Source organism: Eriocheir sinensis, chromosome 53, assembly GCF_024679095.1.
Source record: "Eriocheir sinensis breed Jianghai 21 chromosome 53, ASM2467909v1, whole genome shotgun sequence".
Lineage (NCBI taxonomy): Eukaryota > Metazoa > Arthropoda > Malacostraca > Decapoda > Varunidae > Eriocheir > Eriocheir sinensis.
Window position 1 is genome coordinate 11697092 of NC_066561.1, and position 72089 is coordinate 11769180.

At 42.9% G+C, this 72089-nt stretch overlaps 3 protein-coding genes and 1 long non-coding RNA gene across 7 annotated transcripts in view; 1 reads left to right on the top strand and 3 right to left on the bottom strand.

The window, feature by feature from the left end:
* Positions 1-15503: 15503 nt before the first annotated feature.
* Positions 15504-18814, bottom strand: LOC126983140 (uncharacterized). The gene is made up of 2 exons (XM_050835638.1): positions 18484-18814; positions 15504-17760 (listed from the first exon to the last, which is right to left on the bottom strand). The coding sequence occupies exons 1-2, from the start codon at positions 18808-18810 to the stop codon at positions 16024-16026; spliced, it is 2064 nt and encodes a 687-aa protein (XP_050691595.1). The 5' UTR covers positions 18811-18814; the 3' UTR covers positions 15504-16023.
* Positions 18815-28363: 9549 nt separating this feature from the next.
* On the bottom strand, positions 28364-34213 carry LOC126983141 (uncharacterized). The gene is made up of 3 exons (XR_007735515.1): positions 33868-34213; positions 29753-29868; positions 28364-28619 (listed from the first exon to the last, which is right to left on the bottom strand). It is a non-coding gene; the product is annotated as an uncharacterized LOC126983141 (long non-coding RNA).
* Positions 34214-47081: 12868 nt separating this feature from the next.
* On the bottom strand, positions 47082-54271 carry LOC126983377 (uncharacterized). 4 transcript variants are annotated; one of them, XM_050836128.1, is made up of 7 exons: positions 54102-54271; positions 52871-53031; positions 51695-51807; positions 50428-50549; positions 49729-49921; positions 48695-48917; positions 47082-48237 (listed from the first exon to the last, which is right to left on the bottom strand). In XM_050836128.1, exons 1-7 carry the CDS (start codon positions 54102-54104, stop codon positions 48015-48017), a joined length of 1038 nt encoding a protein of 345 aa, XP_050692085.1. In that variant the 5' UTR covers positions 54105-54271; the 3' UTR covers positions 47082-48014. The 4 variants fall into 4 exon arrangements, with proteins under 4 accessions (XP_050692085.1, XP_050692084.1, XP_050692086.1 ...); XM_050836127.1 differs by having other exon boundaries at positions 52859-53031; XM_050836129.1 differs by having other exon boundaries at positions 52859-53031; positions 54189-54255.
* Positions 54272-70456: 16185 nt separating this feature from the next.
* The window catches only part of LOC126983142 (uncharacterized), an 8458-nt gene continuing 6825 nt past the window's right edge, over positions 70457-72089 (top strand). The window contains exon 1 of the mRNA XM_050835639.1: positions 70457-70606. The gene's annotated coding sequence lies outside the window, so the exon portion shown is untranslated. The remainder of the gene's footprint in view (positions 70607-72089) is intronic.

Sequence of the window (72089 nt, forward strand, 5' to 3'; positions counted from 1 at the left end):
AACCTCACCTTCTCTTCCTCACCGAAACACAGGTTTCTGAGGCTACTGAAAGCAGTCTCTACTCTGTTCCCTCCTAATATCTCTATCCTAAATTTCAATCCAAAGCTGGATGTTGCGCCTACGTGCGCAACGACATCACTTGCTCTCGTGCCCACGACCTCGACTCCTTTGAATTTTCCACCATCTGGCTAAGACTTCATTGTCATTCTACCACTAAATACATCTGTGCTGTTTATCTCTCACCTAACTCTACTAACTATGTAAAATTCCTTGACTACTTGAACTCAAAAGTGGAGCACATCTTGACCCACTCTCCCTTCGCTGAAATCTCCATCTTGGGAGATTTCAATGTTCACCACCAGCTTTGACTTTCATCCTCTTTCACTGACCAGCCTTGTAAACAAGCCTACAACTTTGCTCTCCTCAATGATCTAGAGTAGTTGGTTCAGCACCCTGCACGTATTCCCGACCGTCTTGGAGACCGGCCCAACATACAATATCTCTTCCTTACCTCTAACCCTTCTGCTTACTCTGTCAAACGTTCTCTCCATTGGGCTCTTCCGATCACTACCTTATTTCTGTATCCTGTCCTATCGCTCCTGTACGCCCTCTGGACCCACCGAAGACGCGATGCTTCTGGCATTTTGCATCATCTCGGTGGGACGACCTGAGGATGTACTTCTTTGATTTTCCGTGGAATGATTACTGCTTCCAGGATAGAGACCCCTCTGTGTGTGCCAAGCGCATCACAGAGGTAATTGTCTCTGGAATGGAGGCATACATTTTACGTACTTTCTCTACTCCTCATGCTAAAAAGCCTTGGTTTAATCACGCTTGTTCTCGTGCTATCAAAGATGGAGACAGCTCACAAAAGGCACCAGAGCCTTCGAACTCCCGCTAACAATGAACTTTATATTTCTGCCCGGAATCGTTCCAAATCTATTCTCCGACTTACCAAAAACTCCTTCATTAATAGAAAATGCCAAAACCTTTCTTTTTTTCTAATTCTTCCCGTGACTTTTGGCATCTAGCCAAAAACATCTTCTCCAACTTCACTTCATCATCTTTCCTTCCTCCCCTTAGTTCTGACGGCAGCACCGCCGTCTCATCTATTTCTAGGGCTGAACTCTTCTCTCAAACTTTCTCTAAAAATTCCACTCTGGACGATTCTTTGCATATTCCTCCTACTCATCCCCTCTCTGACTCCTTTATGCCTGTTATTAAGATTCTTAAGAATGATGTTTTCTATGCCCTCTTTAGCCTCAATCCTCAAAAGGCTAATGGACCTGATGGAGTGCTTGCTATTGTCCTTAAAAACTGTTCTTCCGTGCTGACACCCTGCCTGGTTAAACTCTTTCGCCTCTGCCTGTCAACATCTACCTTTCCTTCCTGCTGGAAGTATGCCTTCATACAGCCTGTACCTAAGAATGGTGATCGTTCCAATCCCTCAAACTACCGTCCTATAGCTTTGCTTTCTTGTCTATCTAAAGCTTTTGAATCAATCCTTAACCGGAAGATTCAAAAGCACCTTTCCACTTCTGACCTTCTATCTGATCGCCAGTATGGGTTCCGCAAGGGACGTTCAACTGGTGATCTACTTGCCTTCCTAACTGATTCTTGGTCATCCTCTCTTAGTCGTTTCGGTGAAACCTTTGCTATCGAGCAGGACAGGACAGGTCTGGCACAAATCTTTGCTTTCCAAACTACCCTCCTACGGTTTCTATCCTTCTCTCTGTACCTTTGTCTCCGGTTTCATCTCTGACCGTTCAATGTCTGCTGTGGTAGACGGCCACTGTTCTTCCCCTAAACATATTAATACTGGTGTTCCGCAGGGTTTTGTCCTATCTCCCACTCTCTTTTTGTTGTTCATTGATGATCTTCTTTCCATAGCGAACTGTCCTATTCATTCTTACGCCGATGACTCTACTCTGCATCACTCAGCTTCTTTTGATAGAAGGCCAAGCCAACAGGAACTAAATGATTCCAGGCTGGAGGCGGCAGAACGCTTAGCCTCAGACCTTACTATTATTTCCAATTGGGGCAAGAAGAACTTGGTGTAACTTCAACGCCTCAGAAACACAGTTTCTTGACACAATCTTCCAAACAACTATCTATCCCTATTCTTTGACAACATTCAGCTATCACCTTCTTCAACACTAAACATCCTCGGTCTATCCTTAACTCAAAATCTCAACTGGAAACTTCATATCTCTTACTAAATCAGCTTCCTCGAGGCTGGGCGTTCTGTACCGCCTCCGCAAGTTCTTCTCCCCCGCACAGTTGCTATCCATTTACAGGGGCCTTGTCCACCCTCGTATGGAGTATGCATCTCACGAGTGGGGCTCCACTCACACAGCTCTCTTGGACAGAGTGGAGTCTAAGGCTCTTCGTCTCATCAGCTCTCCTCATCTTATTGATAGTCTTCTACTCTTAAATCTCGCAGCCATGTTGCCTCTCTTTCTATCTTCTATCGATATTTTCATGCTGACTCCTCTTCTGAACTTGCTAACTGCATGCCTCCCCCCCTCCCGCGGCCTCGCCACACACGACTTTCTACTCAAGGTCATCCCTTTACTGTCCAAATCCTTTACGCAAGAGTTAACTAGCATCTTCACTCTTTCATCCCTTACCCTGGTAAACTCTGGAACAATCTTCCTTCATCTGTATAACTATTTTCCTCCTGCCTACGACTTGAAATCTTTCAAGAGGAGGGTATCAGGATACCTCTCCTCCCAAAATTGACTTATCTTTAGGCCACTCATCTAATTCTTTTTAGGAGCAGTGAGTAACGGGCTTATTTTTTTAAGCATTTGTTACATTTTTTTTATGCCCTTGAACTGACTCTGCCGTAAAAAAAAAAAAAAAAAGCGATGCAGTCGGGTACCCGGGACAAACTTAGACTGTCGGGTATCGTGACGGGTATTGTCTAATACTATTATAAGTCAAGCAGTCGGGTATAAAGTACGGATTTGCGTACCAGTGTGCGATCACGCTGGGCAATAACAGAGACGTCTTGAGACATGCAGGAGTGTCTTATACGCTGATTGGTTGACGAGTAGTGACGTCACAGTCAAGGAAATATAAGTGTTTCCTTGCCCACACCCCAAAATCCGATGTAATTTAAGTGGCATGGGGATATTTGTTAATATGGCATGAACTAGGCTACAGTAAGATGACTTGGGTGATATTTGTAATTCCTTGATATGATAGGCTCCAGTAAGCTGGCATGGGGATATTTGCAACTCCATTATGCTAGGTTACAGTATGATGTCATGGGGATATTTGCAACTCCATTATGCTAGGTTACAGTAAGATGACATGGGGATATTTGCAACTCCATTATGCTAGGTTACAGTAAGATGACATGGGGATATTTGCAACTCCATTATGCTAGGTTACAGTAAGATGACATGGGGATATTTGCAACTCCATTATGCTAGGTTACAGTAAGATGACATGGGCATATTTGCATCTCCATTATGCTAGGTTACAGTAAGATGACATGGGGATATTTGCAACTCCATTATGCTAGGTTACAGTAAGATGACATGGGGATATTTTCTTCTTCATTATGCTAGGTTACAGTAAGATGACATGGGGATATTTGCAACTCCATTATGCTAGGTTATAGTATGATGACATGGGGGTATTTGCAACTCCATTATGCTAGGTTACAGTATGATGACATGGGGATATTTGCAACTCCATTATGCTAGGTTACAGAAAGATGACATGGGGATATTTGCTTCTTCATTATGCTAGGTTACAGTATGATGACATGGGGATATTTGCAACTCCATTATGCTAGGTTACAGTATGATGACATGGGGATATTTGCAACTCCATTATGCTAGGTTACAGTAAGATGACATGGGGATATTTGCTTCTTCATTATGCTAGGTTACAGTAAGATGACATGGGGATATTTGCATCTCCATTATGCTAGGTTACAATATGATGACATGGGGATATTTGCAACTCCATTATGCTAGGTTACAGTAAGATGACATTGGGATATTTGCATCTCCATTATGCTAGGTTACAGTAAGATGACATGGGGATATTTGCAACTCCATTATGCTATGTTACAGTATGATGACATGGGGATATTTGCAACTCCATTATGCTAGGTTACAGTAAGATGACATGGGGATATTTGCAACTCCATTATGCTAGGTTACAGTAAGATGACATGAGGATATTTGCAACTCCATTATGCTAGGTTACAGTAAGATGACATGGGGATATTTGCAGCTCCATTATGCTAGGTTACAGTATGATGACATGGGTATATTTACATCTATATTATGCTAGGTTACAGTATGATGACATGGGGATATTTGCAACTCCATTATGCTAGATTACAGTATGATGACATGGGTATATTTGCATCTCCATTATGCTAGGTTACAGTATGATGACATGGGGATATTTGCAACTCCATTATGCTAGGTTACAGTATGATGACATGGGTATATTTACATCTCCATTATGGTAGGTTACAGTAAGATGACATGGGTGTATATACATCTACATTATGGTAGGTTACAGTATGATGACATGGGGATATTTGCAGCTCCATTAAGCTAGGTTACAGTAAGATGACATTGGGATATTTGCTTCTTCATTATGGTAAGTTACAGTAAGGGGACGAGATATTTGCAACTCCTTTAAGCTAGGCTACAGTAAGGTGACATGAGATATTTGCAACTCCTTTAAGCTAGGCTACAGTAAGGTGACATGAGATATTTGCAACTCCTTTAAGCTAGGCTACACTAAGGTGACATGAGATATTTGCAACTCCTTTAAGCTAGGCTACAGTAAGGTGGCATGAGATATTTGCAACTCCTTTAAGCTAGGCTACAGTAAGGTGACATGAGATATTTGCAACTCCTTTAAGCTAGGCTACAGTAAGGTGACATGAGATATTTGCAACTCCTTGAAGCTAGTCTACAGTAAGGTGACATGAGATATTTGCAACTCCTTTAAGCTAGGCTACAGTAAGGTGACATGAAATATTTGCAACTCCTTTAAGCTAGGCTACAGTAAGGTGACATGATATATTTGCAACTCCTTTAAGCTAGGCTACACTAAGGTGACATGAGATATTTCCAACTCCTTGAAGCTAGGCTACAGTAAGGTGACATGAGATATTTGCAACTCCTTGAAGCTAGGCTAAGGGTAAGGTGACATGATATATTTGCAACTCCTTTAAGCTAGGCTACAGTAAGGTGACATGAGATATTTGCAACTCCTTGAAGCTAGGCTACAGAAAGGTGACATGAGATATTTGCAACTCCTTTAAGCTAGGCTACAGTAAGGTGACATGAGATATTTGCAACTCCTTGAAGCTAGGCTACAGTAAGGTGACATGAGATATTTGCAACTCCTTTAAGCTAGGCGACAGTAAGGTGACATGAGATATTTGCAACTCCTTTAAGCTAGGCTACAGTAAGATGACATGAGATATTTGCAACTCCTTGAAGCTAGGCTACAGTATGGTGACATGAGATATTTGCAACTCCTTGAAGCTAGGCTACAGTAAGGTGACATGAGATATTTACAACTCCTTGAAGCTAGGCTGCTATAGTAGGATATCAATGTATTATTATTATTATTTAATATCACCACGAATTAGGCATACAATTGTCAATGAAAAAAAACCACGACAGATAGATCACGCCACCGTATAGGAGTGTCGTCCGTCAGTGTTTACCGTCTCAGTTTTGTATACTTCGCATTTCGATGGTGCGCAGAGGTTACCTTGACGTACGTGACCAATTGTAACAATTAGTTTCCAACCTATAACTCGTGACTCCTTCACGAGAGTCCGACTGACACACAACGACAGTCACTCTCGCTCCGACGCTCCTGTACATAGCTACGAATATATTCACCTAAAGGAAGCTGAAGTCTTAATCAACGCCCTTTAAACTCCCCCCGACAAGCCCGTTACATTTGGTTGGCAGCGGTCACCACTGCGCCTGTGCCCTCGCTACCTCGTTCTCCTCCAAGCCACGAGAACTCACCAACAAACTCCGGGGACAGGCGTACAAAGGAAGGAAAGAGTCACAGTCCTGCCGTCCGCGGCAACGCACCAGCCGTCCGCGGCAACGCACCAGCCGTCCGCGGCAACTCACCAGGCGCCAGCTACGAGCACCTCACAAGGCGCCGGCTACAAGCAACTCACCAGGCCCCGGCTACAAGCAACTCACCAGGCGACAGCTCCAAGCAACTCTACCGGCGTCAAGCTACAAGCCCCGAGCACACCCACAGGTCTACGCAGCCGAAAGAGAGGGCCACAATCTACAAGCCGCTCCCCCGCTTCAAGCCAGCACTGCTACGAGCACTACAAGCCAGTCCATGATACGGCAGAAGTATTCACACCAGCAAAGAGGAGGCACGCCCCGCTGACCTTGGAACAACCCACATGCCCCTCGCACCACAGCTGGCGGCAACGCCGCCGCTGCCGGGAGCATCGGCCCAAACCTCTTCCGGCAAACAGTCAGCAAGGGTACCCGCAGAAATCTCCCGGTGACTGCAAGCTGTTACCACTACCGTTTCCTGCAAGGCGTCTTCTCAAGAGGTTTCACACCCAAGTCGTCTTATCTGCCACCGCGGCCCATCTCTTAATAGAACAAGAACGCCGCGGCCGTCATACGTCTGGCGGCAGTGTACCGGCACCCAGTCGCGGCTGCTCAATTCGCTGGGTTAGCAGTTTTCAGCAGCCATTACGAGTCCTCCGATGTCCGCCCTTCCCTCACCTCTCACCGCCGCTGTAGCCGCGGCCGAGGTTTCCTGACGCGCCTCCAACGACTGCACGTACCCCAGGGCATCACAAACCTTCGCCCTCTCCACTACATCAGCTGATTAATCTTGGTATTTGTGGATATTCCCTTCTTGTCAAAATATGCCGGCTCGGCTTATTTCATTATTGTGTTCCTAACACTGTTAAGCAGTCATAATTGTGAGAGTAACGTTCATTCGCATACGATATTGATTCTTTCGTATTGTTTGTTAGCGAGTATATTGAGTATAGTGTGAGTTCCCTGAGCAAAGTTAATCTTCATCAGTGTGCCCTGCCTCCGTTTTCTTTTCGCCGCTCGAGAGAAAACGTGAGCTTCAATGGTATACTCACTTAAAATACCACAGTGTTTATAAAGTTATTTTTTTATATACCCATAACATTATGGCATTCCATTATAATCTTAACATCTATTACGTCTGACAGGCACCTTGCTAGCCATTCTTTCTTGCCTTTTTAGGGTTTCGGCGCAAACTATTAATTCATACAATATTCATACAATTGGTTAATATTTACAGCTATCAACATATGCTCTTATTTTGTGAATGATTTACACCATAGTATGAACAAATACACTCTCGCTAAACTCGGCGACACCTTTAAACAGTTGGCTCGTCCTTCAAGTGAGGAGGAATTGGTGCAAGGTGCAAACACCGGTGATTTAAATGTGGTAAATTTGCGATCGGGGGCTACGTACTCTTCCCTCCCAAGGGAAAGCGCCCTTTCACCTCCGGGTTCGTCTGAATACTTAACCCCCACTCAGCCGATCAAAATGCCTGGCGATCCACCTCCCCCCCTCCTCCCGGGGCCCTACCCCACTTCCCCCCGCCCCCGATTCGGGTCATTCTAACTCACGCCAGTATTCGACAATTCTCGGGAGGCGAGACCGACTTTTCGGCGAGACAGTTCCTAGATCGGTGTGAGTCTGCCATCGTAAATTCCTCCATTACGGAGGATCATGATAAAATCGCTTTCATTCAGTCACGGTTACTACCAGACTCTCGGGCACTGAATTTGATGCAGTCCTCAGCGTTCGCTTCGGGGGACATTGGTGTAAACTATGATGTTTTTAAAAGGAATTTCATAAAAATCTTCGGGGGCGGGAGTAAACCAAGCATCGTTAGACAGATGGCACACACGGTTGAGTCCCTCCAAAAAAAAATCATCAACAAAGCCGATTTGGGACGCCATGATTGAGGCAAATCAGCTGGCGGTTGACTGTGTCAAGAGCCTAGAAGACGCGTTCTGGCCTCCAGGGGGCTGAATGCAAAAGCACCAGTTGAAGACAGCTTTCGAGTTTTTTTTTTTACTTATTTCATATTTCAGAGAAGAACTGCCGTTCTGCCCTTCCTTTGGCCTTCAAACCGAGCGGGAAGTTGGTTGACTTCGTCTCAGAGTTAGAAGTCAAGGTTCAGGAACACCCTCACCATCAACCCCTCGCAACAGCCGCAGCATTGCAAGCACAAAGTAAGGCATCTCTCACCTGTAGTTTTTGCAAACAATCAGGACATTCTGAACATTCTTGCTTCGCGAAACGTAGGGAATCAACACATTTAAGACAGGGCTCAGATAGGAGATCAGGAGGTTACAGGGGCGGGCATCATTCATCACACAGGAACCCTAGGCCAAACCATCAGCGGAAGGCTGCCTTTTGCCTTATCCACGGGAATTGTTTTCATGATTCAGACAGTTGTTCTGCAATACAAAAGGCCAAGGAGGAATAGAAGTACAAGTCCTCAGCTTAAAAGACATGACCTCGTGACAGCCCCGAGGCGTACATCCAAGTGTCCCTTCAGGACAATACTAGTTGGGAGCAACTTGACTCCGTCATTGCCGCCTTGGGACGGACAAGCATAATTGCCCTCCCTTGCAAGGTGGGCAAAATTTCACTCACCTTAGCGGTTGACACAGGTGCGACAGTCAATGTCATCTCCAACTCCGCTTACAGGTCACTGACACGACAGGCGAGTGGGGAAAATTGGCCGCTCCAAGAGAACGACCTGAATGTGGTAGGCGTGACGGGCACCACTTTGGGAATCCTTGGGCGAGTACCACTAACAGTCAGCTTACATGAAAAAGTATGTCCCTTTCGAGATTTCTTTTATGTCTCTAGCAGGTTTGCCTTACCTGTGGATGGGATCTTTGGATTAAACGCCATGAAAAACCTGTACATAACCATAAACCCTGAAAGCAACGCGATCGTGTATCAAGGACGACGCATACAGGGGATGGTAAATCCATCGCCTCTGTCACCTGTAATCCCACCCTCAGATGGGGAAAATGACTAACCCACCACAGACTCAGGGACTGCCACCGCCCAAGTGTCACCTCTTACGGTCAAACCACACGAAAACATTACAGACTTGTGGCGAACAGTAACGGCAGTCGTAGAGGGACCTCAAATAGTCCCGGATCGTGCTGCAAAACTTGTTAAAATCATGTTACCTAACGCCCCTCCGTCGGGCAGTGATGTGTGCATTGACGGAGGACCACACATACACCGGGTGACGGTGGAGGTAACTCTCGCGACAGTCAAGGAGGGAGGTATTGCAGAGGCATTGGTAATAAACACGTCTGGATCCCCTGTATCCTTAAAACACGGTGTTAGATTATGCAAGTGTCTAGTGTATGGGAGAAATGCCGCCCCGGAACCAGCTGAATAACCTTCAGCCCAAGTCTCAGGCATAACCTCGGCGTGTCAGGATTCTCCCGAACAAGACACAGCTAATTTAGAGGCATTCCTAAAAGTTGCACACTATTCCGAAATTAAGCCAACCTTAGTCCAGCTACTGGAACATTATCGGCGGGCGCTTGCTCTACCAAGCGAGCCGCTTGGAGTTACGCAGTGTGCTGAACACCACATTAAGTTAAAACCCAATACAAATCCTGTATATATCAATGCGTATAAGCTCCCCCACAGTCAGAGGGAGGTCGTGCAACAACTTATCTCTGAAAAGTTAGAACAAGGTGTCATCAAAGAATCGAATTCCCCGTGGAATTCACCCTTGTTTCTGGTTCCAAAGAAAGACGGTTCTTATTGTCCTGTGATTGATTTCCGGCGTGTGAACACCGCGACCGTGGATGATCATTTTCCGCTTCCCGTTCTTAGAGATCTTCTGATGTGTCTCGGTAGAGGAAATAAAGTTTTTACGAGTCTTGATCTGGTCAGTGGCTACTGGCAACTGCCCATGGCCCCCGAGTCACGTGAAATAACGGCATTCAGCACACCTCATGGCCACTATGAGTGGACGAGGATGCCGTTCGGGCTCAAAGGAGCTCCCTTGACCTTCCGAAGGACAATGAACAATATTTTTGGTGACTTGCTAGGCAACTCTGTCTATGTGTATTTAGACGACATCATCATAGCAAGTAAAGACGTGCATGCACACATGGAAACACTAAAAGCAGTCCTACACAGACTTCAAGAGGTCGGATTAAAGCTCAAAATCACCAAATGTGAATTTTTAAAGCCTCGGATCAAGTTCTTGGGGCATGTCGTGGACGAATTCGGCATCCACACAGTGGACGACAAAATAAAAGCTATTGCCGAGCTCCCTCAGCCAACGTCTGCGGACAGGGTACGGTCTTTCTTGGGTGTCGCAGGTTATTACAGGCTTTTCATCAAGGACTTCGCAGCACGCGCGAGTCCCCTAACCCATCTATTAAAGAAAGACGTACCATTTCAGTGGCTCCCAGCACAACAAACGAACTTTGAGGATTTAAAGAAAGCGCCTACACAGGCTCCGGTCCTTGTCTTTCCGTATTTCAAGGACCCCTTTCAGCTTTGTACCGACGCTTCGGCTAGTGGACTAGGAGCCGCTCTGATGCAAACAGATAAGTCCTGCAAAAAGCATGTGATAGCGTTCGCCAGTCGAGTACTTACAGCTCCGGAAAAGAACTATTCTGTTACCCACCTAGAGGCTCTTGCCATTGTGTGGGCTCTGAAGCATTTTCGTGACATAGTGATGGGGTACATAATTGTGGTGTATACGGACCACGCGGCCATAACTGAACTTTTCAAGGAAAAAAACCTACACGGTCGTCTGGCAAGATGGTTCTTAACGATCCAAGCATACAATCCGGAGATAAAATATATCACAGGGAAAACAAATGTGGTCGCAGATGCCTTATCTCGGAATATTCCGATAGGCGCGATTACCACCCCAGAGGTCATCCACAACTTCACTTCACCTGAGCTACACACTGCTCAGCGAGACCACCCTGTGAAGAGGTTAATTTACGCCCTCGAGTCGGGAGACGAATCAAACCTTCCTGAATTGCCAGTTCCCTTTTCACAATTCTTCCTATCAGAGGACAACCTCCTGTGTAGGTCATGGCCAACCAAACCAGTACCTATAGACCAGTGTTTCTTAAGTGTGGTCCGCGGACCCCCAGGGGTCCGTGGAATGTTCCAAGGGGTCCGCAGGATAATTTTTAATATCGATTTCAGTCAAATTTTCGGCCAAAACGTCATAAATTCCTATTTTTGTAGCACCAAATCCTGATGGCTTTTTACAGTGGCTAAGTCACATTGAAGATAAGCCAGTAATAAATAATTCAGTTGTAATTTCAGTATATTATGACCTGCAAACACTTTCAAACTCAAGAGGAAAATTATAATAATAAAGGGTCCGCTACATGAGTAATTTTAATAAAAGGGGTCCGCTGCACAAAAAAGTTTAAGAAACACTGCTATAGACCAACTGGTCATCCCAGACAAATACGTCCCCGTGACGCTTAAGCTAGTCCATAACACACCCATTGCGGGTCACCCAGGAAGAGACAAGACGCTATCTGTCACCAGACGAAAATTCTACTGGCCCACATTACGGTTGATGTAGAAAAACATGTCGCACATTGCGTCGTTTGTGCTGAGCACAAGGGGTCCGTCAAAGGGCCAGCACCTATGTTGCAATATCCAGTACCAGAGGCGCCATGGGATGTTGTTAATATAGACTTATTACAGCTCCCCCAGAGCCAACATGGTTCGCGCTACTTATTGGTGTGCGTCGACCAGTTCTTTAGGTTTCTAGTTCTAGCGCCTCTCAAGGACAAGACAGCCACACGCGTGGCCCATGCCCTCGTGACTCACGTGTTGTGTCCACATTCGTCTCCTCGAATTCTTTTGAGTGACAATGGCACCGAGTTTAGGAACTCAGTATTGAGCGAAACATGCGCTCAGTTTAACATCACGCAATCCTTCATCACAGCGTACCACCCAGCTGCTAATGGGTTGGCGGAGAGGGCTAATAGGAAAATCTTACAGGTCCTCAGGCCTATCGTGAACGATCTCCACGATAACTGGGAGGATTAGCTATCGCATATAGCCGCTTCCATAAATACGTCGGTAAACGACTCTACGGGGAAGTCTCCCTACTACATGTTATATGGGGTGTACAAACGTCTTCCGTACGACTTCCTAACAAAACCACAACAACCTCTCTACAACATTGATCGGTACGCACAACAGCAGATGCATATGTTTTCCGAGATACACTCAGAAGTTAGGTGTACGTTAAAAGCTACGAAGGTGAATTTCAAAGAGGGTGACACAGTCATGATTAAGCAAGCGGAAAGGAGATCGAAACTGGGGGCTAAATTTGTGGGTCCTTACCGAGTTATTCGGAATGGCAGGGGAAATCGGTTCGAGGTTCTCGAGTCGAATAGTGGAGTCAGTCTAGAAGTTCACAGTGATCGTCTGAAAGTAATTCCCTCACCTTTGGACCTTGATATTGGTAATTCCCCTTCAGAGTCAAATGTTCAACAAGATAATCTCAACACCCATAGCTATAACCTGAGACCACGGGTTTAAATACTTCATTCCCACCACTTTCAGATCATGATGTTGCGTTTTCTGATCATCTTGTTGTCCCTCGGCTCCCTGCTTGCAACAACGCCCATCCACCTGAAGCCTGGTGCCCTCACGGCGCACATAGGAGAGGTTTTCCTCATAGAAGATGTGCTCCTCATAAAATATCCATATACTTCCTTTGACCAACACAACTGACACAATCAGGATAGTCTCAGAAAAACTACTCGGCATGGCAGGCGCCATACGGGCTACCAAGATTAGGGAATCAAAGGCACCTTCTAGTACCAACTTTTTGACTCTTTTTCAACTACTGGAGGATAGGATTCTGTTCTTACGGGGAAAAGTTGATGAGGTAGACATGGATTATAGTTTTCACTCAGTTCACTCTCGGGTAAAGAGGGGGTTGCTCAACATCGTTGGGTCCGCCTCAAAGTTCCTTTTCGGCACGGCTACCGACGAGGACGTTCGCGATTTGCGGGACCACTACGCTCATGTACTTTCCTTTTCTGCCCGAAATCGCAGGGTGATCAACGCCAATTGTAGAAAACTTGTGCGATTGCATACTAACATTGAGGAACTGCTAGAGCAGACAAATAATATGGTAGAGGTTATCAACATAGATGTCAAACAGATCGACCAGGTGAATCAGTTTCTCCTCCTAGATCAGGCCTTGCATGTATTGGAAAACGTCATTAACTCCGTCGCAACGGCAAATCAGCAGGTTATTAGCAACATGGTTGATGCAGCGCACGGTAGAGTCACACCTGCCTTGTTCCCTCTACACGATTTGAGAACGACTGTCCATATCGGGTATCAAAATTATAGCCTAACACCTTTATTCACCCCAGACATGAGTCAATATTTTTACCCCTTGATTGAGTCCAGCCTCACCCCCGATGCCATAATCATTCATGTTCCATTTCAGACGGCGGACGCGTTTGAGGCACACGAAATTGTCCCGTTCCCTTTTTCAGCTAAGGACAGTGTGTTAGCCCTGGACACGTCCCCGTCTCTTATTCTAATCGCGAAGGATTTCGCTCTGTATTCAACGGGTAGATACTCACTCCCCGACAAGCCCGTTGCAAGGCTACAGTAAGATGACATGGGGATGTTTGCATCTCCATTATGCTAGGTTACAGTAAGGGGACGAGATATTTGCAACTCCATTGTGCTAGGTTATAGTGAGGTGACATGATATATTTGCAACTCCATTATGCTAGGTTACAGTAAGATGACACGAGAAATTTTAACCTCATTATGCTAGGTTACAGTAAGATGACATGGGGATATTTGCATCTCCATTATGCTAGGTTACAGTAAGGGGACGAGATATTTGCAACTCCATTATGCTAGGTTACAATGAGGTGACATGATATATTTGCAACTCCATTATGCTAGGTTACAGTAAGATGACACGGGAATATTTGCATCTCCATTATACTAGGTTACAGTAAGGTGACATGAGATATTTATATCTCTATTATGCTAGGTTACAGTAGTAAGGTGACATGATATATAAGAGCATGCATCGATGTATCCTACAACGCTCCATCCATCCCGTGGTTTATAGGAATTCATCAGTGCGGACTCGTGGGTAAATATTTCCTTCATGCAAGAAAGGGGAAGTCAAACAAGTCGAACATGGTGTCATGCTTTTAATTTCTTACAAGAAGTGTTAACTGGTTGAAGGTGTTGAAAATTTTGCCACTCAACATCCTCTTGCTGAGACGCCGTTGCCTCACACACGATGCATTCCTCTGTCTCTCCAACGAGAGCACGGGAGTTTGTTTACACTAATGTGGAACTTTAAAAGAACAACATATGTGACGATTGCTTATGTGGGAAAAAAATTGCGTTTCCCCATTCCTTAGACATTACTAGTAAGTCAGTTGTCTCTATACTGCAGCTATGAGAAAAAAAAAGTGATTTCTAAATATGTCCTAACGAAAAACTTGTAAGAAAAAATATTTGACAAAGTTCGCATGCACATTTTTTTTTTTTGTAGTTCCACTAGGGCCACCAGATGGCAGGTCGAGCTCAGTGAAGGGACCCATAAGCTTCCATTAATTACCTCGTTATTTAACTATTTACATTTCTTCCATGACACCAATGTAAATTCAAGACAAAGACGTAGGATGCATTCCACACATTGATATGAATTTCCCTTCTGGTAACACAGGTGTCCTTTAAAAATCTGTACTTCTGGTCCACTCGTACTCTCAGACCGCTACACCGGTGAGCAGTGCCGGCTTCTGAGGAGCGTGCCACGTGTCTTTATAGCTGGAGTTGGTGTCGACGGACAATGCAGGTAATGGACCTTGATTCACTTTCACGGAGTAGACGCCGATTTGACACTGCAAGATGTTATAGGGACCACGATACTAAATTTGCAAGGGTGATTTAGGGGCTGGAATGAAGGCAAGAACTTGATCACTCTTATTAAATGTTCTGATTTTAGCCTTCTTGTCAAAATTTACTTTCATGGTTTGTTGAGCGTGATTTAAGTTGTTTCGGGCAAATGATTGAACTTTAGATAAGATTGATTTTAAGTGATCTAGATAGTTAGTGACAGAGACAAGCTTATGAGTGGTTGAGTCTAGTAGTTTGTCTTTAACAACCCTTAGTGTCCCTCTCACTTTCCTTCCGAACAACAACTAGAAGGGGGAGACTCCTAAAGACTCATTAGGTGTTTCTCGGATGGCAAATAGCATGTAAGAAAGAGCGTCATCCCAAACGAGGTCTTGTTCGTGACAAAATCTACGTAGATTTGTTATTGTTTGATGCCACCTCTCTAGAGCTCTCTGTAACTGCGGGTGGCAAGCAGTAGACAGAGTTTGTGTGATGCCCAGCTCATTCAAGACTGCTTTAAATAGATCGCTGGCAGTGTTACCAGATCACATTTGCAAAATTATGCTAGACTCAGTATAAAATTGTGCTAGATTAAGCAAAAATGTGCTAAATGAGTGAAAAAATTATGCCAAAATTATGCTAAACAGGAATTAGTTTATTTCATGATTTATAATTACAACACACTATGTGAAATTATGTAAATCAATCAATTTCCATAAAATACTATCAGAAATGGTTGCCGAGGTGCTCTTCTAACGTCTTCAACACTAAAGTTAGCACTGCACAAAAGTCGCCAATTCTCTTAGACCTATTTAAAAAAAAATATTGCTTACCTTATTGAAACGTGGCAGTTATTAATAAAAGCACAATTGTTTTATTAAGTTTAGATGAAATTGTGTGTTATATAAGAGGTGGCGACATTAATGCAGTGTTGGTGACGTTAGACTTCATAGCTAAAGATAAAGAAAGTAAATGATAATTACCATATTTGTATCCTTATTAACTAAAAATACAGCAGATTTGATCATTTGGTTGATCCTGAATCCTCCATATCCCATCATTTATCATATATATGTTTGTTCACTGCCTTAATCATCTCACGAGTTGGCTCAAAGTTTATGCAATCACCTGCTTTCCTTACTCCTTCCCCAGATATCAGTTCATTATTCAGAGAAATATTTGACAGTCTGTTTCTCTTCTCGCTTTTCTTAAGGTTGACTAAGGAAAAAATTCGCTCACAGTCAGCATTTGAAATTGGAACACTAAGCAAGGCTCTAGCTAATTTGGAGACTGTAGGGTATCTACCACTTACATGGACTCTGTACCACAGAGACTCTGTGTTAGAGTCCTGTGACAAAAAGCTATCTATGTCACCACTCAATGACAATGAACGCCATTCACAGTCCAAGTCTTGCTGTTCATTCTCTGCTATGATGTTGGGAAATTTTGATGAAATATCCAAGAGGGACTGTCTATCACTTCCTACAAGGGCTGTGGGATCAAGAAGAGAACAGGCCTCTGACAGAGTTTGGTTATTTAGAGGAAGTCGTTTTTGTAATTGAACAGACAATTCTACCAGGAGTTGCTGGATGCGTCTAAACATTAAACTTGTGTCCTGTTCCTCCCTCTTATTAGCACTACTCTCAAGCAGTTTGGCAAATTTGACCCCACCATATATTTGAGTTAATGGAAGATGAATATTTGGATCTCTTGGGTCAACATTAAGGACTTCCTGCATTGGGACTTTCAGAACTGAAGGCTTAATAAAGCAACTAAGAACCTGAATATACAGCAGAAAGCAATCCTTGACAACACAATGAATCATTGCATGAGGGCTTTGAAACATGATATTCAGTTTGTCTGTCATTGAAAGAACATATTCCAAAAACTGAAAATACAGATGTGTGTACGGATTACTTAGTTCCCTATACAGGAAATCAGAAGAGTGCAATCGATCTTCAGTGTGAGCCAGTTGAAAGTACAAGTGCAATGCTTTCCACTGTTCAAGAATTCGTGATATACATGCACTTAGCGAAAGCCAGCGCACATCATGGAGTTTCAAAATACGATGATGTTGACACTGCATGAAGTCTTGAAAATCACTCAAGTCTTTTAATCTCTTACTGGAATGAGAAAAGTAAGAATTACATTCCCTAACCAGCTGTTCCAATGTCTTTGGCAGTAGTTTAGTAGCATGACTGACAGCTAAAGAAATGGAGTGACACACACACTTAACCAAAATTAAGCTGGGATTTTTTTCCTGCAGTCTAGAAACAACACTGTTTTTGCCTCCAAACATCACATTGGTTGTATCAGCAGCAAATCCAACACAGTTACACAAATCTAAATCACTAGCCTTTAGTTCATCATACAAAGTATCAAAAAGCTGCTGAGCAGATTGCCCTTTTACAACTGGCAAACTAAGCAAGTGAGCTTGAACACTCTGTTTTTGCAAGTCAAAATACTTAACTACAATTGCCATGACTGAATCTGTAGAAATGTCAGTAGATTCATCAATAATGAGTGAAAAGTGCTGAGCTTGGTGAATGTCTTTCAATAGGTCTTTCTTGAAACTTTCAGCAAGAACATTATCAACAATAGCAGAACATTTGGTTCGTTTACTTGCATAACTTTTTGCAATCTCAGAGTCAGGGAAAAATTTTGGGAAGATCTCAGAGAGATGGTCCATGAGTTTGTATGAGAGGTGGTGTTCTACAGCCATGGCAGCAACAATGATCTCCGCACGACTGATAGCATCCTTAACATTAGTGGATTCCTTAAACATAGCCGATATCTGCAGGGACAAAGAATATGGTTAAGGATACACCACCCCCTTTAAAAAATAAAAAAAAATTAATATCAAAATTTAGTTACATTCTAAAAAAATAATAATTATAATAATAAATGACATTCATCGAAACTCAGGGATGATAATCAGGCCTATAATTCACATAAAATATAAAAAAATAGGGGCCTATGATATTTCTTTTCTATATAGGCGTATCCTCCCCTTAAAAAAAAAAGTATTATTTCAGCTGATTCTAAGGCCATCTCACCCGTATATTTTCACTCATACCTTCGGTTACTCATCATTACTATAGGCATTTGCAATTGCATCTCTATATACGTATAATTAGAAGAAAAAAACTTCTAACGTAATTATTAGGTTAGATTAGGTTAGAAGTTAAATTTTAGACTAATAGATTTGCTTAATATATTCTTGTATTGCTTTAGAAAAATCCTGATTTTTTCAACCTTGATAAAGATCAACGGATGACTATTTTTGTGAACATTATTGATTAGGAAAAAAAAACGTCTTTCCCCCTAACCGACTATCATATTCGTTCACAGCACACCAACATCTACCAGAAAATAATATTACAATAAAAGTTCCCAAGACTGGTAAAGAATTTAAATATTAACAAAAATAATTCAAAGCCTTTGCCTATTACCATAGTTTGATTTTTGTTTTACCCCCAAATGTGCTGGTACGAATGTATTTCCCACTCAAACCTACCTTGTTACTTCCTTGTGCCGAGTCTGCCAATGATCGGTGTTTCTTAGATGTCATGTGGGTTCGCAGCACAGACAGTTTGGGCTTTATTGTAGTATTGCAGAACTTACAAAATGCATTCTGGTCCTTCTTGTCCCTGGTCAGCCAACTTTTCATTTCAGGATTAGCTAGCCATTCACTGCGGAACACTTGATCATAGGATTTACTCGTCTTTTTTTTCTTAATACCAGTAGAACACTGACTAGGCTCAGGCTCAACTCTGCTCGAGTCATCAGTGTCTTCATTAAGTTCACTGTCAGTATCAACATGTCTTTCAGCTCTCTTGGACATCCTGCAACTGCTACTTAGAGGTACACATGAAAGTACAGTGTAGTTAAACATATATATATATATATATATATATATATATATATATATATATATATATATATATATATATATATATATATATATATATATATATATAAGTTTAATATACCAATAAATGAAATCACACGAAACACAGAACACAGTAGTCAGATTTCTGAGGCCGCGCCTCCTCCGTCTGCCCCCACAACAATTACTCACTTAACAAGTAGATCCACAGTTATCAAGAGGCAGGAATACTCAGTCAGGCTACGCTACCGGTTTACCTCAGCGACACTGGCCATAGGCACACGCGCGAGTCCTATTACAGTCACACCTCACCACGTACGTCCCTTACACACACCTCTTGGTGACAAGCGCGATCACACCTCACCAAGTACGTTCCTTCCTCTACTTTTCTATTAAACACACACCGCTTGGTGACACGCGCGATCACACCTCACCACGTACGTCCCTTCCTCTACTTGTCTATTAAACACACACCGCTTGGTGACACGCACGATCACACCTCACCACTACGTCCCTTCCTCTACTTGTCTATTAAACACACACCGCTTGGTGACACGCGCGATCACACCTCACCACGTACGTCCCTTCCTCTACTTGTCTATTAAACACACACCGCTTGGTGACACGCACGATCACACCTCACCACTACGTCCCTTCCTTTACTTGTCTATTAAGCACACACCGCTTGGTGACACATGTGACACAGTCCTATCACAGTCACACCTCACCACGTACGTCTCTTCCTCTCTCTACTTGTCTACTACACGTAACACGACCACGTGACACAGCCCGGTGTGGTCACGAGAGGGTGAGTGTGACTGACTGAGTCACTCACACGTGACACGTCTGGCAACCCTCCCAGTGGGAGGGTTGCCAGACGTGTGAGAAAAAAACAAACAAACAAAACAAAGTGTTTTTTTCGATTGCTTATTGTTTACTTTGATATGTATTTGTTTCATTTGTGGTACTTTTTCTAAAATTTCAGTTAATTTTACCCTTGAGTAAATTGTGCTAGAATTATGCCAAACTCTTCTAAATTGTGCTAAAATTATGCTAAACTGATCGTTATGCTAGAAATTATGCTAGGTGTCCAAAATTTGCTCAAATTATGCTAAAAGCATAAAAATATGCTAGATCTGGTAACACTGATCGCTGGTGAAATTAGTGACCCGGTCACTCTGGATTTCCTGAGGAATCCCGAACGTGGTGAACAATTGACTGAGCTTGGAGACAATAGTTTTAGAAGTGATGTTTTTGATAGGAAAGGCTTCAGGATACCTAATTGTGGGATCAAGAATTGTTAATATATATTGATTACTCTTTTTTTTTTCGGCAGGGGACCAACACTGTCAATGACTTTTTTGAAAGGGTTCCGAGGGAACAGCGATGGGATAAGAACATAAGAACATAAGAACGCAGGAGTCTGCAAGAGGCCGGTAGGCCTGTACGAGGCAGCTCATTTGACCCTAAGCTCCCGTGTATCTAACCCCACCTAATATCGCTGTCCATGAATCTATCTAGTCTATTTTTGAATGTGACAATTGTATTGGCACTCACCACATGACTGCTAAGCCTATTCCACTCATCCACCACCCTGTTAGTAAACCAATTTTTACCTATGTCCCTGTTGAATCTGAATTTATCCAGTTTAAACCCGTTACTTCGTGTCCTACCCGGTTCTCTTACCAACAAAACCTTATGAATGATGGAGGGGATAGGGGGGATAGTTTGGTTAGGTTTGCCTGCAACCTGGCAAGTATGACACGAGTTAACATGATTTTTGACATCCTCCCTAAGTCCTGGCCAATAAAAGTCTGTCAGGATCTTTTCGCTTTTCTTGATCCCCAGGTGGCCGGCAAAACTTTCATGAGCGATCTCAAGAACAGGTTGTCTTAGAACAGTAGGCAAGACTATCTGATGGGCTTCGGCCCAAGTAGCTTCATCTGAAACTTTAGCGGGTCGAAACACTCATAAGAATCTGATCCTGCTCGTAGAAGGAGGGATAGTGAGTGATTTGGTCTTTGGGAGTGACACTATTGTAAAACTTGGCCAAGGTGGAGTCTTCCCGCTGAGCCTCTGTAAGTACTTTATTTGTGAATAGCTGATTGACTTCAGCAGAGGAGTGACTGCCTTTAGAGGGTGAAGGTGGTAATTGATCAGCCCTGTTAGATTGTGCACGAGTGGTCACACAAGCAGGAAATAGATAAGGTTGCTGTTTCTCAAGGTGCTCGGTGGGGTTTTGATTCAACAACGTTTCGCTGATCACCAAAGGTGAAAGGACTGAACCTCTGGCTAAGTCATTGGCTAGCAGGAATTCAGAATCGGGAATTGGCAAGGATGAGTCGCCACTTACTCCCACTATCACTTCTCCTTTTACGAGGGGACTATCAAGGTGTACTCTGGGTAAGGGAATGGAAAAGGGTTGATGAAAGTCTTTGATGTACACCTTGTCACCTGTATAACACTGCTCTATATCTTGTTGCGTTTTATTAGCAAACATTATCTACTACGGTAAATCCCCGGATCCCGGGAAATATCTTGCTTTTTCCCGGAACCCCGGGATGCTATAAAGTCCCCAAAACAGGAAACCCTAGTCCGTTCACCCCAAGTCCAGGTCTCCTGTGGAAAACACATCTGCACTCCTCACGAGAAGCTCCCTGAGCTTTTTCACTTGGGGCTCCTTTAGGCACTGGGAGTTCCTGGCAAACAGGTCGCGGAGGTAGTCGGGCAGCATCTCCTGGGGCTTCGTCGTGGTTCTCCTGCAGACACGTGTTCTCGGTGGGATGAAGGAGACATTGGCCACGACGACAGACACTTCTCCTGCAGCAGGGTCTACCAAAGTACTGTTTACAATCACTCCGTTTTCTACCGGGCGTCGACTTCCACTCTCTACCACACCCAGGCTGGCTGGGTGACCCGTAATTTGACAGGGTAACAGCATCTCTGACCTCGGAGGAATAATGGTGGTGCGCTTAACCGTCACTGGCAGGCCCTCCTTGTTCACAGTCGTCAGTGGCACCCTCCTTCCTCATACAGTCAGCTTGGTAAAATTGATCGAGTGCTTTAAAATGCTTAACGGTTTTACTAACGTGGATCCGACCAAGCTGTTTGTGATGGATGATTCGACGCGAACGAGAAATAATGGCGTTAAACTCAAATGTAGACAAGTTCATTCAGATTGCACAAAATTCTTCTTCACTAATGCTGTCGTTCGAGACTGGAACAGATTACCACAATCAGTGGTACAGTGTAACTCGATTGCATCGTTTAATAATAATCTTGACCGCTATCTCCTCCATCTAAATGTTCACTTGGTCAGTTTCAACGCCATGGTGGCTGCATAACAACTGTCACTTAGGTTTAGGACGGACCATCTAGTTTGGGACTTAGGGCCTGTGTGGTCTGGTTATCTTTGTAACTCTCTCTCTCTCTCTCTCTCTCTCTCTCTCTCTCTCTCTCTCTCTCTCTCTCTCTCTCTCTCTCTCTCTCTCTCTCTCTCTCTCTCTCTCTCTCTCTCTCTCTCTCTCTCTCTCTCTCTCTTCTGCAAGGGACATTGGCAAATTAGAAGGCGTTCAGCGTCAGGCAACAAAAATGATCCCTTTCTTGCGTAACAAACCCTACGACGAGAGGCTTTCCGCCCTGAATGTGTTCTCTCTTGTAGACAAGTAAATTCAGACTGCACCATTTTTTTCTTCGCCAGCGTTGTAGTGCGAGAATGGTCCAGTGAAACACGATTGGTTCCTTTTAAAACAAGCTCGACCGTCACTTCCTTCAACCAAATATTAACTAGACTTGAAATGCAAAGTTTTAGAGCCACCTGATTAATGTAGTCATTTAGGGATAAGGACAAAGTAGAAGTAGAAGGAAGAAGAAAAGGAGTAGGAGGAGGAGGAGACGAATGAGTAGAAATAGGACGACGAGGAGAAGGAAGACGAGGAAGAAAAAATAGGAGGTGGAGAGAGAGAGAGAGAGAGAGAGAGAGAGAGAGAGAGAGAGAGAGAGAGAGAGAGAGAGAGAGAGAGAGAGAGAGATTAGTAATAGTAGTTGGATGAGGAGGAGGAGGAGGAAGAATGAGATCAAGCTGTCTTAGGGTCAGAAATCCTGCGTCTTTTCATAATGAATCTGAACCTTTATACCACAGAGACAGAGCTGCCCGTCCCTCCTCCTCCTCCTCCTTCCTTCGTCAGTGTTTCCGCTCCGCTGTGAATATCATAACTCATTTTGTTTTATTTTCTGTTCTGATTTCAGTGTTTTTTAGTTCCGAGGTGTTTTCTTTAGTTTTTTTGTTGTATTTTGTCTGTTTCTGATGTTCTCTTGTTCTGTCTGTCTTCCACTTCAGCGGCGGGAGGTCTGTTGTTTCTTGTTCCTCCGCGGCTGGCTATCTGTCTGTCCCTCCGTTTCTTGCCAGTGGCGGCGAGGCTGTTTTCCTGCTGCTGTTGTTGTCTTCTCGGGGCGGTGGGCTTGACACGTACACTGCTGTTTTTTTTTGTTTTTTTTTACGCCTACGCCTATAACGCCGGTAGGCTTGCTTGAGGGGCCTGGATGGTGTTCGGCCCCAGCCCGTCATGGTGCAGGCAAGTGTTTATAGTGGCGACATCTTCTCTTGTGCCGGACTCACCGAGGTCGTCCTTCCTCGTGTAGCGGAGTCAGTCTTTTGGGGATGTTTTGTTTTATGTTTTAGCGGAGCCAGTCTGTTTTTCCTTTTATTTTTTCGGAACAGAGGTAGCTATCTCTCTCTCTCTCTCTCTCTCTCTCTCTCTCTCTCTCTCTCTCTCTCTCTCTCTCTCTCTCTCTCTCTCTCTCTCTCTCTCTCTCTCTCTCTCTCTCTCTCTCTCTCTCTCTCTCTCTCTCTCTCTCTCTTCTTTTCTCTCCCATTCCTGTGTGATCTCATATTTTCTCTCTCTCTCTCTCTCTCTCTCTCTCTCTCTCTCTCTCTCTCTCTCTCTCTCTCTCTCTCTCTCTCTCTCCTCAGTTCCTCTCCCTCCCCCTCTCCCCTTTCCCGCCAGCAGCCAATCATCAGCCTCCCTAATCTGTCGGTCGCCTCGCTTGCTGTTATTGGCTCGCTTCTCGTTGCTCGCCGCCGCCAGCCAATCACGGCCCAGCCAGACCCCTCTCCGCCAACAAGCGAGACACGTGTTGTGGGAGAGAGGAGGAGAAGCAAGGAAGAAGAGAAGGAGGAGGAGGAGATGGAGATCAGGGCCCGTATCCTCGACAACTATTAATACTAAACTTGGTATTAACTTTCGACTTTAGTATTAACTTCACTCTCAAAGTGTATCCTCAACAACTATTAGCCTAATACTTACTATTAACTTTGGTATTAACTTGGGAGTACTGGCGAGGACTTCTAAAAACTTAATAGTAAAGTTAATAGTGAATCCCAGACCCAGACCCATATCAACATAGCCGCCGGACTTCCTCGCCCAGCCCGCCTCCGCAATTTAGAGTTCGATAGGACGCTTTGGAACTGTATAACAATGGTGAACTTGTCAAGAGATACATATTAGACCGTGCAGGAATGGAGTATGTGACTGATTTGGTGAGAAGAGAGCTACAAGATCCAGTTCAAAGGGAGCATTCCCTCACCCCGGGGTTGAGAGTGATTTTGACCTAGATACTTGGCTACAGGAAAAATGCTGCAGTGTTCAAGTGATGAGTTTGGGGTAAGTCAGAGTAGTGTAAGCAGTGTGATTGCGGAAACTCTGGCCACCCTCAGTGACCCGTAGGACGTAGGTAGTCGGGAGGTTTATCCAGTCTTCCCTTGATAGGGTGGAGATCCGTAAAAGCAAGCAGAATTGTACCAACTTGCCGGTGTTGTGTGAGTGATAGACTGCACCCATGTGAAAATAATGGCACCAAAGGAAAACGAAGTAGTTTATGTGAACAGAAAAAAAAACTTACATAGCTTGAACATACAATTAGTGTTTGATGCCTTTGTTATTGATTAAAAAGTGAAATATTTGAGTTAAGGAAAACAAAACATGGGAAAAACACTTTTATTTGTAGCAGAAAGGTACACACATGCAAATGAAAAAAAATGACATTAAAATTGCATTAAAATGTAATTTAGAATATGATTTATAATTATTGTTGCTTTAAAATCAGGTTAGAAAACAAATTACTCCTGCCGGTTATTCGTATTGAGATAATGGTGGTAAGAAAGCTTGTTAGTGACGTCTGTTAGTGTGAGGGAGGAGGAACGAAAGGTCGAGGTGACCACATCGCGTACATCATGACTTATGAGTGAAGTAAAACGAGGTTACTTGGTTTCTGTTTACAAAGTTCCAAGTGGAAAAACAACTTTATTGTGAATTCAGTGCATACTTTTCTGGAGTATTGTGTTTACTGAGTGAATTGGTGACTAATCTCTTGCTATTTGTGTCTTGCTTGAAGATATTCATCATTGGATTCACAGCTATGGTATTAATGTGCAATAGTTGTCATAACAATTTTTATTTTTTTTTAGAACAAAGGAGGCAGCTCAAGGGCACACAAAACAAGAAAACAATAATAAAAAAGCCCGCCACTCGCCGCTCCCAAAAAAGAAACAAAAGAGGTGGCCGAAAGCAAGGTCAAATACGAGAGGAGAGATGTCCTGATACCCTCCTCTTGAAAGGGTTCAGGTCGTAGGCAGGAGGAATTACAGGTGAAGGAAGATTGTTCCAGAGTTTACCAGCGTGAGGGATAAAAGAGTGAAGATGCTGGTTAACTCTTGCATAAGGGGTTTGGACAGAATAAGGATGAGCATGAGTAGAAAGTCGAGTGCAGCGGGGCCGCGGGAGGGGGGGAGGCATTCAGTTAGCAAGTTCAGAAGAGCAGTCAGCGTGGAAATATCGATAGAAGATAGAAAGAGAGGCAACATTGCGGCGGAATTTAAGAGGAAGAAGACTATCAGTATGAGGAGAAGAGCTGATGAGACGAAGAGCCTTAGCCTCCACTCTGTCCAGAAGAGCTGTGTGAGTGGAGCCCCCCCACACATGAGATGCATAATCCATACGAGGGCGGACAAGGCCCCTGTATATGGACAGCAACTGTGCGGGGGAGAAGAACTGGCGGAGACGGTACAGAACGCCCAGCCTCGAGGAAGCTGATTTAGTAGGAGATGAGATATGAAGTTTCCAGTTGAAATTTTGAGTTAAGGATAGACCGAGGATGTTTAGTGTTGAGGAAGGTGATAGCTGGGTGTTGTCAAAGAATAGGGGATAGTTGTTTGGAAGATTGTGTCGAGTGGATAGGTGGAGAAACTGTGTTTTTGAGGCGTTGAAGGACACCAGGTTCCTCTTGCCCCAATCGGAAATAATAGTAAGGCCTGAGGCTAAGCGTTCTGCAGCCTCCAGCCTTGAGTCGTTAAGTTCCTGTAGGGTGGGTCTTCTATTAAAAGAAGTTGAGTAATGCAGAGTGGAATCATCGGCGTAGGAATGGATAGGACAGTTCGTTTTGGAAAGAAGATCATCAATGAACAACAGTAAAAAAGTGGGAGATAGAACAGAACCCTGTGGGACATCACTGTTAATAGATTTAGGGGAAGAACAGTGACCGTCTACCACAGCAGAAATAGAACGGTCAGAAAGGAAACTGGAGATAAAGGTACAGAGAGAAGGATAGAAACCGTAGGTGGGTAGTTTGGAAAGCAATGATATGTGCCAGACCCTATCAAAAGCTTTTAATATGTCCAGTGCAATAGCAAAGGTTTCACCGAAACGGCTAAGAGAGGATGACCAAGAGTCAGTTAAGAAGGCTAGGAGATCACCAGTAGAACGCCCCTTGCGGAACCCATACTGGCGATCAGATAGAAGGTCAGAAGTGGAAAGGTGCTTTTGAATCTTCCGGTTAAGGATTGATTCAAAAGCTTTAGATAGACAAGAGTGTAAAGCTATAGGATGGTAGTCCTATAGTCCTAGTAATTAATTATATATGTCAACCTATTTATTTTCATGAGATCATGGTATGAGCACTGAAAAACATAGCTTTTTTTTATCTTGGCTCCATTACAAATTCAGTATATAATTACTCAAATATTAAATAAAGTAGTGGAATCTAGTTTTCAGCATCTTTTATTATTATGCCAATATTCTAAGCACTCAGCTTGCAAACATGCTTAGGTTTATGTTGTCAGCTTGGGTCGGACTTAGGTGAACACTTTACCAAGTGACCTAAGATTACTCAATGCTAGCAAAGCTATGGTATTAACGTGCAATGGTCATCATACCAAAATATGTAGTAATTAATTATATATGTCAACCTATTTATTTTCATGAGATCATGGTATGACCACTGAAAAACATAGCTTTTTTATCTTGGCTCCATTACAAATTCAGTATATATTTATTCATTTATTCAATAAAGTAGTGGAATCCAGTTTTCTGCATCTTTTATTATTATGCCAATATTCTAAACACTCAGCTTGCAAACACGCTTAGGTTTATGTTGTCAGCTTGGGTCGGACTTAGGTGAACACTTTACCAAGTGACCTAAGATTACTCAATGCTACCATATAGGTATACTACATCTTTGATTGTGAGTGCATCAGAGAGCACTGGGGAGCAGCATGAGTCTAATTAGGTGCTAATGAATATCCTGCCTGCATCACAGACTACATAAAATGCAAATATGATCAGTGCCTAAAGGTGTTATAAGCAAATGATGGTATATATATATATATATATATATATATATATATATATATATATATATATATATATATATATATATATATATATATATATATATATATATATATATATATATATATATATATATATATATATATATATATATATATATATATATATAATGTCCCTCCCACTTTTGAAGTCCAAATGACGCCCCTGATTGTAACAACGTATCTTGTAACACCCATGACTGGGTGCCGGTGCAAATCTCCTCATTTAACACCGATAAATTAATCTAGGCTCTAGGGAACTCGGAAAAATCCAAGTTAGAGAGTGCTGGCTGTGGTGATTGAACCAGTACCTTCGACATACAAAGCCATGGCTGTCAGTCGAGCCAATAAAGGTAAAAGTAAAGTTGGGGCATACGCTGTAGCAACGCGTGGCTTCGGTGCTCATCTCCGTAACATTGGCCCTTGAGCCTGTGGTGGGAGGGAGCCCATTACCCCGGGACACAGGGCCAGTGTGACATCCGGGTTACCACAGTTTCCCTAGGTTTCCCCAGGTAGTCATTTATCGACCAGCCCGAGAGGAAGGATGATCAGCTGGGTGAGCTGCACGCCGACTGCCCGGGCCGGGATTCGAACCCGGGCCAGCGTAGAAGCCGGGCATGCTGACCACTATACCACGGAGGCGTACTGGAGCCTAATCTCAAGTGAACCCACTCACAATGGCACGCAATTTTTTTTCTAGTAAATTTTGTGCTTTGAATGAATTTGCTAACCATTTCTGTCGAAAAACAACAGAGATTATTTTTCACCCCTTCCATCCTAACCTGCTCAGTAATAAAAAAAAAGTGACAAAATCATAGCCTTGAGGCAGTAATAATCAGCCCCAGCATCAAAAAATTATACTGCTGCCCTATGAAAGGCATTTCTTAACTCCGATGAAGTAGGTGGTGACTGTGGTGGAGCAGCTTCATTGTCATCCCTTGCAGTGGCAGGTGTCATTGGGCCAGCAGATGATGAAGTAGTGGCTGGTGTCATAGGGCTAGCAGATGTTGAAGCAGTGGCTGTTGCCGGAGCAGCTGATGGTATCTTTACCACGAGTAATGAACAATGTGCTGGGATGGTCTCTAGCAATACAGCAGCGGGGCTGAAAAAAAGCGTCATATATTAGTCATGATTAATGCATGTAACTTAACCCCTTAATTGCGGATTTCCTACAAGAAAACATCACCAAACCTCAGAAATGGAAAAAAAAGTGGCTACTACAATTCGGTGAAGAAAATGTAGTCCTACACTTGGGAGGGGATATCCAGCATACCAATACCACATGGGAAACACTCCACTATCCACCGCAGAGGCAGAGAAAGACCTGGGACTATTATGTGACCAGGCTACCAGTGAAAGCCAAATCCATGCCAATCGTAGCGGATGGGTTAAATAGGTACATAGTTGAAGAAAAAGGGTCTTAAAGGTGAAATATTACTTATTAACAGAAATATTCCACTATTTGTTATTGGTTGTAAAATAATTGACTGATAAAGTGTGTATCTACAAAGAATATGAATTTAAGAGTGATTAATAAATTGTTTTAATGAGAATATAAAAGTTTTTGCCAAAACCATACAGGCCAGTCAATATTTCACTGCTGCTTGACTGCTGCTGCTGTCCTATCCCTAACACATCATCAGCTGTGTCAAAGCTGAATGGCTCTGGTACCCCTTCAAATACATGAGACGAGCAGCCTATGATGTCATACACCAGTTTATCTACCACAGTTAATGTCATGGTTATATAGGCAGGCGCCTGCGTATCTGTGGTGCCACACGTGTGGGGCACTCAGGTGCTAGGGGAAATGTCATTGTTATGAAGGGGCAGGGGTAAACCAGTGTATGCTGTGAGGCCTTGGTGTGGAAGTTCCCTGTCTGAACTGTGCAGCTAATCCCCCATACAGTGAGGGCAGTGAGGGCCTTTTTTACTCCCTCAGGGGCTGTGCAGCTGAGAGAGTGGTGTACATGAGTGTGAATGTGTGAGTGAGTGTGTGCCTGTCTTGGCTAAAACCCTTCACTGGGGGAAGACAGCCAAGGTATTTAGATAGATTGATAGTCATTGACAGATGAACATTAAAAAAAAATCTTTATCAAATATGCAGTTCACTGCTATGAACTTATGAAGTTTAAGCTGAAATAAAGGCATTGTGGCCAGTATAGCTGCATTCTGTGACCACATAAAAAAACTAATATAATTTTTACATTTAAAGACATAACAACAAAAAAAAATAACCAGTCTGCCGCTGCTCATTCTTGCACTTGGCAATGCGAGGCTTTGATTTTTGTTGTACGTTGTACCAACGCCTCTCACAGTCATCCTGCGTACGGGGTCCACTCCCAGGGAAGGCACTGTCAGGGTATAAATGTAAAGCAAGTCTCTTAATCGTTTCACTATGGCATACTATTTATTTCCCATACCTTCTCCAATAACATTTAACACATACTGTGATGGAAAGCTAAATCAGTACTGGTATTTTATTTACATGCATCATAAGACATTATCTTTTTAGTTGTTATGAACATGGCCATAAATATTACTTTTCATTACCTACTTTTATAAAATCCTTTTCTCTAAGTAGGATGTTATTACACAATACAGCTATACAAAAAAAATCAAAACATTAATCTTAATTCCATTCTTTTGAGTACTTCTAACCTAACATTATATCACCAGAAACTGTTTGACCAATGCTATCAAAATAATATTTTAATCTTACTTTACCATTCTCATCAAATCTGCCTATTCCGATATAGTCTTAACATAAAATACTTGTAAAAGTGTTGAGAGTCTGGCATGCCCAACCCCCCCCCCAAAAAAAAAAAAAAAAAAATCTAAATAAGGAATAAATAAAACAACAGGTAAATATGACTTGACTATCTTATACTAACCCCCTTTCCACCCTAACAAACTTGGGGACCTACCATGCTAGGTTAGGACGTGTTAGGTAGGACAGGTTTAGCAGGAGTTGGTTTAGTTATGTTAGATTGTTGAGGGAGTGGGGGTTGCAGCAGAAATGGTCATGATGATGCTATTCACGTGGAGCAGTAGGAAAAAGTATGTTCTGCTTGGAAACTCTGTGGTTGTGTTCGTATACAAAAATACCCATTTGACGAGGTTAGGTTAGTTTGAAAGTTACTTGAATCATGAATATGTGAATATGTAACAAAAAAATAAAAGCGTTAACCTTAATTTCATTATCTTGAGTACATTCCAATCTAACATTATATCACTATAATCTATTTGACCAATGCTATAAATATACTATAATATAATATAATATTTGAATTCTAAAGTGGAGCACATCTTGACCCACTCTCCCTTCGCTGAAATCTCCATCCTAGGAGATTTCAATGTTCACCACCAGCTTTGGCTTTCATCCTCTTTCACTGACCATCCTGGTGAACAAGCCTACAACTTTGCTATCCTTAACGACCTAGAGCAGTTGGTCCAGCACCCTACACGTATTCCCGACCGTCTTGGAGATCGGCCCAACATTCTAGACCTCTTCCTTACCTCAAACCCTTCTGCTTATTCTGTCAAACTGTTCTCTCCGTTGGGCTCCTCCGATCACAATCTTATTTCTGCATCCTGTCCTATCGCTCCTGTACACCCTCTGGACCCACCGAAGAGGCGATGCTTCTGGCATTTTGCTTCAGCTCGGTGGGACGACCTGAGGATGTACTTTTCCATTCCCGTTGAATGATTATTGCTTCCAGGTTAGAGACCACTCTGTGTGTGCTCAGCGCATCACATAGGTGATTGTCTCTGGAATGGAGGCATACATTCCTCGTTCTTTCTCTACTCCTCACGCTAAAAAGCCTTGGTTTAATCACGCTTGTTCTCGTGCTGTCAATGATAGAGAGGTAGCTCACAAAAGGTACCAGAGCCTTCAAACTAATGCTAATTATGAACTTTACATTTCTGCCTGAGATCGTGCCAAATCTATTCTCCGACTAACCAAAAATTCTTTCATTAATAGAAAATGTCAAAACCTTGCTTTCTCTAACTCTTCCCGTGACTTCTGGCATCTAGCCAAAAACATCTCCTCCAACTTCACTTCTTCATCTTTCCCTCCACTCCTCAGTCCTGACGGCAACACTGCCGTCTCATCTATCTCTAAGGCTGAACTCTTCTCTCAAACTTTTTCTAAAAACTCCACTCTGGACGATTCTGGGCAAATTCCTCCTACTCATCCCCCCTCTGACTCCTTTATGCCTGTTATAAAGATTCTTCAAAATGATGTTTTCTATGCCCTCTCTGGCCTCAATCCTCAGAAGGCTTATGGACCTGATGGAGTGCCTCCTATTGTCCTTAAAAGCTATGCCTCCGTGCTGTCACCCTGCTTGGTCAAACTCTTTCGCCTCTGCCTGTCAACATCTACCTTTCCTTCTTGCTGGAAGTATGCCTTCATACAGCCTGTGCCTAAGAAGGGTGACCGCTCCAATCCCTCAAACTACCGCCCTATAGCTTTACTTTCTTGTCTATCTAAAGCTTTTGAATCAATCCTTAACCGGAAGATTCAAAAGCACCTTTCCACTTCTGACCTTCTATCTGATCGCCAGTATGGGCTCCGCAAGGGGCGTTCTACTGGTGATCTTCTAGCCTTCTTAACTGACTCTTGGTCATCCTCTCTTAGCCGTTTCGGTGAAACTTTTGCTATTGCGCTGATCATATCAAAAGCTTTTGATAGGGTCTGGCACAAATCTTTGCTTTCTAAACTACCCTCCTACGGTTTCTATCCTTCTCTCTGTACCTTTATCTCCAGTTTCCTTTCTGACCGTTCTATTTCTGCCGTGGTAGACGGTCACTGTTCTTCCCCTAAATCTATAAACAGTGGTGTCCCACAGGGTTCTGTCCTATCTCCCACTCTTTTTCTGTTGTTCACTGATGATCTTCTTTCCAAAACGAACTGTCCTATCCATTCCTACGCCGATGATTCCACTCTGCATTACTCAACTTCTTTTAATAGAAGACCCACCCTTCAGGAACTTAACGACTCAAGGCTGGAGGCTGCAGAACGCTTAGCCTCAGACCTTACTATTATTTCCGATTGGGGCAAGAAGAACCTGGTGTCCTTCAACGCCTCAAAAACACAGTTTCTCCACCCATCCACTCGACACAATCTTCCAAACAACTATCCCCTATTCTTTGAGAACACCCAGCTATCACCCTCCTCAACACTAAACATCCTCGGTCTATCCTTAACTCAAAATTTCAACTGGAAACTTCATATCTCATCTCTTACTAAATCAACTTCCTCGAGGCTGGGCGTTCTGTACCGTCTCCGCCAGTTCTTCTCCCCTGCACAGTTGCTGTCCATATACAGGGGCCTTGTCCGCCCTCGTATGGAGTATGCATCTCATGTGTGGGGGGGCTCCACTCACACAGCTCTTCTGGACAGAGTGGAGGCTAAGGCTCTTCGTCTCATCAGCTCTCCTCCTCATACTGATAGTCTTCTACCTCTTAAATTCCGCCGCAATGTTGCCTCTCTTTCTATCTTCTATCGATATTTCCACGCTGACTGCTCTTCTGAACTTGCTAACTGCATGCCTCCCCCCCTCCCGCGGCCCCGCTGCACTCGACTTTCTACTCATGCTCATCCTTATACTGTCCAAAGCCCTTATGCAAGAGTTAACCAGCATCTTCACTCTTTCATCCCTCACGCTGGTAAACTCTGGAACAATCTTCCTTCATCTGTATTTCCTCCTGGCTACGACTTGAACTCTTTCAAGAGGAGGGTATCAGGACACCTTTCCTCCTGTATTTGATCTTCCTTTCGGCCACCCCTTTTACTTTAGGAGCAGCGAGTAGCGGGCTTTTTTTTTATAATTGTTTTCTTTTTTTGTTGCCCTTGAGCTGCCTCTTTTGTTGTAAAAAAAAAAAAATACTATTTTAATCTTACTTTACCATTCTCACGAAACCTACCTATTCCCATATAGTCTTGACATAAAGTACTTGTAAAAGTGTCCATAGTCTGGCATGCCTAGCATCCCCCCCCCCCTTCCCCCCCCAAAAAAAAATGAAAATAAATAAAGAATAAAAAAAGGGCAAATATGCCTTAACTATCTATACCACCCCCCTCTTCCCCCCCAACAAACTTAGCATCTTAAGTTAGGATGTGTTCGGTAATACGGGGCAGGTTTGACATGGTTAGGTTTAGTTATGTTAGGTTGTAGAGGGAGAGGGGGTTGTGGCAGAAATGGTCATAATGAAATATTCCGATACAGAATAAAAAGGTATGTTCTGTTTGGAAGGTCAGTGGTTGTGTTATAATGCAAAAAAATACCCACTTGATTATGTTAGGTTAGTTTGTAAGCTAACTGAACCATGAATATATGATTACTAACCTTGTTACAGCTTCTGCCACTTCAGTCCACGCTCTCTTCTTATCCTCAGGGGTGATACTCTTCCTATAACACCCTCTGATTATACGTATTTTTTCATGAATTTGATGTAAGAAGGCCGTTTCATCTGGCGACCAATTAAACTTACTCCTTTTCTGCGCTGGTTCCCCGGCCCGTAGATGTGCTCATTGGGGCAGATGACGTGGTTATGGTGCGGTAATTTCAGCAGAGCAAGTCGTGACGCAGGAGGGGAGATAAGGGTATTGACGAGTGACGGAGTAAAAGCAGCCTTTGAGGCTGCTTCTATCTGCCACAAAACTCAATATTTTCTTGTGTTTGCCATTTATTATGTTTTTGTTATACATTTATACATGTTTTCTTTATTTTTCTTTTGAAATATTTACTTAATTCATGTCGGATGTTTACGTTTTGCACGGAGGCGTCCTTAGCAACGAGCCCGCCATAAAGAAGAAGAAGAAGAAGATAATAGTAGCCAGGATTTGCTAATACTTACACTCAAAGTTGATGAGGATAGCTTTTACTCTTAATAATTTGAAACTATTAACTTTGATAGTAACTTTAGGAGTAAAAGTTGATAGCTCGTGAGGATACGGGCACAGATGAGAGAAAAGATGAGGAAGGGAAGGGAAGGGAAGGGAAAGAAAGAGAAGGGAAGGGAAGGGAAGGGAAGGGAAGGGAAGGGATGGGAAGTCTTGGGAAGGGAAAGGAAGGGAACGGAAGGGAAGTCTTGGGAAGAGAAGGAAAGGGAAGGGAAGTCTTGGGAAGGGAAGGGAAGGGGAGGAGATGAAAGGGAAGGGAAGGGAAGGGAAACACTTTCTTTCACTATATTCTCTGAGTGTTTATTGTCCTTAAGCGAGATACATGGAGACAATCACGTGGCGTATAATTATGTGATACAACTGTGTATATAGTCTAAGCAATGACGTCACCAGCGGGCAGTGCTTGGCCTGGCTCAGCGCGCGCTGTGATTGGTCCATTTCTCGTTTAGGCTGGGCTGTTTCAGACTCGCTGAGGATGCGGCCGGCCGTGGTGTGTTCCGGGCCAGGCAGGACCCCGGGCCGCTTCTGGGGGAGGAGGAGGAGGCTGTGATTCTAGTGTTAATGTTTATTTATTTATTATTATTGTTATTGTTATTATTATTATTATTATTATTATTATTATTATTATTATTATTATTATTATTATTACTACTACTACTACTACTACTACTACTACTACTACTACTACTACTACTATTATTATTATTATTGTTGTTGTTGTTACCTCCCCTACCAACCTACCTACTTATCAGTTAACATGAGCACACCAAGCGCGACCACACACACACACACACACACACACACACACACACACACACACACACTTACTTAGTTCCGCTTCGAGACGCTGTAGTGTGTGGTACATGTCCCCGATCATCACGGTCAAAACTGCCATCATCTCTGCCACCTCCACTAGAATGGGCGGATATGTAGTGACTTCTGGGGTGGATTGGGGTGTAGTGGGTAGTGGAGTGGGCGGGGGTGGAGAGGCTGGTGGAGTGGGCGGAGTGGCTGGTGTGATGATTGGGAGCGCAGTGCAAGTGGGTCTGTTTTCTGGCACGAGCGCTGAGAGGTTAATTCCTTGATTGGGACAGCCAGGTGGTGGTGTGTCGCGTCTCCATCTTGAGGCTCCGTAACCCACCACCTCCACACTCTGTAGCTTGTCAATGGTGACCCAGGAGTAACACTCATTATAACTATCACCAAGCTGTACAAGAAACTCCACATAGTCACTGTAGCGATACACACCTATCCACAACTCCCACCAGGCGGCTTTGGTAACGTCGGGGAACACGTCCTCGGGGAACCACGCGGGCAGGCCCACACGTCCTGAGGCGGTGTCCGTGAGAGCCTGCACACCGTATAAAATATTTAGTGCTCTTTTTGCTGCTACTCTCCGTTTTGTTCTATCTGGTTCAGGTATTGAGAAAAAGGTATAAATGTAGGAGGATGTCTGAGCCCGTTCCGCCATTTTATGCAATTTTCGCTCACCAACGCCCACATACATACCATTGTTTCTAAATTGCCAGAGGGTGTTGGAAGCTGCCATGGCCCTCACCTACGGACCATTCCATGTTCTTTCTGATGGTACTTTCCATCTCGTTAAGGTACTGAGAAAAAAAAATGTAGGAGGATGTACGGGTCATTCCCACCATTTGTACGATTCTCTCACAAAACCGCCCAGAGTTATAGCTTTGTTCCTAACTTACCAGAGAGTGTTAGGAGCCTGCCCTGGGTTTACCTTATGAAACATTTTATGCTCCTTTTGCTGATACTTTCGGAATGTCTCTATCTGGTTTAATTATGGATAGCAAGGAAAAAAATGTCAGAGGAAGTACGGGTCAGACCGGCAATTTTTCTTAGGACACTACCAAAGAATACTGTACATCTTTGTAATTTTTGCCGGGCACTAGTGGAGTGTTAGGAGCATGCCATGATGTCATCGTATTGGCCATTTAATGTTATTTCTGCCGCTACTTTCGAAATGTCTCTATCTGGTACAGGTATTGAAACAAATGAACAATTGCAGGATGGTGTTTGTGTCAGTTTCACCATTTTTCACAATTTTCATTCATCAACCTCTGGAGTTTAAGCATTGTTCTTATCTTATAAGAGGAGGTTAAGAGCCTGCCATAGTCTTAACTTCTGAATAATTCAATGTTCGTTTTGTTGCTTTTTCCAGAACGTTTCTATCGTATTTGGTTGTTGAAAAAAATGAAACAATACAGGAGGAAGTGCTACTTTCGAAATTGCTCTAAGCTGTACGGAAATACCAAGTAAATACAAAAATATGAGAGGATATACATGTCAGGTTGTCCATCTTCTTCCATTTTCTTCAGGCAAAACTCTTTAGTTGTACCATTGTTCCTGGCTTGCCGGAGGGTGTTGATAAAATGACATAATTTTCTCTTGGAGAAAATTCAATAACCTTTCTTCTCTATCTGGTTTAGTTATTGAAAATAAGCCAAAAATGTCGGAGTGTGTCGGCTCCAATATTTTATCGCAATTTCCGCACACCAACTGTAGCAAGAAACTGCCTTGACAGAGGGTGTTGGGAGACGGCTAGACATTGTACATAATTTAATGGTCCTTTCTCTGCTATTTTCGCAGTGCCTCTAATAGTAGTAATAGTAGTAGTATTATTAGTAGTAGTAGTAGTACTTTTTTTTTTGCAACAAAGGAGACAGTTTAAGGGCACACACAAAAAAGAAACAATAATAATAAAAAAAGCCTGCTACTCGCTGCTCCCAAAAAGAATCCAAAGAGGTGGCCGAAAGTGAGGTCAATTTCGAGAGGAGAGGTGTTCAGATACCCATCTCTTGAAAGAATTCAATTCATAGGCAGGAGGAAATACAGATGAAATAAGATTGTTCCAGAGTTTACCAGCGTGAGGGACGAAGGAGTGAAGATGCTGGTTAACTCTTGCATAAGGGGTTTGGACAGTATAGGGATGAGCATGAGTAGAAACTCGCGTGCAGCGGGGCCGCGGGAGGGGGAGATGCATGCAGTTAGCAAGTTCAGTTAGCGCGAAAATATCGATAGAAGATAGAAAGAGAGGCAACATGGCGGCGGAAATTTAGAGGTAAAAGACTATCAGTAACAGGAGGAGAGCTGATGAGACGAAGAGCCTTAGACTCCAGTCTGTCCAAGAGAGCAATGTGAGTGGAGCTCCCCACATGTAAGATGCATACTCCATACGAGGGCGGACAAGGCCCCTGTATATGGATAGCAACTGTGCGGGGGAGAAGAACTGGCGGAGACGATACAGAACGCCCAACCTCGAGGAAGTTGATTTAGTAAGAGAGGAGATGTGAAGTTTCCAGTTAAGATTTTGAGTTAAGGATAGACCGAGGATGTTTAGTGTTGAAGGTGACAGCTGAGTGTTGTCGAAGAATAGGGGAGAGGTGTTTGGAAGATTGTGTCGAGTTGATAGGTGGAGAAAGTGGGGTTCTGAGGCATTGGAGGACACAAAGTTCCTTTTACTCCAATTGGAAATAATAGTAAGGTCTGAGGTTAAGCTTTCTGCACCCTCCAGCCTGGAGTCATGTAATTCCTGTTGAGAGGGTCTCCTATTGAAAAAAGTTAAATAAAGCAGAGTGGAGGCATCAGTGTATTAGTGGATAGGACACTTTATTGTGGAAAGAAGATCATTGATGAATAAGAGGAAGAGAGTGGGACAGAGCCCTGTGGAACACCACTGTTCATCGGTTTAGGGGAAGAACAATGATCGTCTACCACAGCAGATATAGAACGGCCGGAAAGGAAACTGGAAATAAAAGAACAGAAAGAAGGGTAGAATCCGAAAAAGGGTAGTTTAGAAAGCAAAGACTTATGAGAGACTCTATCGAAGGCTTTCGATATGTCTAGCGCAACAGAGAAAGTTTCACCGAAACGGCCAAGAGAGGATGATCAAGAATCAGTTAAGAAGATCGCCAGTAGAACGCCCCTTGCGGAACCCATACTGGCGATCAGATAGAAGGTTAGAAGTGGAAAGGTGCTTTTGAGTCTTCCGGTTAAGGATTGATTCAAAAGCTTTAGATAGACAGGAAAGTAAAGCTATAGGGCGGTATCTTAATAATAGGAGGAATATGCCCAGAATCGTCCAGAGTGGAGTTGTTACAGAAAGTCTGAGCGAAGTGTTCAGCCTTGGAAATAGAAGAGACGGCAGTGCTGCCGTCTGGGTTAAGAGGGGGGAAAGAGAAAGAAGTGAAATTGGAGGAAATATTTTTGGTTAAGTGCCAGAAGTCTCTGGAAGAATTAGAGAAAGCAAGGTGTTGACGTTTGCTATGGATAAAGGAGTTTTTGTTAAGTCGGAAAATAGATTTGGCAAGATTCCGGCCGGAAATGTAAAGGTCATGGTTAGCGGGAGTTCGAAGACTCTGGTACCTTTTGTGAGCTGCCTCTCTATCTTTGACAGCACGAGAATAAGCGTGATTAAACCAAGGCTTTTTAGCATGGGGAGTAGAGAATCTACGTGGAATGTATGCCTCCATTCCTGAGACAATCACCTTTGTGATGCGCTAGGGACACACAGAGGGGTCTCTCTCCTGGAACCATTAATCATTTCATGGGAAATCGGAAAAGTACTTCCTCAGGTCGTCCCACAGAGCTGAAGCAAAATGCCAGAAGCATCGCCTCTTCGGTGGGTTTAGAGAGTGTACAGGAGCGATAAGACAGAATACAGAAATAAGGTTGTGATCGGAGGAACCCAATGAGAGAACAGTTTGACAGAGTAGGCAGAAGGGTTAGAGAAAAGGAAGAGGTCTAGAATGTTGGGCCTGTCTTCAAGACGGTCGGGAATACGAGTAGGGTGCTGAACCAACTGCTCTAGGTCATTGAGGAGAGCAAAGTTGTAGGCTTGTTCACCAGGCTGATCAGTGAAAGCGGATGAAAGCCAAAGATAGTGGTGGACACTGAAATCTCCTAGGATGGAGTAGTATTAGTAGTAATATTATTATTATTATTATTATTATTATTATTATTATTATTATTATTATTATTATTATTATTATTATTACTATTATTATTATTATTAGTAGTAGTAGTAGTAGCATTAGTAGTAGTAATAGTAGTAGTAGTAGTAGTAGTAGTAGTAGTAGTAGTAGTAGTGGGAAGACCAGAAGCTAATCAAAAAGAGAGAAGGAGGAGAGGGGGGCAGGAGGGGAAAAAGAGGAGGAGGAGGAGGAGGAGGAGGAGGAGGAGGAGGAGGAGGAGGCGAAATAGGAAAAGATACATACATAGGAGGAACAGACACAAGAAGATCTATCGGTCTATGGCGAGGGTGTCTGTTTACTACCGCTACTACTAGGAATCTACGTGTGGTAAGACAGGACAGAAAAGATGAAGGCTCCTCCCCACCCACCTCTCCCTCCGGCAACGTGCCGGCAGGAAATAGTTAGAAGAGAACACCATGTACCTTTAAGGAAGAAAGGGCCATGGAAATTTTACAGTAAAGAGAGAAATAAGAGGAAATTACTACCCTTAACTTACACTACTGGTAACCTAAGCTGAGGGAGAAAATGACTTCATTACATAAGAACATAAGAACATAAATATACAGGGAGACTGGAAGAGGACGAGTGGCCTACACAGGGCAGCCCCAGAATCCCCCCTAATACTCAGGATGGGTGAGGTGTAGTTTCAGGGGCACAGGTGGAGGCTTGATCCTCGTTTTACCGGCGGTACTAGGCACGCACCAGTAATCTGTCACCTTACTGCACCCAATCCTCACTCCACCTGTCATGCGGACATTAACTGTTGCTTTACTCTATTGTTAACTTACGCTGCTTGCAATCTAGGTTGTGGGGGAGAATTATATGAATATAGATTGAGGTCATCCTGCAATCTGTCTGAAAACATGCGAAAAAGGGTCAGTATAATCTTATGTCCCTGAAGTACTTATCCAAAGAAGACTTAAAGCTATTGATACTCTGTGCGTTAACTACTGACGGTGGGAGTCTATTCCAGTGATCGACGACTCTGTTATTGAAAAAACTTATGCGCACCAATGTGTTGCATCGGTTTCCCTTTAACTTCATACCGTTGCTGCGTGTTCTTGTGTTGGTGTCTCTCTGGAATAGACTATCCGGGTTAATGTTGTCGAATCCATTAAGGATTTCGAACACTTCAATTGAGTCCCCACTTATCCTTCGCTTTTTTAGGGAAAACATATCTAAACGTTTTAAACGCTCGGCATATGGCAAGTTTCGGAGCGCTGGAATTTGTTAGGTTGCTCGTCGCTGTATCTTTTCTAGCAAAACTTGATCTTTGATATAGTTCGGTGACCAGAACTGAACGGCGTATTCTAGGTGTGGTCTTACAAATGCTAAATATAATCTCTTCATAAATTTGGGTGATTTACAATCAAAGTTTCTTGAGATTAATCCCAACATCATATTGGATTTTTTACTCGCTGCAGAACATTGATCGCTCATTTTAAGAGTGTTACTGATAATGACACCAAAATATTTTTCTTGTTATACTTCGCTGAGCTCATGTCCTTGAATCTGATATTTAATGTTAGGATTTTTTTCACCTATGCGCATTACTTTACATTTATCTACGTTAAAACTCATTTGCCATTTTTCGCTCCAGTCGGCAAATCTTATTAAGTCTGATTGAATGTTCTCGCAACTTTGACTGTTCATTACCGTACCTCCTAATTTGGTGTCGTCGGCGAATTTGGCTACTTTTGATAGGATATCCGTTTTAAGTCATTCACGTAAATTTTGAATAGTGTTGGCCCCAGGACCGAACCTTGGGGAACGCCACTGGTGACGGGTTGCCAATCCGATGCTTCACCATTAAGAACTACACATTGTTCTCTGTCGGTAAGCCAATCATGAATCCACGCACATAGATGGTCGTTAATACCGTGGGAGTGCAGTCTTGAAATAAGCCTAACGTGAGGAACTTTATCAAACGCTATCTAAAAATCTAGGTAAATTACGTCATATGGGCTTCGGGCGTCCCAACATGTATAAACATCGTTGGAAAAGGTTAATAGGTTGGTGGGGAAGACCGATTACTACGAGCTCCATGCTGACTATCAGTTTTCAATTCATTTGTTTCAAGGAAAGTGATCATTTTATCCCTGATTATTTTTTCGAATAGTTTAATTAGGACAGACGTAAGGCTGATAGGACGATAATTACTGGGTTGTTTTTTGTCTCTTTTTTTAAAGATCGGGGTAATATTGGCCTTTTTCCACTCGAGAGGCACACTGGCCTGTGCTAATGACTTGTTGAATATTAATGGTATGGGTAATTCTAGCTGTTGGCTACATTCTCTTAACACACGAGGAGATAAATTTATCGGGGCCCGGAGATATATATTGGATCTATTATCTGCAGGTACGCACGCACCTCGTTGATATCAGTTTCGGTCAATGCAAGCTTATGTTCTTCAGGGCCTTGAAAATTTTTCTTCGGGGTTGGAATCGATGTCATGTTCTCTTTTGTAAATACGCTACTAAAGGTTGAATTTAGGACCGACGCCATGCCTTTATCATCACAAATCGTAGTGCTACTTAACCTGGTAGCTGCTGGGATTATGTTTCTTAAAGGCCCCTCTAAGCGAGAAAAATGAGAAAAAATCATCACTTACGCAAACCATTTCATAATATATATATATATATATATATATATATATATATATATATATATATATATATATATATATATATATATATATATATATATATATATATATATATATATATATATATATATACGCATTTGTGATCAGTTTATGCATCATCTATTTTGGGGGGTTTATATCATGGCAAAAATGTGGCCCGTCGCTGGTACACGGTAAAGCCACAAATTTGTCCCATCGCTGCTATCGGGTTAATAGTAGTGGGCCGATATTATTTTTAACAGTTTTTTTATTTCTAATGTAACTGAAAAATAACCTGGGAGGCGAGCACAAAGGAACACAAAGGAAGAACAAACAACAACAGACCTGCTAGTCCTTACGAGGCTGTTTGTGACAAGCTACACTAACTATCTAATCAAAGGTGGAAGATGAAGAACAACAAAGGCGAAGGCTCCTCCCCACCCCCCCATCCCTCCAGCCAAAGCTGGCAGGAAAGGAAAAAGAACCATGCAGCATGGAAAAACTGCATGGAATGTATGTAGGAAAGAGGAAAGAACTTCCATTACTGATACCACTAACCGGGCGATAAAAACGGACAAGGACACCAGTATTCGAAAGAATTTAACGTTATTATGACAATGAGTAATATCTTAGTTGCTGGTTGGATTCAAAATACTTGTCTAATCTATTCTTGAAGGCCGTAACTGTTGTACTATCAACGACATCACAGGGTAGAGAGTTCCAAACATTAACAACTCGATTGAAGAAGTATTTAGCTTCGTACGACGAGAATCTTTTACCACTTATCTTCAAGTTGTGATTTCTTCTTGTTCTATTTGATCGATCAATTGTAAAGTAATTTTCCGCATTAATATCACTGAATTATTTAAATATTTTAAACACTTCTATTAGATCGCCTCGCATTCTTCGTTTTGATAGGCTGAATAAATTTACTTCTTTAAGCCTTTGTTCATATGATAAATTTCTCAACCTAGGAATCATCTTTGTTACTCTTCGTTGAACCCGTTCCAACTTTTCTGTCTTTTCTGTAATAGGGAGACCAAAACTGTACACAGTACTCTAGACGGGGTCGAACCAACGAATTATACAGTTTTAATATTACTTTTTCCGATTTATTATTAAAGACTCGTCCGATGAAGCCAACCAATTTGTTTGCAGTTTTAACTACCTCTGAACAATGCTGACCGGGCTTTAAATCGCTTGACATAGTGATTCCAAGATCCTTTTCTTTACTTACTGCAGAAAGTTGTTGGCCATTCATTACGTACCGAGGGAAGGAGGGGAAGAGGAGGAGGAGGACGCGAAATAGGAAAAGATGGAGGCGAAGGAAAAAGAGGAGAGGGGGAGTAGGAGGAGGAGGAGGAGGAGGAGGAGGCAGATGGTGTTGCGCATTCCAGATAATCGTAACGTCATGTTTGTGTATGGGAGTACCCGTTGATAGCAAGTGCTTGACAAATAGAATATGTGTGTGTGTGTGTGTGTGTGTGTGTGTGTGTGTGTGTGTGTGTGTGTGTGTGTGTGCCCTTTGAACAAAATGAATGTCAAAAATGCTCGAGTAAGTGCAAGGAACAGGATTGAAAATAATTGATTCCAAGAGAGTAGTAGGCAGTGGTCGAATGCGCCGCCGTGTACGTATGGAGGGCTCCTTTAGATTACCACACCTATTATCCCACCTTTGACGTAGCCTGTGATAACCACCTGGAAAGAGCCAACATCAGCCTCTAGAAGTCTTGCTCGTGTGATCTCAACCTAAAATTAGGTTACTGACGTAGAGCACCTTTGACCTCTGCTCAGTGTTGGGCCAACCGTAACCGGGCTCCACCATATATCTTGTACTTTGGCAATCGTATTAAAATTGCCACTATTGCTACGATATTCACCTGGTTTAATTAATTATTAGGAAAAGTTTTTTTTTAGGAATGGTACTACGGTGATAACAAAGGAGTGGTCGAATAGTCATACACGCACGGGGATGGCAACGGTGCTAGATTGTCGTACCAGCCCCTTATATATATATATATATATATATATATATCTATATATATATATATATATATATATATATATATATATATATATATATATATATATATATATATATATATATACACACACACACACACACACACACACACACACATACGCGCGCACACGGAATATTCATAGCCTATCCCTCCTTCTCCTCCTCTTCCTCCCCTTCCTCTCTTTTCTTTTTCCTTTCTTCGTCTTTTCTTCTTCTTTTTCGTCTAATTTGTTCTTTCTCCTTTTTTTTCTTGGTATTATTTTGGTATAATACTTTTTCCTTTTTTCTTTTCTTTTTCTTCTCCTCTTCTCCTTTTGTTATTCTTTTTTCTTTCCCTTTCCTTCTTTTTTCTTTTATCTTCGTCTTTTCAATTTTCTTTTCTTTTATTATTTTCTCCTTCATCTCCTTCTTATCACCATCCTTCCTCCTCCTTCTCTTCCTCCTCCTCCTCCTTCCCCTGTATATTTTATCCTCGTATTTGTTAACATTCTCAGTGCGCGCATTGAAATTCTCTCTAGTTTAAGGGGGAAGTCTGGGGGTATTTTTGGCGGAATATTTTTCAAATCCACGAAATTTGTTTTCTTCGCTTATCATGTCGGGGATACCATGAAGTATCGCGTGGTGAGGTTTGTTTTTTAAAATTTAAATCCCCGCGCCTTGAGGCGGGCATTTAAACAGCTGGTAGTGTTGCCACATAGCATGCTTCACGTGCCACCACATTCGCTATGAATATTTGCCTTCTAAAGAGATGTCTGAAGGGTGCTACCCAAAACCCGAATGAATCCATTCATTCTAGGGTTTGGAACAAGTGTAGCAAAGCCAAATTCTGTGGCCGCATGAGACTTCACTTCATAGCTAAACTTACTGCCCTTGAGAACAACTTTGGGTATGAATATTCAAACATCATCACTCATCTCCTTGGAAGTGAAACATCTATACAGGAAACTATGAGGTGGTTGGATAAAGAAAGAGTTCAGCATGCAACACCAAAAGTGAAAAGGAGAAAAACAGAAGAAAAGGACGACTCATATCAACCTGGGGAGTTCTGAGATAAAATCTGGCGACAATGAGGAAGGTGGTGCCTTCTGAAACCCTCACCTTTGAGTGAATAATTCCTTTTTTTTTTAAAAAAGGGGGACCAGATACCATATCTAATCCAGGAAGAAGACAGAATGTGCTACATTCTGTGAAGTTTTCATGCCAATCAAAGCACTACAATAAGCAAGACACCAATAAGATGAGAAAAAAATTTCAGGAGCCGTTTTCTCGAAAACGTGCAATTTTCACTTCAAAAAATTTCAAAAACTCAACAGAAAATCTCAGAGTCCATTGTGATATATCAATGAAAAGTACAACTAAAGAGCTATTTTTTGTGTGGAGGAAATTTGGAAAAGATGAAAAAAACATGCTAATAAAAAGTATAGAAAATCGAAGGTGAATTTTTTTTTCTTCTCGAAAACTAAAGAAAACTTTACAATTTCATCCACACATAATAAAGATATATAAACAAGGTTTCTATACAATTTTTTTGAACTCGATTGACAAAAAAATAAAAGCTCCAAAATAAAAACAAAAAAAATGAGGTTGTTTCAGTATCCCCTTCAGTTTCACCCAAATTTCGTGAAATTTGCAGAATCACGTTGATGAACAGCAACAAGCAACATACTTAAATTTCAAAGCCATAGGATCTACCATATGCCCAGGAGGTACCCCCCCAGACCTCAAATGGATCTAATTCTACGTGCGCTGTGAATGTTCTCTCTCTGCTCGCGTCCTTGTGATGTGATTATTTTACCTACTTTTTTCTCATTTGCTTTATTATCGTTTCTCTTTTGTTTTCTTTTACTTAGTGTACGGCGTTAGGGTCTGTACGGCGGCAAAAAGGAAAGAATTGTAAAGTTAGCAAAAGTGTTCCTAAAGTCGTGCTGGGAAAATGAATGGCAAAAATGCTCGAAAAAATGCAAGGAACAGGATTGAAAATAATTGATTCGGGCAATAAAATTGTGAATATTGTTCTGAGATGGTAGGAAAGGTAGATAATATAATTTAATGCCATTGGAAACCAAAATACGTGAATCACCATTTGTCCAAGGAATAGGATTGAAAATAAGCGATTCCGGCAATAAAACTGAAAATTGTAGTGCGATGGTGTATTATAGTGAGGAAAGATCCATAATATAATATCATTGGAAAGCAAAGTGCGTGGATCAACATACGTCCAAGGAATAGGATTGAAAATAAGCGATTCCGGCAATAAAACTGAAAATAGTAGTGCGATGGTGTATTATAGTGAGGAAAGATATATAATATAATGCCATCGGAAAGCAAAATAAGGCCAAGGAATGTGATTGATAATTATAGTCGGTTTCACGAGAGCTGGCGGGTCAAATCCTTCAGGGATGGACTCGCGTACTTGGCATCATTGCTTGGGTGACAATCTCTGCGTCGCTCATTGGCTGTTGTTTACTAGATCTAACCTACCGTGACATAACCTACTATCTCTTGCTCTCTGCTCCCTCTTTAAATCAGTACAGGCACCCAAGCAATGATACCAAGTCCGCGAGTCCACCCCTGAAAGATTATGGTGATTCAGGCAATAAAACTGAAAAAAAATGTAGTGCGATGGTATATTATGGTGAGGAAAGATCTATAGTATAACGCCATTGGAAAGCGAAGTGCGTGAATAAACAGAAGAGAGGACCAAGAAGAGGAGGAGGAGGAGGAGGAGGAGGACGACGACCTAGCGATACAGGTCATAAGAAGAAGAAGACGGAGGAGGAGGAGGTTATCATTTGTCGTTTGTTTTTTTTGTTTTTGTATCCTCGAACATGTGGAATCTAATGCTTTATTTTTATAGCAATTAATTTTTTGATAAGAATGTTCCTATTATATACTTTACTGCATGAAAAAAGAGAAGGTATTTGTCTCTTTTACTTTGAATAAATTAATGAATGAAAAACTGAATAAATACAGAAGGAGTATTTTTTCGTGCTTTTAAATAATAGTAAATTCCTGAATCATTTTACAACATTTATTTATCACTGAGAGAGAGAGAGAGAGAGAGAGAGAGAGAGAGAGAGAGAGAGAGACAGAGAGAGAGAGAGAGAGTCTTTCTCTCAACTAACTTTTTTCTTCCACATTTTATCTTAAAAGTTATACAATTTTTTTTTCCCACACATGTTAAAATAATTACATAAACTTTATCATCATCATCACCACTTGTTACGATATCAAAATCATCTGTTTCATCGTCGTCATCATCATCATCATTCTTACCTGTCATTTCATCATCTTTATCTTAATCTTATTTATCTGATTGCTTACCTGGAAATACCTAGTTCAAGAATGACAATACACTCTTATTATTATTATTATTATTATTATTATTATTATTATTATGATTATTATTATTATTATAATTATTATTATTATTAGTGGTGGTGGTAATCTGTTTTTTTTCACATTTCACCTCACACCTCTACCTTCACACTCCCTTCCTCTTTTTCCCTCCATTGCTGTCTCTCTCCTTATGTATTCTCTGTTGTTATCTTCTTCCTCACATTTATTCACCTGTCTCTGCTCTCTACCTGTTTATCGAATGCGCTTCTTACATTGCTTCTAATTCCACCTCCTCCTCTGCTCGCTCCACCTATGTAATTCCTCTTTATTGTATCATATCATCTCTATTAACACAGTATTCCCCTCCTCCTCCTCTTGCTCCTCTTCCTCTTCCCTCTTCACAATTTCTCATCCTCTTTCTCGAATCTACTCCCTGCTATTACCTCTCATTGAACTAAAACCTTATCTTTTTTCTCTTCCTCTTCTTCTCTTTCCTTATATCCTCTCCATCACCAAATATCCCCCTCTTCTTCCTTGCAGCATCGTCACTATCCTTACATCATCATCACTTATCCTCTTGCTCCTCTTCCCCTTCCTCCTATCTATTTCTTTCACATCATCACTTCATCCTCATCTTCTTCTCCCTCATACAATGTCTTCGCGGTCTGTGTTTCGATTCGCCTGCAGAGATCCTTGTATTCGGCCCACTTTCTGATCCCCTCCAAGAGCCAGTGGCCGTAGTACTTGGGCTGACTCTCCCTCTGCTCGCACCCCGGCAGGACCACGTTCACGTTGGCGTAGAACCGTGGCTCCAGGAAGAATGGGACGGACAGCCTGCCAAGGGAAAGGTGAGAGAGGTTTGGAGATGTTGTTTGCCGTTTGAGTTCCTTTTGCTCTAAGGCTTAGAATAGATAGTGCCTGAGGGAGGAGGAAGGAAAGGTTGTGTGGGAATGGCGAGTTTGTGATGGTGATGGTTAGGTTAGGTTAGTGGTGCAGTGTTACCAAACCCAACACACATATACTTTCACGAACCCTGACCTCCAAAATCATTCAAAGGGTCATATTCTTACGTATCTAGCCTAACCTATCCATCTTAACCTATCCAACCTAACTTAACCTAATCTAACCTATCTACTATTCCACCAACAACAACAAATAAAATGACCTATCCAACCTAACCCAACCAACCTACCCACACCTATTCCACCAACAACAACAGCAACAACCTTACCAAACCAACCTAGTCCAACCTAACATAACCTACCACCACCGCCACCACCACCAGGCTCACCTATCACCACAGCAGTCGATCACGCGGTGTTTGGTAGCCTTGAGAGCCCCGCCGCTGGTGTAGGAGAGCAGCTGGCCGATGTTCATGACGAGGTGGCCGGGTTTGTGCGTCACGTCGATGATGGAGTCGTCCTTCCACCAGCGAACCTGCAGCCCCGGGTACTCGGCAAAGGTGGCCAGCAGAGTGACCATCGCGGTGTCCTGGTGTTCGGCCGTCTGGATCACTGTAGGGGAGGAGGGAAAGTGTGTGAAAAGGAGATGTGGTTCGAGTGCAAGTTTCTTTTGGTTTTAGAGATAGAATAGGTGACGAATGCTTACTGCATGACGGAACTTTGGTGCCTCGCTGACTGTATCACTATAACGATGGAGGAAGAAAGATGGCAGAAGGTGTGTTTAATGTTTTGATGGTCTTTTGTTTTAAGGCTCAGAAAAAGTGATAAAATATCTTTGCTCATGGCTTAATATGTGTGTTTGGCTGCTTGGATTACTGCGAGAGGGAGGAAGAAAGAGAAAAGGTGGCTCAAGCAGGTATTTTTGCGATCTCTCAGTTCCTTGTTTTTAGACTAAGAAGAGATGAGGAAGGAGATGATAACGAAGCAAGACCTTCAATTTACCCGAAAGAAAGGAGTTTGAAAAAGACGTGAAAATAATATGTCAGCTAGTTTTGCTTGAGGACATAGAGAATGCAATGTAAGATGACGATAATTGAAAGTTGATGAAGATGATAACGTATTGCATGACCATCAATTTACCCGGAAGAAAGGCGTTTGAAGAGGCCGTGAATAGAACATATCAGTTACTATTGCTTGAAAACCCAAAGAATGCAATGTAAGGTGACGATAACGTGAAAGGTGATAAAGAATATGATAACGTACTACAAGACCATCAATTTACCCGGAAGAAAGGCGTTTGAAGAGGCTGTGAATAAACCATATCAGTTATTTTTGCTTTTAGACTCGGAGAAGGCAATGACAGATGGCGATAACTTAAAAAGGTGATAAAGATGATGACCTTACACGGCACACCATCACTTACCCGCGTCACCGTCACGGGCTTCATATGTCGGGTTGGGTCTGGCCGGGTAGCGGATGAGCCGGAGCGTGGAGAGATGCGGGTCCCTGAAGATGTCGGCGTAGAAGTCGCTGGGTGCTCCGTAACCTTCCGCGATCAGGCTCAGCAGCTCCCGCGAAGCCTCGGTCATCTTCTCGTGGTAGACCTCCATCCATGTCTGACAGAAAGAGAGGTGGAGTAGTGGGAAAGATGAGAGGTAGATGTAGATGAATATAGTGTTGATTAGTAGTAGATAAGTAAAGAAAGGCAAGAAGAAAGAAGGAAAGATAGACAGAACGAAAGAAAGAAAGAAAAAAAGAGAGGTTGGTAAAAGGATTGAAAGATTGAAAGAAAGAAAAAGAAAGACAAAAAAGAGAGGAAAACGAAAGAAAAACAAACAAATAAAAAAGAAAAAAAAGGAAGAAAAAGAAAAAGAAAAAACAACAAAAAACAAAGAAAATATAAAAAAGAAAAAAATATATACGAAAGAACGAAAGAAAAACAGAAAGGTTGAAAAAATAATTGAAAGGTTGAAAGAAAGGAAAAGGAAGACAGAAAGAGAGAAACAACGAAAGAAAAACAAACAAATAAAAATAAAGTAAATAAAAAAGTGAAAAAACAAAGAAAAATATAAAAGGATAGAAAAAAAAAAAAAAAAGATAATCTAACATCCTATCCCCTCACCCTGAAGCTCCTGCCCTCCTCGGATTCCTCTAGAGGCCATTGATTGTCCTCGATGATGAACTTCTCCTCCAGCGATATGAGTCCCTCCTTCGGCTTCCCCTGCTTCGGCCCGATCTCGAAGGCTAGGAAGGAGAGGACGCGGTGGTTGTGGTGGTGGTAGGGATGGTGTGTGTGATGGTGGTGGTGGGGGTTGTGCTGGGTAGTGGTGGTGGTGATGATGGTGGTGGTGCAGGCGAATTTAAGTTCCTCATCACGATTCTTACATTCGTTTCACCTTCAATTCACTATCTTCATAACCACCACTATTACCACCACCACCACCACCATCATCTGGGTAAATAGCTCACTGATCAATCGACTGATTACAGACAGACAGACAGACAGATGAATATTCTCGTTCGTGTTGTGTTTCGTCAATATTATTCAAATTCATCAACGTGCATAATTTGTTTCTATATAAAGAGAGTATAACCCTCTTGATAACTTACTTACTGCATGTCGTGTCATTGTACCTCATTACAGCTTCGAGTCATTTGCGTCACTTATCATTCAGAATCGTTTTTATTTTGTCACGCACCTGGAACTAGAAACAGAGACCGAATCCAGAGTAGCTTGCTGATTGGTTAGGTCACAGCATTATCTTGTATGGTCGCGAGAAGGGAACTCGTAACCGTGTATCATAACAGCCATCGGAACAAACAGATGGTCTCACTGATCGGTTCGGTCGACACGCAATGCAACAACGAGATCGACAAACCACAAAGAAGAAGTAACAGATGAAATTACTCCGAAAGTTACTCCAGACCCGCACTTGATCTCCCTTCTTTCTCTATAAGACATCAAGTTCTTATATATCCTCAAGGTCTATGCCAAGTTCCGAAGTCATCCCTCACGTTCTATCGTTCTCAAGTTTTATGCCAAGTTCAGAAGTAATCCCTCAAGTTTTAGTGAGTTTTCAAGTTCTTAAAGCCCTCAAGATCTTATAACTCCTCAAATTATATCAGTCATCAAGTTCAAACAATCTATCGAGTCATTCCTCACATTCTAGCAGGTCTTCAAGTTCTGTGCCAAATTCCCAAAGTCATCCTTCATGTTCTAGTAAGTTCTCAAGTTTTCATAAGTCCTCAAATTCTGTCAGTCATCAAGTTTTAATAATTTCTCACCATTCACCACGCTCTAGCAAGTTTTCAAGTTCAGTGCAAAACTCCCAAGTCATCTCTCATTCTGTCAAGTCCTCTAAGTCCCCCAGTCATCCCTCAGTCCTCACCTTCCTTGTGGGACACGGCGCCGGGGATGACAGGAAAATATCCGCGGTACTCGTTGCTGCACTTAGGGTTGAAAGACTTCTTGGAGATGGCCATCCTCTGCTCCATCGGCAGGCTGGCGGAGGGAGGAATGAAGAAGAGATGGTTATAGAAGAGACAGGGGAAAAGAGAGGAAGAAAAGAGGCAGCGGATGGATAGATAAGGGACATGGTGCAGCTAGATGAGAGACGGAACAAGTAGATATTAACTTGAGAGGAAGAGACGGACAGAAACCGAGACCACCGTTGCCAGATTATCGTACTCGGAGCATCACGTATCCCGGCTTCTCACCCTTTAAATATCACCAGGAAACAGGAACAATCAACCTTTTCAACGATAACAACACAAAAAGCCAGTTATTGGGGCACATAAGGCAGCTTTTGTGGTTGAAATCGGGGAATATGAGAGACTGAGTACGACAATCGGGTAACGTTGATTCCGAGACGCGTGAACAGACCCACCGATCTCAAACACTTCGATGTCCAAGACCACACACAAATTTGACAAAGCTTTCGTAGGAGTTGTGGGCATTTCAACGGGTAGTCTCAAATAAAGATCCACAGAGTCAAGTGGAGAAGCAGCGACAACGATAAAGACACGGAATAGCGACGAATGCAAAGGAACGGAGACCCAGAACGATAAACATGGATTAGGGACAAAGAAATACAAATACGAAGAGACGCGGAGACCCACACGAAGGAGGACAAAGAAGACGAAAACAAAAATAGACCCACGCATGAAAAACGACAAAAAAGAAGACGAAGACAGATAGGGAACCACGAAGAAGAAGAAGAGGAAGAAGAAGAAGAAGAAGAAGAAGAAGAAGAAGAAGAAGAAGAAAGAGAAAAAGAAAAAAAGAAGAAGAAGAAGAAGAAGAAGAAGAGGAAGAAGAAGAAGATGATGATGCTGGGATGAAAGGAACGGGAAAGAAAAGAGAGGATGAAGGGCGAGGGAAGGAAAGGAAAGGACAAACGAAAGGAGAAAAAGTGGAAAGGAGGAAGAGAAAAAAAAGAGAATTAAGGTAGAGGAGAGAAAATAGGATAAATAATATGCTCGTAAGGAGGATGAAGAAGAAGAAGAAGAAAAAGAAGGAGACCCACACAGACACAACCCCCCCGCCTCGACACCTGAAGAACCACTTGGAGTGTCGCAGCAGCGCCTCCTCGTCGTAGCCGTCCACGTTCTTGAGGTAGATGAAGCCCACGGTGGTGAGCGCCTCGTGCAGCTCCTTCACCAGGCCGGCCCGCGTGTGACCCTTGGCCAGGCTCAGGTCGATGACGGGCAGGACCTTCTCTTCCTCCTGTATGAGCGAGAGAGATGGATAGATAGATCGATAAAGAGTTAGATAGATATAGATAGGGATAGATAGAGAGAGCTTGAGAGAGAGAGGTAGAGAGGGCAGGATCTGCTCTTCCTCCTGCCGGGGCGAGAGAGAAAGTTAGACTGATAGAGAAATCGATAAAAAAAAGTAGATAGAGAGTTATATATAAATAGATTGATAGAAAGAGCTTGATAAATATAGACAGAGAGGTAGAGAGGGCAGGATCTTCTTACCCACCAGTCGTGGTGAGCGAAAGATAGATAGATAGATAGAGGTAATAGAGATAAGAGATAGGTAGAAGTTGGTAGAGAGAGAAAAAAAAAAAAATATATATATATATATATATATATATATATATAGTTAGAGATAGAGAGAGATAGAGAGAGAGAGAGAGAGAGAGAGAGAGAGAGAGAGAGAGAGAGAGAGAGAGAGAGAGAGAGAGAGAGAGAGAGAGAGAGAGAGAGAGAATCAATAGAGTACATGTGCCTTTTTCATATTCTCCATCAGTTCTTCGCTTCACTCAGAAAAAAAAAACGACAATAACAGAAGGTCAAAGTATAGATCAATGTTGCAAGAGCGGAAAAAAATATTTGATAAGAAGATAAGATATGCAAAACTTCAAAAATAAAAAGAAAGATCGTAAAATAAAAATAAATAAAAAAGTAAATGTGTGTGTGTGTGTGTGTGTGTGTGTGTGTGTGTGTGTGTGTGTGTGTGTGTGTGTGTGTGTGTGTTTACCTATTTGTAGTATACAGGACCTTCACTCAAGCTCGGTCAGTCCTGTCTCCCACTATATTTGTCCAGCTTTTCCTTCAATTTTATTTTATGTGTGTGTGTGTGTGTGTGTGTGTGTGTGTGTGTGTGTGTGTGTGTGTGTTTACCTATTTGTAGTATACAGGACCTGAACTCAAGCTCGGTCAATCCTGTCTCCCACTATATTTGTCCAGCTTTTCCTTCAGTTTTATTTTATGTGTGTGTGTGTGTGTGTGTGTGTGTGTGTGTGTGTGTGTGTGTGTGTGTGTGTGTGTGTGTGTATAAGTTAGTCTTACCATGTTTTCCACGTCGGCGTAAACACCTGACACACAAACACACACACACACACACACACACACACACACACACTAACACAAACACACTGTCTTCTCGGCACCACTTATGAGACGCAGCAGCTATCCGTTTCCTCCTCACGCCACGGCTTCAGGTGCTGCACTGCCACACCTCCAATCTCGCCCTCCCTTAACAGCTAAACTGTCAGAACTAATCAGTAATCACATCTAGTATGCCCCGTATTCTGAGACGCATTCGGGTCTCACAACAATATATTCCCTTTTTATTTTATTTTTTATACAGCAGAGGAGGCAATTCAAGGGCAAAAACATGAACAGCAACAAGAAAATAAAAAAGCCCTCTATATTTTGCTTCGTACAAAAAATAAAGAAGAGAGAATAAAATGTAAAAAAAAAAGATCAATTTCAGGTGCAGAGGTGTGTCGGTACTCTCCTTTTGATTGAATGTGTAGCGGCAGCTTAGGCCGCTACTGAGAAAGCCAAACATTTATGTTTGTGTGTTTTCTAGACAGCTACGTTATAGCTGGTATAACGCCGTGTGATTCGTTAAGGCCGTCTGTGTAGGTTCAGAGATACGACTGATAACCCGGTGGTGACTCCATTTATAAGCAAATTTATTCTCGAGAATATACACGTTTTTACATACGGTGATTGATTATTTACAGAAGTTCATATGCGTTAATATTTACAATAATGGCTCTATGGTGATGCAGTTTTAATATGTTAATGTTTATAATAATAGGAGTGATTACTTACATATATATATATATATATATATATATATATATATATATATATATATATATATATATATATATATATATATATATATATATATATTTATATATATATATATATATATATATATATATATATATATATATATATATATATATATATATATATATATATATATATATATATATATATATATATATATATATATATATATATGTGTGTGTGTGTAGTGACTCGCAGTCTGATGAATAGGAAGACAAGATATTAGTGTGTTATGAGAGTGGAAGAGGAGAAAGAGGACAAGGTGAGTTACAGGGCAGACTGAAGAAATGAGGGCGAAGGAAACGAAAAAGAAAATGGTGTGTTTAATTGGTCACAACAAGTGTTTCCTCTTTCCAAAGTTCAGAAAGGGAGGTTAGTCGGGCTCTGGTGAGTGTTCTTTCACGATCACGATGCATAAGGGTGGTGAGACTATCACTATGCTCATAACACTACCCATGGAAATGTTTCTACAACCTCTACGAAAGTCTTATCTTATGTGTGGTGGTAAGGTTTGGTTCTCAGACACTTTCGGCTCCAAAAACAACAGTTTTCAAAGGCCACAAATTAAGTTAGTCGGGTTCTCATTGGTGTTTTTTTCATGTCCACGGTGCAGAGGTCAAACTACTATTAAGCTCGTAAAACTACCCATGGAAATGCCTCAACAACATCTACGATAGCCTTGTCTAATGTGGGTATGTTCTTAACTAACAGTACTATTTCCTAAGGCTTCAAAGGAGATTAATCGGGTTCTCATTAGTGGTTTTTCATGTTCATGGTGCAGAGGCCTTGCCAAACTACCACTAGGCTCGTAAAACTACCCATGGAAATGTCTATACAACCTCTATGAAAGCCTTGTCTAATGTGGGTATGTTCTTAACTACTATTTCCTAAGGCTTCAAAGGAGATAAATCGGGTTCTCATCAGTTGTGTTTCATGTTCACGGTGCAGAAGCCTTGAACATAACATAAGTACGTAGGGGTCTGCAAGAGGCCGGTAGGCCTATACGAGGCAGCTCCTTTGAACCTAAGCTCCGGTGTATCTAACCCCACCTAATATCGCTGTAAATGAATTTTCTAATCTATTTTTGAATGTGACAATTGTATTGGCACTCACCACGTGACTGCTAAGCCTATTCCACTCATCCACCACTCTGTTAGTAAACCAATTTTTGCCTATGTCCCTGTTGAATCTGAATCTATCCGGTTTAAACCCATTACTTCGTGTCCTACTCGGCTCTCTTACAAACAAAACCTTATGAAGATCCCCCTTATTAAAGGCCTTCATCTATTTATAAACCTCGTTCATGTCTCCACGCACCTTTCGTCTTTCTAGAGAATTCAAGTTTAACTGTTTGAGGCTTTCCTCGTATGGCAAGTTTCTCAACCCCTGAATCATCTTAGTCATCCTTCTCTGCACCGATTCTAACATTTTGATATCCATTATAGTATAGTAAGGTGACCAGAGCTGAACCGCATAGTCAAGATGAGGTCTAATTAATGCTAAATTGCCTAAATTGCCTTGCCAAACTATCAAAAGCTAGGTTGAAAAAAAACTACCCTTGAAAGTACCTGCAACCCCATAACGAGAGAGAGAGAGAGAGAGAGAGAGAGAGAGAGAGAGAGAGAGCAATTTACATATATTTACATAGAAAATCAGACCACACAGACCCCATGGTCCAGACTAGGTGGTCTGTCCTTAAACCTAAGTGAATCTACACTAATCAGATGGCTCCAAAATGTTGCTTTTCTACTTTAGTTAATATTAAGTTCAAGGAAGTGACGGTCGAGCTTGTTTTCAAAGGAGTCAATCGTGTTACACTGGACCACTGATGGTGGGAGCTTATTCCATTTTCCCACTACAACGTTGGTGAAGAAAAATTTGGTGCAGTCTGAATTTACTTGTCTACATTTGAGTTTTACGTCATTGTTCCTCGTTCGCAAAGTGTCATCGATCATAAACAATTTTGTTCTGTCTACATTCGTGAAACCATTAAGTATTTTAAAACATTCGATCAATTTTCCTCGGAGGCGACGTTTCTCGAGTAAGAACATGTTAAGGGTGGAAAGCCTTTCTTCGTAGGATTTGTTGCGCAAGGAAGAGATCATTTTTGTTGTCCGACGCTGAACACCTTCTAATTTAGCAATGTCCTTTGCATGGTGAGGCGACCAAAACTGTACCGCATATTCCAAGTGGAGTCTGACTAAACTATTGTAGAGCGGAAGTATTACATCTTTATTCCTGAATAAAAAGTTTCTTTTAATGATGCCCAACATTCTGCTCGCTTTATTTACTGCATCGATGCAATGATGTGAGAATTTGAGGTTTGACGCGATTTTGACCCCCAGGTCCTTGACGCATTGAACGCTTGTGAGTTTAACGCCGTGCATTTCGTATTCGAACTTCTTATTTCCTGTTCCAACTTGAAGTACCTGGCACTTGTCTACGTTAAGGGGCATCTCCCATCTATCCAACCAGGCTGAAATTTTGTGCAAATCCTCTTGGAGGCTTTGCCTGTCTTCGTCAGTGAGAACCGAGTTACCAATCTTTGTGTCGTCTGCAAATTTACTAATGCGATTATTGAGTCCAACATTCACGTCGTTTATGTAAATAATGAAGAGCACTAGGCCAAGAACCGAGCCCTGAGGGACGCCACTAGTGACCGGTGCCCACTCTGAGTTAAATCCGTCAATCACCACTCTTTGTTGTCTGTTGTTCAACCAATTCACAATCCATTGGTTTACTTGACCGTCAATACCTATTTGCTTTAATTTATAAAGTAATTTATGATGTGGGACTTTATCAAACGCTTTCTGGAAATCAAGATAGACTACGTCCAATGATTTGATTACGTCATAAACTGAGAAGAGGCCGTTATAAAAGGTCAATAGGTCTGATAGGCAGGATCTTTTGTTACGGAAGCCATGTTGTGAATCCCCAATTAATGAGAGAGAGAGAGAGAGAGAGAGAGAGAGAGAGAGAGAGAGAGAGTATCACCGTTAGTATCATCTTTATCATCACCACCAACACCACCACCATTACCACCAGTATCAACACCACGATTGTTACCACTTTCCTGCCGTCATCACCACCACCATCACCACCATATTGCCTGACTCATCACCATCACCACCACCACCATCACCATACTGCTGCAGCTGCGTTCATGTTTTTCTTATTGACGTTTGTTATTTATTTTTTTTTTTTACGTTGACGAATGAAGTTAAATATTTTTCGCAGAAGATTTTTTTTTTTTTTGTGTTTGTTTTTCTTAGGCTGTTGAGTGTTTCGTGTTTAGTCATGGAAGCAACACACACACACACACACACACACACACACACATTCACACACACACACACACACACACACACACACACACACACACACACACACAGAACAATAACAACAACAACAACGCCCTCCTCTTCCTCTTCCTTCTTCTCCTTCTCCTTGACGTCACAATATCCCATAACAGGCAGGGTATTTGATTTGAAGCGCTCAAATGTCCTGCTATGGGATATTGTGACGTCATTCCCCGCCCTTCCCACTCCTGTTTCCTCCTCCTCAACCTCATATTCTGACGTTCTGACCCAATGACATACCTCCTCCTCCTCCTCTGCCTCGCCTGAACCTGCCTCCACCCTTACTGTTTCTTCCACCCCATGTACCACCCTTCCTAATTCATCCACCTCCACTACCACACCCTCTTTCCCAGCTCTCTCTTCCTCTCCATCTACCACTCTAGACTCCTCCCCTATCCTCATCACCACTCCATCTTCCCCTTCCACCTCCTACACGATCTCCTCTGCCTTGCCTGAACCTGCTTCCATCCTTATCACCCCTTCCACCCCATCCACCTCCCTTCCTACCTCATCCACCTCCATCCACAGTACCACACCCCCTTCTCTCACTCTCAGTTCCTTTCCCTCCACCACTTTAGACTCCTCCCCTATCCTCGTCACCACTCCATCTTCTCCTTCCACCTCCAACACGACCTCAACCTACTCCTCCTCCACTTCTGATACCACATCCCCCTCCCTACACACCTCACCCTCCACCCTTCTCCAACCACCCACTACTGTCACTACCACCAGTTCCAAACCCACCTTCGCCCGCGCTCCCTCTTGTACCTCGCGCCCTTCCAAAATAAATCACAAGACTCCCAGCTGTCACTTGTACGAACCAGACGCTATTTCCTGGCATGGGCAAACTGACTACTAGAGTCAACTTAATTGACGATAGTCTGGTGAGAGGTCAACTTACGGAGTTTTGCGGTCGGAATACATTGACACGGCAGCGTTTCTGTATCCCCGGAGCCAAACTGGACGATATTGAATCAGCGGTCGATGCAGTTTCAATAAATGCGAAGGACGACACAGTGTATCTGATCCATGCGGGAACCAACGACCTTCAGTCAACCCAATCTCAGGACCTGTTAGCAAAATGCCGTCAAGTCATTCGGAAATACAAGAACAAGTCCCCTCATATCATCGTCTCTGGGATTCTACCAAGAGTCAATACGTTCGCCGGATTTAACAGTAAAGCGTACGGCGTCAACACTAGTCTTTTTTTTTTTTTTTTTTTTTTTTTTACGTCGCGGCCTATAGCGCCGGTAGGCTTCTTCCCGGTGGGGCCTGATGGTCGGCCCAAGGCCTCTTCCCGGTGGGGCCTTATGGTCGACCCAGCCCGTTCTGGCACAGGCGAGTGTTTATAGTGGCGCCATCTTACATTGGATCATGCTGCCCTCCCGGAGCTCATCTGTAATCCTAGAATCTAGAGTCCTGGTTGATAGGTGGTCTTCTGGACAGCATGTGGGTAGTTTTAAGCCACTCGGCGTTGGCTGAAAAATCCCAGCTTGGTGGCACCGGGCGGGGATTGAACTCGCGTCCTCCTGAACGCGGTGCTGTTACTCTGTCGACTCAGCCACCGCCTCCCTAAAGCAGTTATGTAACGATGAAGGCGTAGCGTTTACGAATGCGAAGCATCACTTCAATCAGCGCCCAGATTTATTTTGGGAGGAAGGACTCCACCTGAACGAGGTTTGTTCGGCCCGGCTTGGAAGGCCCCTGAACGAGACAGTTGAAAGCTTCTCGAAAAGCTATTAAAAAAACTGCAGGTGAGGGTAAGGCCAAGGCAGCCCTTGAGCAGCCGAACCGTAGCGTCGATGCGGCTTGCAAGAAACTATGCAACCAACGACGCCCCTGACAAGCGAACTCATTCAACACGACGCGGCAAAACCAGGAGCCACATTTCCATTTTGTACACAAATACACGCAGTAGTAGGAGTAGGTAGGAAGACACCTACCGAACGAGCGTGAGCTACTCCCGGTGAGGATATATGGGAAGCGAGGAGGGTGCTGAAGCCCTTCAAAGACCCTTCCCATGTCCTCACTAACCGTTTCCTTTTTGTCTCATCAACACCAGAGAGCAGTTCAGCATGCTCTCTAAAGACAGTTCCTCTCTCTTTCTACACCACACTACATTCACAAAACACACACCTTTTCCCAAAATTCAAAATTCAACATCGCGAAAAAAATAACTGCCTCATAGTCCCCGCCTGGGGGGGGGAACATAAATTCCCCCAGGGAGGACTCCCCTTCTGGCTGCCAACTTGAGAGGTGTCCTGATAACTCCTCGAACCTCCTCCTTATCAATTTCTGCAACATTCACGGTCTCTATTCTAATTTTCATTCTGTGGAACACCATCTCTCCTCCTCTAAACTTCACCTTCTCTTCTTCACCGAAACACAGGTTGCTGAGGCTATTGACAGCAACCTGTACTCTGTTCCCTCCTACTATCTCTATCCTAAATTTCAATCCAAAGCTGGATGTTGCGCCTACGTGCGCAACGACATCACTTGCTCTCGTGCCCACGACCTTGACTCTTCTGAATTTTCCACCATCTGGCTAAGACTTCATTGTCATTCTATTACTAAATACATCTGTGCTGTTTATCTCTCACCTAACTCTACTAACTATGTAAAACTCTTTGACTATTTGAACTCTAAAGTGGAGCGCATCTTGACCCACTCTCCCTTCGCTGAAATCTCCATCTTGGGAGATTTCAATGTTCACCACCAGCTTTGGCTTCCATCCTCTTTCACTGACCAGCCTGGTGAACAAGCCTACAACTTTACTCTCCTCAACGACCTAGAGCAGTTGGTTCAGCACCCTACTCGTATTCCCGACCGTCTTGGAGACAGGCCCAACATTCTAGACCTCTTCCTTACCTCTATCCTTCTGCTTACTCTGTCAAACTGTTCTCTCCGTTGGGCTCCTCCGATCATAACCTTATTTCTGTATCCTGTCCTATCGCTCCTGTACATCCTCTGGACCCGCCGAGGAGGCGATGCTTCTGGCATTTTGCTTCAGCTCGGTGGGACGACCTGAAGATGCACTTTTCCGATTTCCCGTGGAATGATTACTGCTTCCAGGAGAGAGACCCCTCTGTGTGTGCTCTGCGCATCACAGAGGTGATTGTCTCTGGAATGGAGGCATACATTCCACGTACTTTCTCTACTCCTCATGCTAAAAAGCCTTGGTTTAATCATGCTTATTCTCGTGCTATTAAAGATAGAGAAGCGGCTGACAAACGGTTCCAGAGCCTTCGAACTCCCACTAACTTTGATCTATACATTTCAGCCCGGAATCGTGCCAAATCTATTCTCCGACTTACCAAAACTTATTTCATTAATAGAAAATGTCAACACCCTGCTTCTTTAATTCTTTCCGTGACTTCTGGCATCTAGCCAAAAATATCTCCTCCAATTTCAATTCTTCCTCTTTCCCTCCTCTCCTTAACCCTGACGGCAGCACTGCCGTCTCATCTGTCTCTAAGGCTGAACTTTTCGCTCAAACTTTCTGTATGAACTCCACCTTGGACGATTCTGGGCATATTCCTCCTACTCATCCCCCCTCTGACTCCTTTATGCCTGTTATTAAGATGTTTTATAGTAATGTTTTTTATGCCCTCTCTGGCCTCAACTCTGAGAAGGCTTATGGACCTGATGGAGTGCCTCCTATTGTCCTTAAAAACTGTGCTTCTGTGCTGACACCCTGCCTGGTCAAACTCTTTCGTCTCTGCTTATCAACATCTATCTTTCCTTCCTGCTGGAAGTATGCCTTTGTACAGCCTGTGCCTAAGAAGGGTGACCGCTCCAATCCCTCAAACTACCGCCCAATAGCATTACTTTCATGTCTATCTAAAGCTTTTGAATCAATCATTAACCAGAAGATTAAAAAGCACCTTTACACTTCTAACCTTCAATCTGATCGCCAGTATGGGTTCCGCAATGTGCGTTCTACTGGCGATCTTTTTGCTCTCTTAACTGACTCTTGGTCATCCTCTCTTAGCCGTTTCGGTGAAACTTTCTTTGTTGCGCTAGACATATCGAAAGCCTTCGATAGAGTCTGAAACAAATCTTTGCTTTCTAAACTGCCCTCTTTCGGATTCTATCCCTCTCTCTGTTCCTTTATCTCCAGTTTCCTTTCCGGCCGTTCTATCTCTGTGGTGGTAGACGGTCACTGCTCTTCCCCTAAACCTATCAACAGTGACGTTCCACAGGGCTCTGTCCTATCACCCACTCTCTTCCTGTTATTCATCAATGATCTTCTTTCCATAACAAACTGTCCTGTCCACTCATACGCCGACGACTCCACTCTGCATTATTCAGCTTCTTTCAATAGAAGACCCTCTCAACAAGAAGTACACAAATCCAGGCTGGAGGCTGCAGAACGCTTAACCTCAGACCTTGATATCATTTCCGATTGGGGCAGAAAGAACCTTGTGTCCTTCAATGCCTCAAAAACTCAATTCCTCCACCTATCAGCTTGACACAATCTTCGAAACACCTATCCCCTATTCTTCAACAACACTCAGCTGTCTCCTTCTTCAACACTAAACATCCTCGGTCTATCCTTAACTCAAAATCTCAACTGGAAACTTCATATCTCATCTCTCGCTAAATCAGCTTAATCGAGGTTGGGCTTTCTGTATCGTCTCCGCCAGTTCTTCTCCCCCGCGCAGTTGCTATCCATATACAGGGGCCTTGTCCGCCCTCGTATGGAGTATGCATCTCACGTGTGGGGGGGCTCCACCCACACAGCTCTTCTGGACAGAGTGGAGGCTAAGGTTCTTCGTCTCATCAGCTCTCCTCCTCTTACTGATAGTCTTCTACCTCTTAAATTCCGCCGTGATGTTGCCTCTCTTTCTATCTTCTATCGATATTTCCACGCTGAGTGCTCTTCTGAACTTGCTAACTGCATGCCCCCCCCCCCCCCCTTCTCCCGCAGCCCCGCTGCACACGACTTTCTACTCATGCTCATCCCTATACTGTCCAAACCCCTTATGCAAGAGTTAACCAGCATCTTCACTCTTTCATCCCTCATGCTGGTATACTCTGGAACAATCTTCCTTCATCTGTATTTCTTCCTGCCTACGACTTGAACTCTTTCAAGAGGAGGGTATCAGGACACCTCTCCTCCCGAGTTTGACCTTGCTTTAGGCCGCATCTTTTGATTCTTTTATGGGAGTAGCGATTAAGGGGCTTTTTTTATTGTTTTTTTTTGTGCCCTTGAGCTGCCTCCTTTGTTGTAAAAAAAAAAAAGTCTATTACACAAAAAGGACGAAGTTAGGGCGTATATTGCAAATGAGAAACCAGATGTGGTAACCATCACAGAGACTTGGGCCAACTCTGTTTTCTAGTATCTGAACTGTCATTTCCCGGGTACGAAAGCTTCCAAAAAAATCGAATACAAAAGAAAGGAGGAGTAATTTGCTATGTAAAAGGTACGCTCCCTGCCATAAAAATAGACAAGCAGGACGCAGAGAGTTACGACTCCGTCTATGTGGAAATAACCACGAATAATAAGAAACTAACACCTGCGACCGTATACAGGCCTCCAAAACAACAGGCAGCCGACGACACTGCCTTGTACGAAGAGCTTCACTCTTTAACACAAAGCAAAGTAGCAATAATAATTAGGGACTTTAATTGCCCTAACATTGACTGGGGACTGATGACTGGAGATCAAGAGGGTAACAGGCTTATAGAAATGGTGGAGGATTCGTTCCTCACTCAAGTTGTAACTCAACCGACAAGAGAATGCAATCTGCTGGATCTGATATTAGTAAGCGACCCCGACCTCATTCGCGACTGTGAAGTTGGTGAAAAAAATAATGGTAGCGATTACCACCTAATCCGTTTCAATGTCAACATAAGTCACAAACTCGTAGACAATCCGTCAGTGATACCGGACTACGAAAAAGCAAATTTCAACCTAGCCCGTGAGCTGCTTCCTTCTGCAACCTGGGACCAACCTCACCTAACCGACAATACAGTCGACAACGTATGGAACAACTTTAAAGATAAGCTTTTGCAGGTAGAGAAGGCTACAGTGCCTACGAAGCCCAGGCGAGCAAATGGTACCGTGGATCCATCGTGGATGAACAGAGAAATAAAAAGGGCGGTAAAATAAAATAAAAAAGAATTATAACCTAATGAAAGAAAATGACACGGCCGAAGCCCGTACTCAGTGCCACAACAGCCTCAGAGCTTGTCGCACCCTTATTCGGAGTAGTAAACGCATCTACGAAAAATAAATAGCGCGTGACATCAAGACAAACTCAAAAAAAAATCTTCGCATACATCAGATCGAAAAAGAAAGTAAAATCCAATATTGGTCCCCTGACAGACGAGACTGAATCTGTAACTCATGTCAATAAACAGATGGCCATAATCCTCAACAGTAGCTTCGCATTCGTATTCACAGTCGAGGACATCGAAACCATTCCCGAGAGCCCTGACCCGCCGAGTGAGATCATGACCCTGAAAATTGACTCAAAATGCGACCAAAAAGTGAAAAAGTATTTGGACAAACTCGACACGAACAAGTCAACAGGACCTGACGGTTTGTCACCACGGTTATTAATAGAGCTTAAACAACAAATAATTCAGCTACTCACTAACATATTCAACCAGTCTGTTCAATTGAAAAAGGTTCCGGAAGACTGGAAGATGGAGAACGTGACACCGATTTTCAAAAAAGGAGACAAAAGCGCTGCATTAAACTACAGGCCCATAAGTGTGACATCAGTGGCAGGAAAAATATTCGAAAAGGTTATTAGAGACGAACTTGTCAACACCCAACATGGCTTCAGAAACAAGCGCTCCTGTCTAACAAATTTATTAGACTTCTTCCAAGGTATATATAAGAACTGGGATGCCCACATCCCCAGTGATGTTATATACCTGGACTTTCAGAAACCCTTCGACAAGGTACCGCACGAGCGACTTAAGAAACTGCACTCGGCGGACATTGGAGCCTATCTGATCGCGTGGATAAAAGATTGGCTCACCGGCAGAAAACAACGAGTACTACTAAACGGACGGCCTTCCGATTGGCTTCCAGTCACTAGTGGAGTGCCTCAAGGGTCAGTGCTGGGACCCATTATCGTCATCATATATATCAACGCCCTCGAATAAGGACTGAACTCAACAATATCGAAATTTGTTAATGACACCAAGGTGGGTGGAAAGGCCCTCACAAAAACCGACTGCGAAATCATTCAGAAAGACCTCAGTCACATTATCGAATGGTCAGAAAAATGGCAAATGTCCTTTAATGTTGACAAATGCAAAGTCATGCACATTGGGTCCAGAAATAGTATCCACACATACATCATGAATGGGAAACCTCTTCAAGCGATGCAGGAGGAAAAGGATCTTGGAGTCACTATCAGCAGTGACCTGAAACACAAGAATCACTGTAAAAAAGCCTACAACAAAGCCAACACTATGCTCGGGTTCATAGCGAGGAACTTCGAGTGTAAAACACCAGACGTGATGCTAGCCTTGTATAATTCCATGGTAAGACCGCACCTCGAGTATGCAGTACATTTTTGGTCTCCTAATTACAGAAAGGACATTGATTTATTGGAAAGGATTCAACGACGCGCCACGAAGATGATACCAACCTTAAGGGCTCAACCGTGCGAGGAACGACTCAATATCTTTACATTGGAGAAAAGATGCCTGCGAGGAGGTATGATTCAAGTCTTCAAGTATCTAAAAAAATCAATAACGTCGATTACTCCAAATTCTTTGAGCTGCAAACCAACCTAAGAACTACAAATAACGGTTTACCTATTCAGTCTAGTCGATGTAACACAGACATCGGAAGGAGTTTCTTTTCAAACCGAGTCATCCGTCACTGGAACAATCTTCCTTCAGAAGTAGTAAATGCGAATACCATCAACTCCTTCATATATAGAATCGACCGTCACTTCGCTGCGTCAGGAGTGAACTGAATATTGAGGTGCTTTCATCTGCTCCTCAATATCGAGGTGCTTTTCATCTGCTTCTCAATGTCGAGGTGCTTTTCATCTGCTTCTCAATGTCGAGGTGCTTTTCATCTGCTCCTCAATGTCGAGGTGCTTTTCATATGCTCCTCAATGTCGAAGTGCTTTCATCTGCTCCCCAGGCCCCAAGTGGCTGTCGAGCAGATTAAATCACCAAAGCGGGCAACCTCGTAATAAGCCAATAGGCTTTCTGTTCCTTGCATTTCCATGTTTCCATGTTTCCTCCTCCTCCTCCTCGTCCTCATTCTCAACAACAACAACAGCAGCAGCAATAACAATAAACTAATTCTTCACTACCGCACAATTTCATTCTCGGTTCAGAAGAATTATTCAAACTCACTTTCATTCTTCTCTTCTGTTTTCGAACACAATTAAAGCGATGCGATCCTAGGACACGAGCCACTGAATCCCTCCTTTCCTTGAGTCTTTCAGCCGACGTGGTGGTGGCGACACGTGACCTACCTGTGACCGAGACCTGCCTGTGACCGTGACCTGCCCGAGCTGACCAGTTGTGGTGTGTTACTGAGGCTGAGCTGTCGTGCTGTGTTGCCGCCGTATTTTTAAACATTTCGTCTCCAAAAAACACATGTATTATAATGCCAGAAGGTTAAGTTAAGTATGGAATGTACACAGGATCTCAAAAGTAGGTATAAGTATTTAAGTATGGAATGTACATTATGACAAGGCTTTGGGAGTTTTGGGTGTTTCCAGAGGTAGTTTTATGACCCTGGTGGCAGATTGACCTTTCCTCTGTACCATGAACCTAAAATACCACTCCTGAGAGCCTGACTGATCTACTTTTGGCCTTTGGAGATATATATGTGAGGCGGAAGCGTCTGAGAAAAACAGATAGTGTTGTGTTGTATTGCCTGGCGTTTGTGTCTCAGGGAAAGGAATATTTGGCAACGTGATACACGGTATGTGACGAAGATGAGCACCGAGGGCACGCGTAGCTATAACCGGTATGCCCTCAACTTTACCTTTCATTAATGTGTGTTCGTCAATTTGTTCAGTTCAGTTAGTAATAAATTATATAACGGCAAAATATGTAGCTACTACACGTCACCTGAGTTGTTTGTTTTGTTATCAGCGGTTTGTTCCATCTCCCACGTGCGCACTGAATGGGACGGTGTGTGCAAACTGGCGAACATAATTATACTCCCTAGGAACATACGGCACGCTTTGACGGATGTTTAGAAAATTGACCATTTGCTTTCATCCCCTTTCGGCGCCCCGCTGCATAATTTATTGCCCTTCACTCTCGTCCCAAGCTGGTGTAATTTTTAAACCTTTCGGGGTGCAGGCACATACATTTAACAATTCTTTCGTAGAATCGGATTGCTTTTCCATGGGTACTTTTGTGACCCTGGTAGTAGTTTATCTCTTCTTCTGTACCGTGAACCTAGATAAACACTCATTAGAATCTGACTGATCTACTAGTTAATGTGAGGCTGAAGCGCCCCAAGCACATACATTTGACAAGGTTTTCGTAGGACTGGAGGTCATTTCCATGGGTACTTTTATGACCCTGGTGGTAGTTTGATTCTTTTTCTGTACTATGAACCTAAAGAAACACTCATTAGAACCTGACTGATAAACTTTTTGACCTTTGTAAATAGTTGACGTGAGGCTGAAGCATCTGCGAGAGCCTTTCGAAACAGATTTACCGAGGCTTCGAGGAGTTTCATAATGGTAGTTACCGCCATCAGCCCCGCGAAGAATACGAGAGTCACTACGTTTATCACAGAATCAGGGATTCGTAAGTCACTACAATTTACATCAAAGAGCAATTTAACCCGCACATCAGAATATGGCAATGGCAAGATATATCATTCAGATCATTCAGAAATACACAGCTATAACTCACGTGTCGGGGTCAATTAATCACTTGTGGGTTCTTTGTTGTGTGACCCTTAACCAAACTCTCCCTACGAGGAGCTCTTCACCTCTCCGCTGCGCCCTCCTCTCTGCCCTCAAATCAACCAACCACCAGACAGAGGGAGGAACTCGGCTGACGCGGAACCCCTGTGTCAGCAGTCTGTATCTACCCCTTCCGAATGTTGACATCGTGGTGCGGCCATCTGGTCTCACTTATACCCATTGATGGGATTCAGCCGGCTCGCACCGGTTCGCAAGAACCTGTTCTTGGAGTTTATTTAATCCCGAGAACCGGTTGTTACTGTTAGTTTAAATCAGGGGTTCTTAATTTTTACCCCATGAACACCTACTTATAACTTATTTTGGTAAACCCCTCATATATTTGTTACTGGCTTTTGATAGTCAAAAACACGACTAAAACCAGATTTGATGTCGGGTAGAGCCGAACACGGGTTCAAGACCAATGTGGCATCACCGATTCGAACGAGAGCGCCGTTACAAAGGCTACACCGACAGCAACCGCTGCCAGCTCAATTTGTTTACTTGAACTACTTCTCCCTCACGGCAACCAGCTGTCATCCGCCTCACCTGTGCCTTCCTGAAGAAGACAGGCCAGCTGTCACGCCTGTGATAACCTCATAGGACTTCCCCAGGACTCATAATGATCTTCAGATCTTCGCGTCCCTGACAACAACAACAACAACAACAGCAACAACAACATTTCTGCAGACACCACTGTAGCTGGTAGGATTTTTTATTCTATTTTTGAGAGGCTGTAGCTATTATTTCATGTAGTCACGCATCACGACATCAGGAATTGTGATCTTAAATATATCAAAATCACTTTGATAACAGTTTGAATATATAAATATGCCATATAGAGTATAGGCATAGGGCCGAGACACAAAATATTTATTGAAAGTATAATGTGCGTGGATTTAACCACATCAGTATGGTTTGCTTCTAGAGACTGAGATAGTGAGAGAACCTGTTGTCAGCGAGTACTGGAGTGAGAAAACGTATTCTTAAAAGAATTGAATCCCACCACTGCTTATACCATCTCGCACCACTGCTTTGCAGTAGTCCCCATCTTTACTCCTACAATCCTCCCTATCCACCCTCTACATCGTCCTTTATATGGTTGTATGGACCACATTACACATCTTGTAATCAGTCATACTCAGCCTTAGCGCACTGATAACCTTTGTCCGCCTTCGGGCGGCAGCAATGAGGATCAACTACTTCACTCCTGCGTGCTCTGCGTCATGGTGACTTGATGATTTACACATTGCACTTTATGATCGATAGCATATTTGACTTGTTGCGCGTGAGCCCTGGGCCATATTCTTAAAACACTTCGGCGCCCAAGCACATATATTTGACAAGGTTTTCGTAGGAGTTTGTGGCATTATTTGGAGTAGTTTTATGACCCTGGTGGTAGTCTGACCCTTCCTCTGTACCGTGAATCTAAAAAAAAACAATCATGAGAACCCGATTGGTCTCCTTTTTGGCCTTTGGAAATAGTTGACATGAGAGGTGGAAGCGTCTGAGCATACCAGCCGTGGGAGGCGTGGGTGGATGGGCGGGGCAGGAGGGGAGGGCCCATCTTTCGTAACGTATTATCAAATGCTTTCGGCTTCCACAATAATTTCCCAAGGCCACAAGGAGATAAATTCGGTTATCATGAGACTGACTGATTGTTGGTTTATTGTTGCAAAGTCATACAACATTGGAGAAGGGAGTAGCCTGGCAATACATAGTGTGATGGCACAACTGTTTTATTTATTTTTTTCAATTTTATGGTGCAGAAGCCTTGTCAAACTTTCACTAATGCTCATACAACTACTTATTGAAATACTCACAACGACCTATGTGAAAGCCTTGTTAAATGTGTGTGTGTGTGTGTGTGTGTGTGTGTGTGTGTGTGTGTGTGTGTGTGTGTGTGTGTGTGTGTTTAAGTCACGAAATGTTTCAGACTTTGACCCTAGTTCCATATCCTTAAGCCCAATCTTCGACTTAATTTTGCATGGGTCAGCTTGGGGTTATATTTTGATACGCGTCCAAGGATATTTTTGACACGGCTTTCGTAGGAGTTGTTGTGGGCATTTGCATGAGTGGTTTTATGACCCTGGTTGTGGTTTGACCCTTCTTCTGTACCGTGAACCTAATGAAACGCTCATTAGAACCCGACTGATCTCCGTTTTCTCCACTGGAAAGAGTTGATGTGAGAGCTGGATACTTTTGGGAATACGGATCTTTTACTTTGAATATCTTTAGATTTTACTTTATTTTCTCTACCCCAGGTGATGATGGTGGTGATGGTGATGGTGGCGTTGACGGAAGCGATGGAAAAGGAAAAGGAAAATGAAGAAGGAAATGGCGGAGGCTCTGGCGATGATGGTTTCCTAATGGCCACGTCAGAAGATGGTCGACTGTACTACGATTTACTGTTGAGGGGAGCACAAACGCCCAGGTGAGAAGAAAACACACACACACACACACACACACACACACACACACACACACACACACACACACACACACACACACACACACACAGCTGTCCTCAGAGTTTTATTAGTTGATTGGTATTCGTGACTCACATTCCACACTTCAACCTCTTTTTTGTTCTCTTCTTTCATGTTTGCGTCGGTCGGCGTTGGTCGGCGACTTGTCTGCGTCCTGTCGGCGTCGTGTCTTCGTTGGTCGGTGTCGGTCGGCGTTATGTCTGCGTCCTCGTCGTCGTCAGCTCCATTCTTTATCGTTCTTTATCGTCTTTTCCTTCTATATTCTGATTTACTTCCTTCCTTTTATCCCTCCCCTTCCTTCCTTGTCTTATCTTCCTTCCCGTTCTATCCTTTCCTTTCCATTTCTTTCTCCTCCTTTTCTTTTCTTTCCTCTCAATTTCTTTACGCTCCTTCTCTTCTTTCCCTCACCATTCTATCCCTTTCCTTTTTTATCCTTCTCCTTTTTATTACCTTACCTTCTCATCCATACTCCTTCCTACCCCCTCCCCTCCCCTCCCTTCCTTTCCATTTCCTTCCCCTCAACTCCATTCCATATATCCTTCTCCCATCCCTTAGCCACGGATCCTACAACCAGTCGGCGCTGAAGGACCTGTGTGAAGGATGCTGACCCTGTTAGGGAGCCGGCAACAGCTGTGGGTGGGGCGTAGTCACTTCTTCTACAAACCTACAATAATTGTAGTACTGCCACAAATCCTACACATAGGTAGTCATATTTCCTACACAAAAACAAGTCTCCAGCTTATTTCCTACACAAAAAATGAGTTCCCTACAGGGCACATCTACAAATTTAGCAGTTTTCGAGTAGTGACATATTTCCTACAGAGATACAGCATATCTCCTACACACAATAATCTGTTCTGTCACATTTCCTACACTGTGTAGGCGCACCCCCCTAGTGGGGCGCCTCTGTACTCAATACACTCCTGACGACCTTGACCAGTCAACAAGTACTTAGCTTGTTATATGTCCGTTCTGCGCAGTATGGTTCACATTCAGACATGAGTCGAGTTTAGTCTCGAACCAGCAGTATTTGTTTCTACAAGTACTTAGCTTGTTATACGTCCGTTCTGCGCAGTATCGTTCACATTCAGACATGAGTCGAGCTTAATCTCGAACCAGCCGTATTTGTTACTCCAAGTACTTAGCTTGTTATACGTCCGTTCTGCGCAGTATCGTTCACATTCAGACATGAGTCGAGTTTAGTCTCGACCCAGCAGTATTTGTTTCTCCATTCGACGGAACAGACGGCATATTTTGTACTCCACAGCTCCTGGACCAAGCATGGCTAGTATAGAGGGGAACATCCGCTTCAATGCAGTGGTTTACACAGACAACTCTGGATTGCAAATTGCATAAATATCCTTGTATCCGCAGCAGATAATAACAACCCTGCAACATGTCCCACTTGTCGTACAGCAATTCATGACA

What these genes read in the sequence shown, in the direction of transcription:
- LOC126983377 (XM_050836127.1), bottom strand. An exon ending in CACTCCAAGTGGTTCTTCAG is followed by an intron (nt 51,808 to 52,858) that starts GTGTCGAGGCGG and finishes TCCCTCCGCCAG; the next exon opens with CCTGCCGATGGAGCAGAGGA. An exon ending in CGCCGTGTCCCACAAGGAAG is followed by an intron (nt 50,550 to 51,694) that starts GTGAGGACTGAG and finishes TCTCCTTCCTAG; the next exon opens with CCTTCGAGATCGGGCCGAAG.
- LOC126983140 (XM_050835638.1), bottom strand. Translation starts at nt 18,810, where the DNA reads ATGTCCAAGAGAGCTGAAAGACATGTTGATACTGACAGTGAACTTAAT. An exon ending in CGGCACAAGGAAGTAACAAG is followed by an intron (nt 17,761 to 18,483) that starts GTAGGTTTGAGT and finishes TTGTCCCTGCAG; the next exon opens with ATATCGGCTATGTTTAAGGA.